The sequence below is a fragment of the Sus scrofa genome, chromosome 13 (assembly GCF_054392235.1).
Source record: "Sus scrofa isolate SSC_HxYL_T2T_F1_AM1 chromosome 13, Sscrofa_HxYL_maternal_Yorkshire_Landrace_v2.0, whole genome shotgun sequence".
NCBI lineage: Eukaryota > Metazoa > Chordata > Mammalia > Artiodactyla > Suidae > Sus > Sus scrofa.
Genome location: NC_139395.1, coordinates 214,879,362 through 214,948,547, shown reverse-complemented (window position 1 = coordinate 214,948,547; position 69,186 = coordinate 214,879,362). Strand labels below are relative to the sequence as shown.

At 45.6% G+C, this 69,186-nt stretch overlaps 2 protein-coding genes across 8 annotated transcripts; one reads left to right on the top strand and one right to left on the bottom strand.

The window, feature by feature from the left end:
- Positions 1 to 510: 510 nt before the first annotated feature.
- On the bottom strand, positions 511 to 6,359 carry LOC100622246 (carbonyl reductase [NADPH] 1). The gene is made up of 3 exons (NM_001315746.1): positions 5,858 to 6,359; positions 5,238 to 5,345; positions 511 to 1,058 (listed from the first exon to the last, which is right to left on the bottom strand). The coding sequence occupies exons 1-3, from the start codon at positions 6,144 to 6,146 to the stop codon at positions 610 to 612; spliced, it is 846 nt and encodes a 281-aa protein (NP_001302675.1). The 5' UTR covers positions 6,147 to 6,359; the 3' UTR covers positions 511 to 609.
- Positions 6,360 to 17,874: 11,515 nt separating this feature from the next.
- On the top strand, positions 17,875 to 43,089 carry SETD4 (SET domain containing 4). Of its 7 annotated transcripts, none has more exons than XM_084992034.1 (11): positions 17,875 to 18,020; positions 20,471 to 20,641; positions 23,670 to 23,765; positions 26,640 to 26,677; positions 29,624 to 29,712; positions 31,675 to 32,104; positions 34,288 to 34,462; positions 36,617 to 36,698; positions 38,018 to 38,098; positions 41,767 to 41,890; positions 42,831 to 43,089. In XM_084992034.1, the coding sequence occupies exons 2-11, from the start codon at positions 20,569 to 20,571 to the stop codon at positions 42,963 to 42,965; spliced, it is 1,323 nt and encodes a 440-aa protein (XP_084848160.1). In that variant the 5' UTR covers positions 17,875 to 18,020; positions 20,471 to 20,568; the 3' UTR covers positions 42,966 to 43,089. The 7 variants fall into 7 exon arrangements, with proteins under 7 accessions (XP_084848160.1, XP_005670385.2, XP_003358991.2 ...); XM_005670328.4 differs by lacking the exon at positions 17,875 to 18,020 and adding an exon at positions 18,154 to 18,218; XM_003358943.5 differs by lacking the exon at positions 17,875 to 18,020 and adding an exon at positions 18,154 to 18,444.
- Positions 43,090 to 69,186: the final 26,097 nt, after the last annotated feature.

Genomic DNA, 69,186 nt, shown 5'->3' with positions numbered 1-69,186 from the left:
CAGAAGAAGCTTGTCCTTGCTGTCCTGGGTGGTACTGCGACCCTGTTATAGGGACTCATGCCAGAGGATGCTTAGCACTTCCTGTGCGTTTTCAACACTGTCACCTATATCCTGACACTGATCTTCCCAGCACACCTATGACTGTGATCCCCAGTTTACAAGTGAGGGGATACAGTAGATGCAGCATTTGCTCAAGGTCATGCAGGAAGGTGGCCCAGCCAGGACTCTTTGGTTCCAGATGTTCACTTACAAACTTGAAGCTATACTAGACACCTCCAAACTAGACTCGAGAATTATGTATATTTGAGCTGAATTAACATTTAACAGTCTGCATGCATGGACAGGTATAAAGAACTATTTATTCATCTTTGATTTTTAGTCATCATTTGGAATCCATTCCATTTTCCCTCCCTGGGATAATAGAAGAAATCACAAAAGCCTTCACAGAATGAGCAGCCGTCTCCCAGTGGCGACTTAATAGAGAGAGATTTGGATTCTTTTACAAAGTTTTTTTTTTTTTTTTTTTTTTTGCACAGGAATATTTTTGATAGTGTAAGTATCCTTTTGGTGAAATCAGGACACAAATTATGCATTGACCCAGGGGTAGCTCTAAGGGGGAACACCCCATTCTACAACTTTTTTCTCAGAAACAAACTGACCGTGAGGCCCCTCTGCATCTGAGGGTAAAAGGGCCAGGTACACGGGGGTCTCTGCTCCTTCCTCTGGGCTCTTGGGGGCTTTGGGTCCAGCCATGTCAGTTCTCACCCACCCTGGGCAGCAGGCATTCAGGAGGATCTTGTCCCCTGCTCTCTGCTCACTCAGTTTCCTGGCATAGATCCTGGAGAGTACAGTGACCCCGATTTTTGTCACTCCGTACGCGGTACTTGGCCAGCCTTCCTTCTTATGGACTCCGTTCTTTGTGTCTTCCACAAACTTGTTCATGAGCCCCACCAGCTCTTCCTCTGTGATGGTCTCACTCTTGAACTTCTGTTGCAGTTCAGGACTGCAGTTGTTAAGAGCTCTGACACTCTCAGTGCTAGACACATTCACCACTCTGCCTAAAATACACACAAATCATTACATAGAGAAGTGAGTACAAGAAGGATGAATACCCAGCTTGGGACAGGACTTACCTCTGTAAAAGAACATTAGGGAAGGAAAGGAAAGTACTTGGGGTGGTTACTCACTGGGTTTTATTTGTTTTATTATTTTAAGTAACCATCTGTTATTTCTAATGTTGGTTGAAACCATCTGGGGGTTTATCATTTTGGAAATTACAGGAATGAAGTCTTCTACTTAAAATCAACAAACAAATCATGGTAATGTGAAGAGTTTTGTAAACCTACTACCTAGAAATTTGTGAAAATTACTGTAAAAATTCAACACTTTAAAGTCTTTGGAAATGGTCCTTAAGGCATACAGCAAATGAAGAAATGATTTCCAGAATATCTACAATAACTCAGGTAAGAACAGAGAGATTCTGTGGTGATTCAACCATGACTTGCTCCTTCCCTTCCCCCTTTCTGTCCACAGCAATAGAAACTGCACCCTAGACGCTGCATCTGAGAACACAGGACTCTCTTCTCGTCAAGGGCTATGGTATCTTCCCAAGATGGGTAGGACATCAGCATTTCTCACCTTGGCCCTCAGCTACCTGTTGCAGAGGTTCGGTTCCTGGCAAGTGTATCCAGGAGGTGAGGACTTCCTTCTTCCACCTGGCCCTCATTTGTGGGACAAAGGCTCTACCTTAGGTTGGGCATCTGGAGAATACTACAGCCTAGACTATCCTTGCCCCAGCTTGTTTGTAAGGCAGAATTATGCAAAGAGAAGCGAGAAGAGAAGACCAGAGACTACTGCCCCTCCCTCGCAGCTCCTAAAGCAGGAGTGTCACTGGAAGAGAAATGTCACCATCCCTGTCCCTAATTTCAGACCTGTGGCTTAGAGATTTTGCACAGTGGAAAGAGGCAGGACGTAAAACCTGAGAGGTCTGAAGCTCTCCCAAAAGGAACTGATTTTATTTGAAACAGCATGAGGAAGTTAGATCTTAAGGGCATTCTCAAGAACAATGGAAGTTGTGCTGAAAAGCAATTAGGAGGAGATTGGTAGCTTCACTAGAAATATAAGCTAAATCATGCAAGTCAGCAATTTTGCCAGAGAAAACGAGAAAAAGGTGAGGATAAGAACCCTCCTGGGTTCCGAACAGACCACAAAAAGTACCCTTTCAAAAGAGCCTGAATTTAATTGGATCAAGACCCATGTGTGGAGTTCCCATCGTGGCGCAGTGGTTAATGAATCTGACTAGGAACCATGAGGTTGCGGGTTCGATCCTTGCTCAGTGGGTTAAGGAGCCTGCATTGCTGTGAGCTGTGGTGTAGGTTGCAGATGCAGCTCGGATCCTGCATTGCTATGGCTGTGGCGTAGGCCGGCGGCTGCAGCTCCAATTTGACCTCTAGCCTGGGAACCTCCATATGCTTCGGGAGTGGCCCAAGAAATGTCAAAAAGACAAAAAAAAAAAAAAAAAAAAAAAAGATCCATGTGTGGAATAATTTTTGCTTTGCACTGTTAAAAACAATAGAGCAACTGGCTGTCCAGTAGTGGAGATTAACAGCCGGGTGTGGTCCAGGAAAAAGAAGGCAAAAGAGAACTTTGCTAAATCCACTGTGATCCCAGAGGGACAGTGGTTCTAAACTAGGCTGTCCTTTCTGAGCTGTAACATTAGAGGCTTCACACTGCAGAGGGAGGAGGGTGGGAAACCCAACTTCAAAAAATAATGTCTATGAACGAATAAGTAAATAACAACCACAAGCCCAAGGAAGATGGGGTCTAATAGCAAAAGTAGCTATAAAATTCTACAATGTCCAGTTTCCAATCCAAAATGAGCAGACATGGACAAAAAATTTTAAACTCTGACCCACACAGGGGGAAAAAAGTGGCAACAGAAAATTGGTCATGCTGCTATAGTCAGTTAGCTTTGATTTCCATCCCCCTAAAGGTTCGTGAGTTCAGAAAATATCAACAAATAAGAGAGTCAATGGCCTAGGAGTCCCATTCGATGATCCTGTGACATAAAGTGATTTAGAGAAACTGTTTTATTAATCATCCAAGCATTCTCCTAAGATGAGTACATTTTAGAAACGAGTCAATTATCCCATGTCCTTCTTTTTACCTAGAACAGGTAAGGAGTATGAAGCAACTCGTAAATTACTAGAAATGGCATTGTCCTTAAGACAGTATAGAGCCATCAAAATGTTGCAGTAGCACCGTTCAGAGATGCTATATATGGGTTAATTTATTTCACTCTCAAAAAAATATGACCAGCCTCTCTCACAACACAAATAACACATACTTCATGACTTAAAAATGCAAAACATAGAAAGGCGTAAAGAAAGAAAAAATGCAGGAGAAGAAGTCAGAATGGTTAACTGGTATACAGGAAAGGCAGCTATATTGCTCAAAGGGCCTTGACATTATTTTTCATGTGCCTTCAATCTGGATAGCAGATAGGGAGACACTATTCTACTAAGTTGGTTATAATTAGTAATCAAATGGCAAGCTCTTTTTCATTCTTCATTCACTAGTCTATCTTAGGAAGGCTAGAATCAGTGGTAGAAATAATAATCTGGATTAGGGAAGTCGACCAGGAGATCAAAATTCTCTCGGGCTAATACACTCCTGAGTGCCGAGTGCTCCTGAGTGCTTCATTTCCCCAGTGTACCATGCCGGCTCTCCCACTGACCCAAGGATTCGAACCAGCCTCCTGGAGCCCTCTGCCTGAAGCTAGGTGAGACTGTAGACTCCTCAGAACAGAATCCCATGCTAGATTAAGTCATGATAACATGAACCGCTTCCCCAAAGAAACAGAAGAGTTCTCTCATTTCAAAAGTCTAGTAAATCTTACACCCATCCTGAGACTACAGCTCGTATTTAGATTTTCATTAACTCTAGCAAGAGAAACTGTTCAACAGCGGCTGCCTCAGCAAATCCAGGAAGTTCTCATTCCTCCTTCTGGACAAAGTCCAGAGGTGGGAGGCAATGGCCCAGATAACTAAGAAAAATTGTTGGCCAGAAGTCGTTAGCATAAGGAGAAGGGGCAGTGGTGACTCAGGGAACTCCACTGCTGCCCTCAAATACTGGGATGAGTGGACAAATTAGGGGACATTCTAAAGATTGACTTTTGAGGCTGAACCAAGTCTTAGAAGTAGTAGAACTTTTCAGGAGGACAGGATGGGGAAACAGGGAAGAAGCTGAGTGTAAATTGGAAATGTACAAACTCAATCTCAAGCAACACCTCTTAGTCTTTCTAAAAGTATCTGCTTGTCTTATTTGGTGTATTTAATGGGTGGTGGTTCTCCTACTGTCTCCTTACTTCTGGGTCAGTATTACAGTAGTTTAACCCAAAGGAATAGGAGAGTGTTTGATCAGCAACATTAAGCACTTTGAAGGGCAGTTAAAATGGTCTTGGAGTTTGGCAGCTCAGATTACAGATCCCTATGAGCCATGCTAAGGGCTTGGACTTTGCTCCTGAAGGATTTTAGGGAGAGGAGTGAGCCTGCTGAGGGCAGAGAATGAAAGGAAAGGACTCAAAATGAGGGGAGGGGTCTCTGAGGAGGATTTACAATTGTCTACAAATGACACTGAAGACCTGCTGTAGAGCTGGAACGGAGGAGAAGGCCTGGGGCGAAACTTAGTAGGATAACTCTTAGGACCTGGTAAATGGTAATGAGTGGGAAGACATGGTGACCTCCAGCATCTCCAGGTGGGTGGAGGATGGGATCACTGACCAAGATGATTTGGGGAAAGGATGAGTCCTTGGACATAAGATGGAGAGGCTGGAAAACAAAATGTGTGCTTGGAGCTCTGGGAACGTTCCCATGCAGGTGACAGACTTTGGGGGCGAGGGCACTAATGAACTGAGGGCAGCACAGGTTCCACTAGTCTGATCAGGTCACCGTGAGAGGAAGAGGTGGAGGAGAAGGTCTTAGGTGAAATCCTAAGGGACGTCCGGCTGTGATGGGCACTGAGCAAGTTAAGGGCCTCTTGGAGGAGACCTCTGAGCTAAAATGGAAAAGAGAGGAAAGAGCCAGATATGCAAAGAGAAGCCAGACAGAGAGCACCCCTGACCTGGACAGTAAGGTCTCAGGGCACCTGGCTGGGTGGAGACACATCCTGGAGGCCAGTGGCAGGCAGGGCTCAGGTCCTACTAGAAACACTACAGCTTGGGCTCCAGTCAGACTCACCTTGGGGTTTTATCAGAGGCAGGAGCTCTGTGCATACATTTCGGGTTCCCAAGAAGTTTGTTTTCATAGTTACTTCTGCTTGAATATGAAACGGTGTGGGATCAACAGCTTTCAGGAGAAAAGGAGAGTGACTATCAGCCATGTCATAACATTCCATAGGAAGATATTAAAAAATGGTGCGTAAGAAATCTGCGAAGTTTTGGAAAAGTGCATCTAGTTAATAGCATTGCGCCCATGTGAATTTCTGGGATAATGCTGGGCAGTTTTGTAAGGTCACACCACTGGGGGGAGGCTGCACAAAAGGTGCACCGGGAGGGATCTCGGTGTAGCAGTTTTTGCAATTTCCTTATTTCAAAATAAGTTAAAAATTCACTCATCTGCACTCAGGTCCAATCAGGAAGAAGTTGTGGAACAACCTAGAAAAGTTCCCCTGGAACCAGCCAAAGACACAGTTCCCTCTGGCTAGAAAGCACTCAATTCCCAGCGGCCTCTGCTAGCTGTACCCTTTCCCACTTTTCATTTGCTTCCCTATTCCCATTCCGGACCCCACAGCTGCGATTCCTCAACAGTTCCAAACCATCCTGCGCGACCGCCTTGCCTGCGAGCACCTACCCCCTTACTTTTGAAAGCGATGCCCGCGTTATTGACCAGCACGTTGAGTCCCCCATACTCCTTGAGCAGGAAGTCGCGCAGGGCCTGGATGCTCCGAAGGTCGTCGATATCCAGCTGGTGGAAGCGCGGGCTCAGACCCTCAGCCTGCAGCTGCTGCACCGCCGCCTGGCCTCTCGCCACGTCCCGCGCCGTAAGCATCACATCCCCCGAGAACTGCTGGCACAGATCACGCACGATGGCGAGGCCGATGCCCTTGTTGCCGCCGGTCACCACCGCCACGCGAATGTTGGACGACATGGTCGGGAGCGGGGCAGCGGTGCCTCTGCACGGACAGCGGATGGGTCTGGTTTCTCCCAAACGCGAGGCCGAAGGTCTGCGCAATGCTGGCAGCCGATGCGACGCAGAATGGGTTGGGTGCCCACTAGCAGCACTCTCGCCGCGAGCCTCCGGGCTGAGTGCAAAGGCGCGGGCCCCACCTGCTGAGGGCCTGGCTCCAGGATGCCGCTCTAGGGCTGAAGGGAAAGTAGAGAAGGGGCGCTGGGGTTGGTTTGGAGAGCTGTCAGCTGAAGAGCCGTTGCCCAGCGACCGCGTGCCTGACAGCAGAGAATCATTCCGATTGGCTGTTGTTGAATACGTTTAAACTGAGCCCTTATCTTCTGTTTTGCCAGCTTTTCTTTGTATTCACCCACTGCTAGCCTCTTCACAGTTGCACTTAAAGAAATGGGTCGATTTCACAGACTTTTTTTTTTTTTTCTTTACAGCGTTTAAAAGGATATTGCTCAAACTCTTTGGAACCTAGAGTTGTGGAATAAACTGGAAGAACATGATGGGGATCAAATGTGTGTTGATATCTTCCCAAAGAATGGGAAAGCAAAGCTATTGGTTTATCCTTGGCTGGTTATCACCTGTTAGTGGGTGGAGGTAGATGATGGGCCCCTGGGCAGAGAACAGCTAGGACTTCTTTCCTTTTGACACTTCAAGGAAAAAGTTAATGGCAGGAACCGAGCTCTGCAGGAGTGGGAAGATCCGAGGACCATTTCAATCACTCCTGGGGTGAGGGAGACCTCCCTGATTACATGTGAGCAGTAAGACTCCTGAGGTCGAAAAGGGAGGGGGCGCCAAGCCATAATAAGTCCTTACTGAACACCCTTTGCTCTGGAATCCATCTTGGCCAAAAGATGCACAGGCATATGGGGGAAGGTCCTGTGTTCAGTCAGGTGTGAAAAATAAAACAAGATAATTGGCTATACAATGATCATCACAGCTCAGTTTTACAGCATGTTCATGTCAAACCCCAGCTATAAAAATATAGTAAATTTCATTGAGTTAAAGAAAAAGATAATGGGTTAAAGGTAAACAAAGAACTGTGCTGTATAAGTGATCTAAATCACCTCTCTGCTGCTCTTCTCACTTGGGGACACCTGCACCCACACCTCTCCTTAGGGTGTGTACTACTTCTTTGCTTCTAACTTAAATTACTCCTCCATTTGCTCTCCCACATGTTGTACTGTGACTCTGACAACAAATTTTACACCTGTTTTCATAGTATTTGCCGCCTTGAAACATTCTTACTTTCAACAGGCGGCAAGGATCAGGACAATTCTCTCTGGAATCTTTATCCACTGGTTTCAGTGTTCATGTGATTGCATAGTTATCTGGACAGATTTTATAGGAAATAGTTAATAAAAGTCAAAAGTGAAGTTAGATAGGAATTCCCTGGTGGCCTAGCTGGTAAGTGTTTGGCATTGTCATTGCTCTGGTACAGGTTTGATCCCTGGACTGGGAACTTCTGAATGCTGCAGGCATGGCCAAAATTTTTTTTTTTTTTTTTTTTTTTTGTCTTTTTGCTATTTCTTTGGGCTGCTCCCACAGCATATGGAGATTCCCAGGCTAGGGGTCGAATCAGAGCTTTAGCCACCAGCCTACGCCAGAACCACAGCAACCTGCGATCCGAGCCGCATCTGTGACCCACACCACAGCTCACGGCAATGCCGGATCCTTAACCCACTGAGCAAGGCCAGGGATTGAACCCGCAACCTCATGGTTCCTAGTTGGATTCGTTAACCACTGCACCATGACGGGAACTCCAATTTTTTTTTTTTTAATTGAAAAATAAAGCACCATTAGATCACACACACACACACACACACACACACACACACACACACACCCTCTCACATGAATCAGGGCAATTCTACTTTTAGCTTCTAGCTAATCTAGTGGCTAGGATTCCTAGTTTTCAACCAGGCTCCCCAAGTTTCAATTTCTGAACAGAGAATGAAGATTTCACTCTGAGCCATCATTCACTGCTGTCTCTCCGAGATCAGAGAGTGTTTACTAAATCATCAAGGGGTTATCTCCCTGGACACTTGCAGGGTTGCCAGGCAAGCTGTATGTGGCTCCTGGGTACAAAGGGGATTTGCAGCCCTTTGTTACACCGACAGTAACTCATCAAGATGCATCTTATCACCCCTTTAAAGTGAGGAAAAGGATCCCCAGAAAGTACATAAATTAACTTTAAGGTTGGAAATTAATTTTCTTCCTTACTATGTATATATATACCACTGAGGAATTCAGGGGAGTGTACAATAATATTCATTTGTGTACTGTACTCTTGCTGAATGAAAAAACAAAAAGCACAACCTAAAAGTTGAGAATTACATTTTATTCAGCAGACTTACTAAAGACTTAAGCCTGGGATGCAGCCTCTCTGATATCTCTGAGGGACTGTTCTGAATAAGTAAGGGAAGAGCCAGGATATATAGAAGTTTTTGCAAAACAAAACAAACAAAACAACAACAACAACAAAACCAATAAAGCCAGGTAGTTGGAACATCAAAAGATTACAGCTAATTAAAGAAAACCAGACATCTCAATGTATTGAATTTAGCACTTTTCCATGTATGCGAAGATGCAAGAGCCTGTGTTTATTGAAATTATTCCTTTGGTCTGCACCTTTACTTAGGGCCAGTATCCTGTTTTTCTCCATCCTGAATCCCCTCAGGGTATACCACTGGCATCAACTGCAGTGGCTGATGGTTTGATGGTCTGTTAACATCTTTCCTTTGCAGAACCAGTTGGCAACATTCTTTGTCCACAATCTTATTGTAGCCACAAGCTACCAGTGACCATTTAAATGTAAATTTAATCAAAATAATACAATGAAAATCAGTTCTTTAGTTGGATTAGCTACATTTCAAGTGCTGTATAGGCATATTTGTTAGTGACTGATGTACTGGACAGTGCAAATATTTCTTTCCATCAAAGCATAAAGTTATCCCGAACAGCAATGCTTTAGATAGTTTCCAATTATGTAGCAATTTCAAGGTAGTTTTCCAATCAGTTGCAAAAAATGAAACGAATAGTCAGGGAAATACCTTTGCATTTTTTGACATGGACGGGCCCACAGCATACACAGTTCCTGGGCCAGGGATCAAATCTGTGCCACAGCAGCAACCTGAGTCACTGAAGTGCCTGTCCTTAACCCACTGAGCCTTCAGGGAAGTGTTACTTTTGCTTTTTTTTGACTTAAAATTTTATTGAGGCTCCAGAATAGACATTGGCAACTAGCCTCTTATTTACACTTCCTGAGGCAGTAGATAAATCGGCTTCAGGGCGAACATTTACAACCAGCCACATCTATCTATACTATAAGATAGACATTAACAACAGGCACAAGGCAAATAACTGGTACTGGTCTTCTGCAAACTGGTTAAACAATGGTAATGACAGGATCGAAAGAGGGGCTGAGCCCTGCCTGGGCAGAAGAACAAAGACGTCACATAGTCCCCGTCTTCAGGGTCAAGGAGCCCCAACTGCACGTGTGCAGAGAGACCCTTCTGGGTCAGAAAGGGAGGGGGTGCCTGGCCATAATAAGTCTGGATAACCTTCCCGCCATGCTCTGCTTCAGAATCCATCTTGGCCAAAAGATGGGCACACAGATCAGGGGAGGGCCCTTGGTCTGGTCAGGTATGAAAGACAAACAAGGTAACTGGCCAAAGGAAGACAAGCCCCGGGAAGAACTACCCTATGTAAGTGGTGTAAGTCACCTCTCTGGCTTGCTCCTCATTCAGGGGATGCCGCACCCTCACTCCTTTGGGTGTGTATCACTGCTTTACTCTGCCTTCGATAAATAGACTAATTCTCTGTATTTCTATGCTCTCCCACATGTTGTACTGTGTTTCGAACAATAAACTTTATACCTATTTTTACACTCTTTACTTACTTGAAATATTCTTGCTTTCAACAGCAGGCAAGAATCAGGGGAATTCTGCTTTCAGCTGATAGCTGGTCTAATGGCTAGGGTTCCTGGTTTTTATATCCAGGCTGCCCAGGTTCAAATCCTGAGCAGAGAATTTGAGATCTCGCTTCCAGCCATCACTTACGGCTGTCGCTCTGAAATGATGATCATAGATTCACATGTACTAGTGAAAAATTATACTTTACCCAGTTCTCCTCAATGGTGATATTTTGCAGCTATAATACAATGTCACAATCAGGATATTGATATCAAAGCAATCCACCAAACATATTGAGATTTTCTCAGTTTTACTTATTTGTGTGTGTGTGTTCACACCTATAGAATTTTATCTCATGTGGAGATTTATGCATTAAAAAGATATAACAGTTCCATTAGCACAATGATCCTTCTCGCTATTCATTCATAATCAAACATACTTCTCTCTTGCCCTCCACCCCCAAACCAATCCCCTGACAATCACCCATCTGTTCTCCATTTCTAAAAGTTTATTGTTTCAAAAATGTTCCATAGTTGTTGTGGTACGGTATATAAACTTAGGGGATTTTTTTTTTCCACTCAGGATAATTAGGTGCATTGTTTTGGATTTTCCCCTTTATGCAAGTGTATGGGTGTTCTCTGTCACTTTTCATACCACTAGCTACTTTTTTCCATAGCTGGGGTGAACCAGTGTCAAAAGAAAGAGGATGCATTAAACTAATTAAGAGAGCCACTCAGGGAGAGCCCGTGGTGTGCAGGGAACTTGGGGCAGGGAGAGATCTGCTGTGTCAAAAGGCAAATTCTAAAGGGGCCATGAATCATGATTTCAGCCTGATTTGCTTATAATTTTAGCACCCGTACCAACACAAGAATTGACAGGTCCATGGGGCAGGATGCTTCAGAAAACATAGTACATAAAATATAATGTAAAAAGAATTAAGCATATGATTGTTGACTTAAAAAAAAAAAAAGCACAATGTGAGAATCATGAAATAGCCTTTCAGTAAGCTCTGATGATACAGCCTTTCAGTGAGCTCCGGAGAGGTAAAGAGGAAGTCAATGTATCTGTGATTTGGGTGAAGGAGCATAGATGCACTCAAGCACACATTTTGGCAGAAGTTTGCTGCCAGTCATGAGGAGCAGATATTTCCATTAACGATTTTGTGCTTTTCTAGCTATGAGAAGACACAAGAAATTAGGCTTTTAAGTTCTTCTCCTGAAAATATCTAAATATCTGCAGGTGTGTTCTGACAGGTTTTCACAGAGCACAGAGTGCCTCATTTCTAATCTCTGCTTTCAAAGTGTGTTGAAGGTCAGTGATGACAGAGGCTAGTGACTTTTTTTTTTTTTTAGTTGGCATGATAGAAGTGGCATTGACAATTGATAGGGAAACAAAGGGCTATTGCAAAAATAGTTCCGGGGAAAGGGAGTGACAGTTGGAAAGAAAAATGATACAAGTATACCAATTATGTACTAAAGAGAGAGAGAAAAAAGGTGATTTCTCATTTTGAAATTTTACATTTTAATAAATGAAACCATAAAACAGGCATAGGAAAATATAAGTCAAATTTTACATTTTTCAGTATGGAAAAGAACTCTGTAAGCTTAAACCAGGAGAAAAATCACAGAAGAAAGGGTGGACAGATGTGACTATGGAAAACTTTTTGAAATTTGTTTTTGAAAAGCATGCTAATTTAAAACCAGTAAAGTAGGAATTCCCTTCGTGGCTCAGAGGTTAACAAACCCAGCTAGGATCCACGAGGAGGCAGGTTCAATAGCTCAGTGGGTTAAGAATCTCGTGTGGTATAGGTCACACATGTGGCTCCAACCCCTCCTTGCTGTGGCTGTGTTGTAGGTGGGGAGCTGTAGCTCTGATTTGACCTCTAGCCTGGGAACTTCCATATGCCATGAGTGCAGCCCTAAAAAGCAAAATAAATAAAATAAAATAAAACCAGTAAAGTCAAGTCTACTTGGGTGATTTTTTTCTCTGTCAAATTTGGGATTGATCCTGGTGGTGAGTTTGAGCTTCTCCCCCTCCCCATAGGGGAGAGAAGAGCCCCCTTCTCCATTGTCCTTTAGGAGTTTTTATTCCTTAAAGATGGGAGGGTACCAACGTGGAGTGCAGAAAGATGTGATTTTCTCCCATTGACCCTGCTCAATTACTTATATCAGTCCTTGTCCAATGCGGGTTTTAGGGTTGGAAATGCCCCATAAGCTTTATGGTTTCTTTGTCCCCTTTCTTTCCTTAGATTAAGTCACCATTGCTCTTATTCCTTTTTTATCAGTTGAGGAGTGGGCTAGAGATTGGTGTTTCCTACAGTAAACAAAGTCTGTGGGCAATGTGTATTTCCTATAATAAAACAAGACCTGTGGAAGTGTGACTGCCTGGAGGCCTTAAGCCATAAATGTTAAGCAATATCCACATCCAAAAAATGTATCAGAGCCCATGTTCCTACACTACTACCTGAGTTAGTATTCTGTCTCACAGCCTTGGGGCAGGGTCCTGGTTCTCTTTCAAGGGATATACATGATACTATAGGCATCTTATACACTTAAGAGGAAAGTTATGGAGTTCCTGTCTTGGCATAGCGGAAACAAATCTCGCTAGGAACCATGAGGTTGTGGGTTCGATCCCTGCCCTCGCTCAATGGGTTAAGGATCTGGCATTGCTCTGAGCTGTGGTATAGGTTGCAGACGTGGCTCAGATCCTGTGTTGCTGTGGCTGTGGTGCAGGCCAGCAGCTATAGCTCTGATTGGACCCCTAGTCTGGGAACCTCCATATGCCATGGGTACGGCCCTAAAAAGCAAAAATAAATGAATAAATAAATAAATAATAAATAATAAATTTAAAAAGAAATAAAGTAAAAATGAATCCTTGAAAACTGACCAGCTGAGAGTCCTTCCTTGTCCTTCATGGCTTAATTGCACCCTAAACACAATCACCCGTAAGCTAAAGATTAGGCACCCTGAGCAAAATTGGCTGTGGGTTAAAGATTATTAGCACATGCTGTTTCTCAAGAAGTTTCCTGGTTTGTTCTACTCTCTGATCTATGTGCCCTTGACGCAAGTGCTGTTATTCTAGGCGACAACCCGGAAGACCACCATTGTGATCAGGCCACGACCCCCTGAGTCCATCTTTGATGACCATGATCCCCCCAAAGAAGGAAAAAGGCATGTTTGCCCCACATCCTGATTCCTATTTGAAAACCTGTTTTTCTCCTTTTTACTATAAAACTCCTCGCGATTCATTCCAATGGGGGCAGAGTCTTTAGGGCATTAGCCTGGTGTGACCCTCCTTTGCCTGGCAAAGCAATAAAGCCATTTTTTCTCCTCCACCCAGAACCCTGTCTCCATGTTTCTATTCGGCAATGACAGACAGAGGCCAAATTTTAGCAACATTCCTAAAGAGGTATGGATTTTGAGTCCCGGAATCAAATTGTTGCTGAGCTGCTTAGTAGAAATGTAACTCCAAGCAATTTACTTAATTCTGTCAGACATAGAACCCGATACAAGTTAAAGTGTCAAGGACAGATTTTAATTGGTAATAAACTATTGTGACAGAGGGTTCAGCATGAACTGAGCTCAACTTGGATTTGTACAGAGGTGACTGGACATGTTAAAAAGATTGAAGGAAGTTCTTGGCATGGTGCAGTGGGTTAAGAATCTGACTGCAGAGGTTCAAGTTGCTACAAAGGTGTGGATTTGATCCCTGGCCTGGAACCTTCCATATGCCTGGGTGTGGCCATGAAAAAGAAAAAATAGCAGAGGTTCAAGTTGCTACAAAGGTGTGGATTTGATCCCTGGCCTGGAACCTTCCATATGCCTGGGTGTGGCCATAAAAAGAAAAAATAAAAAGGATCTAGGGACTAGGCAGCGGGAATGAGTAGAGTCAGGGAAAAATTACAAACAAAGAGTGGTAAGTGGTAATGCCCATCAGGGCTATGCAGAATGTAGCAGACAGAGGCCCTATCCTTTCTGAGATTACATTTCAAGGTATAATAGAAGAACAAATCTGACTCTATATTAGATTTGTGCTTAGGCAAGCTGGCGCTGCACTTTTTGCAAGAGGATGCCACATATGGCATGAAATGTATTAGGACAGCCTAGTCTCAAGGCTATGACCTTTGAAGATTAGCACATTTTTAGATAAAAAGTTGTAGAACAGGGATTAACATTTGTTTTGTTGGAGGTTGACCATAACATCATGAACCTGACCTACCATAGACAGCTGCAAGAACAAAGGATATCTGCGCCAAGGAGTTGGCAGCAAAGCACACCCCTGCGTGCTCCCGCTCCTTTTTATTGTATAAAAGAAATCTGAATTCTAAGAGATGATTCTTTGACACACTGGTCTGCTATTTTCCTGGTTTGCTGGCTTTCTGATTAAAGTCATTATTCCTTATCTCAACAAGCCCTCTTCTGATTTATTAGCCTGTTGTGAGGTGAGCAGAATAAGCTTGGGCTCAGTAACAAAACGACTATGGCTTTTATATCCATGAGAAAGACTCAGGTCTCAAGTTGTAGGAGACACATATATATTTCAAATGTATAGAGGAAGAATTCACAAATTTTAAGTCCTTTTTAGTAAATGCTCTAGGAAAGGGAAGTAGAAGACCTATTATTGTCAGGTGTTAGCCAGAACAACAGTAAGTTTATTGACAGTCTGGAGCTGGTTAAGGGGGAATTAGAAACTATGTTAGTGTTTAAGTCTTTTAATGTGGGGGGAGGGGAGGGGATGAAATCATTTGTGCTGAGTCAGTAGATTTTATAGATCTAGGCTGAGGCCTAGTTGAGATGGAGGCCTAGGAGTTCTTGTCATGGCACAGCAGAGGCGAGTCCAACTAGGAACCATGAGGGTATGGGTTCGATCCCTGGGCCTTGCTCAGTGGGTTAGGGATCTGGTATTGCCGTGAGCTGTGGTGTAGGTTACAGACACAGCTTGGATCCTGTGTTGCTGTGGCTGTGGCGTGGGCTGGCAGTTGTAGGTCTGATGTGACCCCTAGCCTGGGAGCCTAAAACAAACAAAAAACAAACAAAAAAAACTGGCTAAATTTTGTTCAAGAAGAGAATCTTTGTCAATTCCCATCTAGAAAAATGGGAGTGTACATTATTTTTTTCCCTCATAAAAGGAAATATCTGTTTCACCTGCACATTTTCTTCCTGTCTTGAATGTATTTGTGTGAGAATATGATGCCTGGAGTGGCAGCAACTACCTTGAGATTGTGAGGAAATAAACTAAGAGATGAATGGCCAACTTCCCAAGGATGGCACTGCGGAACATTAGAAAGGGCTTTAATTTTTAATGATAACACTGAATCATGGGTCCAAATCTGGAACAACCTATTTCCAGACCCCCTTTTCTTTCCAATAAACTGGTTGTTGCAAGCGTCTTGGTACTGGCCAGACCCAGAGAGGGGATGTGATAATCCTTTGTTCTTGCAGATGTCCACATGGGTCTGTAATAGGTAAGAACAAATCTGACTCCATATTTGATCTGTTGCTTTTACTTTAACCTTATTTTAACGTTTGTGCTCTGTTGCCTGTGCTTAGTTATGCTGACTCTTCGCTTTTTGTAAAAGAATGCTGCCTATTGCTTGAAATATATAGGAATGTGACTTGACTTTGACCTGACCTGAACAGAGAATAACATTTGCCTTGTTGGAGGTTTACAAGACCATCATGACCTGGTCATGACTTGACCTACATGGACAGCTGCAAGAACAAAGATAACCAGGCTTCTCCTTCACTTTGCTCTTATTATTTTTTTATTACTCAATGAATTTATTACATTTATAGTTGTACAATGATCATCACAATCCAATTTTACAGGATTTCCAACCCACACCCCCAGCACATCCCCCCACCCCCCAAACTGTCTCCTCTGGAGACCATAATTTTTTCAAATTCTGTTGAGTCAGTATCTGTTCTACAAAGAAGTTCATTGTGTCCTTTTTTCAGATTCCACATGTCAGTGAAAGCATTTGATGTTGGTGTCTCATTTTATGGCTGACTTCACTTAGCATGATAATTTCTAGGACCATCCATATGGCTAAAAATGCCATTATTTCATTCCTTTTAATGGCTGAGTAGTATTCCATTGTGTCTATGTACCACCTCTTCTGGATCCACTCCTCTGTCAATGGACATTTAGGTTGTTTCCATGTCTTGGCTATTGAAAATAGTGCTGCAATGAACATCGGAGTACATGTGTCTTTGCAAGTCATGGTTTTCTCTGGATAGATGCCCAGAAGTGAGATCGCTGGATCAAATGATAGTTCTATTTTTAGTTTTTTGAGGAATCTCCATACTGTTTTCCACAGTGGTTGCCCCAATTGACAATCCCACCGACAGTGTACTAGGGTTCCTTTTTCTCCATACCCTCTCCAACACTTATTGTTTGTAGACTTTTTGATGATGGCCATTCTGGCTGGTGTAAGGTGGTACCTCATAATGGTTTTGATTTGCCTTTCTCTAATAATGAGTGATGTTGAACATCTTTTCATGTGTTCTTTGGCCATCCATATGTCTTCTTTGGAGAATTGTCTGTTTAGATCTTCTGCGCATTTTTTGATGGGGCTTTTTTTTTTTTTTTGGTATGGAGCTGTAGGAGGTGTTTCTAAATTTTGGAGATTAATCCCTTGTCAGTTGCTTCATTTGCAACGATTTTCTCCCATTCTGTGGGTTGTCTTTTCATTTTGTTTAGGGTTTCCTTTGCTGTGCGGAAAGTTTTAATTAAGTCCCATTTGTTTATTTTTGTTTTTACTGTCATTACTCTACGTCCTTCACTTTGCTTTCAAAAGGGCTTTGTTGAAAAACTTCAAGGAGTTAGGGTTTTTTAAGGCATTAACCACCTGTCTCCTTGCATGTCCCTGCAATAAATCTTCATCTGCTCCCAACTCCCACGTTTGGGGCCTCACTGCGTAGGGCACATGGAGTTGAGTTTGGTCACAGATCTGGTCATGACGTTCCTGTAAACCTTCAACAAGAAAAATGTTATTTTCTGTCCTGCAATTTTTTGTCTCTATATGAATAAAAAGTGTTATGTGTTTAAAGTTCAAACCTGGGAGTCAGGGCCTTGAGAAAAGGCCATTATATATATTCTAGGCTACAGAACACACTCTTTCACTGCTTGAGGACGCAAAGATGCAGAGCCAGCATGACTAAGCATAGGCAACAGCACAAATGTTATAGCTGAAAGTAGATCAACTAGTCAGGTTTGTTTTTCTGTTACTGAACTGGGGTTATGGGTTTTGGAGAGTAATACCACAGAAGTACCTTTCCTATCTCTGGGAAACATGCAATCAGCATGACTCATTACTGATATGTTAATCTTGATCACTTGGCATAAAGGAAAATACCTCTTTTATCTGCACGTTTTCTTCCTGTCTTGAATGTATTTGTGTGAGAATACGATGCCTGGAGTGGCAGCAACTATCTTGAGATTGTGAGGAAATAAACTAAGAGATGAATAGCCAATTTCCCAAGGATGGCACTGCGGAACATTAGAAAGAGCTTTTTTAATGATAACACTGAATCATGGGTCCACTATAAAGTTATTTTCCCCTCTTTTCCATACTGGACTTTCTTGGAAGCAAGTCAACAAGCAAGGTGGGGGTGGGGGCAGAAACTGAGCTTATCTCCTGTAAGGAAGAGTATTTACATAAACGATTTTAATTTTCCTGTAAGGGTGATCCTGGCCAGCTTTACCAACCCAGCTGGCAAGGTGAAGGGCGGCTGGGCTGCCTAGCAACGGTAAGGCGTTGCCTCGAGGAAGGGCAGCGTCGAAGCGAAGTTGGCCAAGGAAAGGTGGCCCCAGCTTGCAAGGCCCCAGGGCGAGGAGGAAGTTGGCCTAATAAGGCGCAGGGTGGCTCTGTCCTGGGACGCTCGTACTTAGCGATTCCACCCCCAGAACTAAGGAAGTAAAGACTCTGCAGGTCAGCATTTCAGAGCGCAAATTCTGCACCCACAGCCACTGCTTTTTCTTAACTACTAGGCCTGAGTTTTTTGCTTTTGTTTGCTGTTTTTGTTGGCTTCCGGTAAATAATGCGCAGGCGCACGCTAGGAGGTGGAGTCTTCCGGGGACCCGGCGTCCCGTGGCGGAAAGAGGGCTCCGCGAGCGACTGAAGACGTGGGTGAGTGCGCCCTCGAGGCGGGCCTGGCGGCGCTCCGCCGGTCCCCCTGCAGCTTCGGTTCCCTTCTTTAACTGGGGAGCAGCTAGCGTGCGGTTTTGTGTTTCCACGCTCCCTCTCACCGCCATGTTGGAGCGCAGCAGAGGCCCGCCGGGGCGACTTCCGGAACGACTTCTGGGAAGACTTCCGGGGCGGGGCCTCCCGTTGCCCGGGTAACGGGAGCCGGCAGGTGCCTAAGCTCTCCACGTTTTAATTTTTCAGTGTAAAAGATTGAATCGCCTACCCCCATCATACTTAGAACGCACCTTACAGAACTCCCCTCCCCGTATCTCGAAATCGCTCATTTAGCGAATATCGACTCGAGAAGCCGATCCTGAGGCCGCGAGTTTGTAACCGGCTGGGGCCTGAGGACCCCTCTCGCCTCTTCCCCAGCGGCCGGAAAACGGCGGGGGCAGCGGAGGTGCCCTGTGTGTCCCAGCGGGGGGCGTCCTCACGTCTGGGGTCTGAGGACTGGGGGGCTAGGACAGTGCCGCCAGCCGTGCTGTCACCCTGGCGTCATGTGCACAGCTCGCTCGCAGGACACCGGGGACCCGCGCGCAGGCAGGTCGGGGACGCAGGCTGAACGCTGGGAACCCGGAGGGGACGAGCCGCGGTTGGCCCTGGGACCCGACTCGCCAACTTTTGGTAGCTCAGTGAACCTTCCTGTGCTGGAGTAGAATAGTGATAGGGCCTGGGGTCGGTGTCTCATTATTCATTTCTGTCCAGTAGTTTTTAACAATAGTTGTGTGGTTAAAATGCACATATATGCACATACTGTAATATTCATATTATGTCACTTAGGTACTTACATAAGTCGCAGAATAGTGGATACAAAAGTAATAGTAAAAGCCCCCTCCCCTTACACATTTTCGAATGTCCTTCAAATCTTGTGTTATAAACAAAATGTACAGAAAAGCAAACCCATAAGGGATTATTGAATTTGTTCTGCACCTTTATTATTATTATTATTATTTTCCTTTTTGGCTGCCTTGTGGCATGTGGAGTTCCTGGGCCAAGGATCTGGTCCTAGCTGCAGTTGTGACCTATGAAACAGCTGTGGCAATGCTAGATCCTTAACCCACTGTAGCCAGCCTGGGATCCAACCTGCACAGAGGTGCTGTATATCCTGTTGTGCCGCAGCAGGAACAACAAGCACCTTTATTTTTCCTGTAATTTATCTTGGACATTTTTACATCTTAACTCATACTTCCTATTAATAGCTTTGTGATACTCCACTCCCTGTATAATGCTGGTGTGTTTAATGGATTTCATTTTTTTTTTTTCCTTTTCACTGCCACACCTGCGGCATATGGAAGTTCCCTCTCCAGGGGTTGAATTGTAGCTGCAGCTGTAGGACTACATCACAGCCACAGCAACACTGGATCTGAGCCGAATCTCTAACCTACACCGTAGCTTCTGACAACAGCTGGATCCTCAACCCACTGAGCAAGGCCAGGGATCAAACGTACATCCTCATGGAGACAGCATTGGGTCATTAACCCACTGAGCTATAATGGGAACTCCTGGATTTCATTTTTATACTTCCTAGGAATTAAAATGTAGAAATTGTAGTAGTCATTTATTTGTTTGGCTTTGCCTGGGCATGTGGAAGATCCCAGGACAGGGATTGAACCCTCACCACAGCAGCCATCCAAGCTGCTGCAGTCATACCACCAGGTCCTTCACCTGCTGCACCGCAAGGGAACTCCTGTAGTAGTCATTTTAGATTTTATAATCATCTCTTTGTTTTGTCTGCAGTGTAGCTCTCATTTTCCCCCTAATTTGTGGCAAACCCATATTTAATTATACTTATTTCAGGATTCTGGTTTTAAGAACAAACCATTATTTACTTCCCACCAAAAGAGGTTTTTTTGGTTTTTTGTTTTTCTCTAAGACTTCGTAGCAGATGGGATTTCATGGGTACTGTTTATTCAGAGTACAGTTAGGTTGGTACTTAGTAAGTGGTAATTGGCATTGAGATGTGTAAGTACCAAAGCACACACTTGTGAATCAGTTCTGAGGATTTCCATGGTTAGTCAACATATAGTAGGACCTGCTTCAAGATAAATCTGTTTTAGAGGGGCTGATGTCATGAGCATTCCACTAGTGTACCAGGGTTCATGGTTTACCTCATAGTGTGAACAATTTGTGTGCAAAAACACTTTAGGGAAACGGTTTACCAAATAATTTATATTTGTATGTTTAAATCCTTATAGGTACAGAGAACAGTAATTATCATACGAAGAGCAAGAAAGGCAAAGAAAATCCTTTTCGTTTTCAATTGGGCAATTAAGCAGAAACTGCAAATTATAGTATGAAGAAGGGAGGGGGAAGAACAAGCCGGATCAGAAGACGAAAACGCTTTGGGAATGCTGAATCAAGAGGAGGTATAGTTTTGGATCTTTTTTTCTTTCTTTCTTTTTGGTCTTTTTAGGGTCATACCCATGACATATGGAGGTTCCCAGGCTAGGGGTTGAATTGGACCTGCAGCTGCTGGCCTACGCCACAGCCCCAGCAACACTGGATCCGAGGCTTATCTGTGACCTACACCACAGTTCATGGCAACGCTGGGTCCTTAACCCACTGAGCGAGGCCAGGGATCAAACCCACATCCTCATGGATACTAGTTGGGTTCATTACCACTGAGCCACGATGGGAACTCCCCAGTTTTGCTTCTTTTGATGCCAGTGATGATAAAAGGAATCCTTGGTTGTATGGTATTAGTGGACACACAAAGCTTTTCTCAAAGGCACAGTGGGCAGAGTTCATAGAGGATGTTTCTTAAATAATATTCTTTTTAGTAGTGCCATTATGTATTTTTAAACTCTTGTAGGAATACAGCTATCAATATTTGGGTATAAATTTGTCATTTCAAGTTCAGTGTAACCCAATCTGAATGAGATACTATATGTGAAAGTGCTTGGCCAGCTGGAGAGTACTACATAAATGCAGTTGTGATTATTATTTTCTCTTTGGGCTGCCTTGTGGCATATGGAGCAACTTTGTTATTTTTGGTAAAAATGAATCACACTGCTCCTAGAGGGCCCCCAGCGTGTTCATGCCAACACCTCCGGCTGTTTATCCTTCGTTGCCTGCTGTAGCCCATGTCCTACTCACTCTTGCCTGGCCTTTCTTACGTTAACTTCTCCCTCCTTGTCCTGGCCAGAGATGATTTCAGCTGATGTAATGCTCTTTGCTGGTTTACCACATCCTTGTTTTTCTTCCCTGCTCCCTTCTGGTGGTTCCGTTTATCACCGTCAGCCCAACTTTCCCAAGGGACTGTCGTCAGTTAGTCTTCTTGGTTTAGGAAACTCCAGGGATGCTCATTCCATTTTGTGTGATATTCAAACTCCTGCCCAACATCAACTCCCTTTCTTTTTTCTTTTTTGGCCATGCCTGTGGCAGGAGGAATCTTCCAGGCCAGGGATCGAACCCACGCTACAGCAGTGACCTGACCCACAGCAGTGACAATGCTGGATCCTTAACCTGCTGCACCACAAGGGAACTCCTGCCCCATTTTAACCGTTTTTAAGTGTAGTTCAGTACATTTACATTGCCGTGCAACCCATCTCCAGGATTCTTTTCATCTTGCAAAACTGGAACTCTATACCGTTGAATAATAACTCCTCATTGCCCTCTCCCCTGAGCCCCTGGCAGCCACCATCCTACTTTTTGTTTCCCTGAACTTGACTGTCCCAGATACCTCATGTAAGTGGAATCATGCAGTATTATTCTTTTTGTGAATGGCTTACTTCACTTTCATTAATGCTCTGAGGATTCATCTATGAAGTGTGTGGCATCTGGATTGGTTCCTGCTGAGAGCTGTGAGAGAGGGGTCTGTCCTAGGTCTCTCTCTCTGGCTTTGTAGATGTCTGTCTTCTCCCTATGCTTCTTTTATCATCTTCCCTCTATGTCTGTGCAGATTTTCCCTTTTTATGAGGAACACCAGTCATACTGGATCAGGGTCTATTCTGATGACCTCATTTTACCTTGGTTCCCACTGTAAAGACCTGATCTCTAAATAAGGTCATATGCTTGACCCCGCAATCCCACTCTTGGGCATCTATCCGGACAAAACTCTACTTAAAAGAGACACATGCACCCGCATGTTCATTGCAGCACTATTCACAATAGCCAGGACATGGAAACAACCCAAATGTCCATCCACAGATGATTGGATTCGGAAGATGTGGTATATATACACAATGGAATACTACTCAGCCATAAAAAAGAATGACATAATGCCATTTGCAGCAACATGGATGGAACTAGAGAATCTCATCCTGAGTGAAATGAGCCAGAAAGACAAAGACAAATACCATATGATATCACTTATAACTGGAATCTAATATCCAGCACAAATGAACATCTCCTCAGAAAAGAAAATCATGGACTTGGAGAAGAGACTTGTGGCTGCCTGATGGGAGGGGGAGGGAGTGGGAGGGATCGGGAGCTTGGGGTTATCAGACACAACCTAGAATAGATTTACAAGGAGATCCTGCTGAATAGCATTGAGAACTTTGTCTAGATACTCATGTTGCAACAGAACAAAGGGTGGGGGGAAAATGTAATTGTAATGTATACATGTAAGGATAACCTGACCCCCTTGCTGTACAGTGGGAAAATAAAAAAAAATATATTAAAAAAAAATAAGGTCATATGCTAAGGTACCGAGGGTTAGAATTTCAGCGTATGAATCTTGGGGTATACAGTTCAACCTATAATAGATGCCTTTTATTTATTATTCTTTCCTTATTGCACTGGCTAGAACCACCGGTGCAGTGTTGAGTATAAGTAGAGAGAAGAGACATCTTCGTCTTGTTCCTGATCTTAGGGGAAGGCACATAGCTTTTCATCCTTAAGTATGTCAGCTCTGGCTTTTTTGTTAGATTTTTTTTTTTGTTGGGTTGAGGAAGTTCCCTTCTATCCTTGTGTGCTGGGAGTATTTATCAGGAATGAATGTTAGATTTTATCAGATGCTTTTCCTGCATTTTTGAGATGACCATATGGTTTTTCTATTTTAGCTTGCATTACTTGCGCATGTTTTAAAACGTATTCCCTCTTAAGAGCGAGACAGTGCATCAGAGATTTACTTTTTAAACGGTGGTCTAATATAGAGTGATTTTTTTTTGTTTGTTTGTTTGTTTTTTAGGGCTTCTTTTGCAGCACATGGAAGTTCCCAGGCTAGGGATCGGAGCAGTAGCTGCCGGCCTACACACCAGCCCCAGCAACACCAGATCCGAGCCACATCTGTGACCTCCACCACCGCTCACGGCAGTGTTGGATCAGAGGCCAGAGATTGAACCCGCAACTTCATGGTTCCTGGTCAGATTTGTTTTGTTTCTGCTGTGCCATGATGGGAACTCCTATAGAGTGATTTTAATCATCATTTTTTCTCTTCCCTCTCTTGGTTAGTGAATGAGAGCTACAAGCCTGAATTTATAGAGCTGAAGAAGTGGCTGAAAGATAGGAACTTTGAAGATACAAACTTAATACCTGCTCGTTTTCCAGGTAAGTCTGGCATGTCCCCCTCACAGGAGAGCCATGTGGGCCCAGGTGAGAGGAAGGCAGAGCTGATTCTTGCAGGTGGGCTGGGTTCTCTCTAGGAGCACACCTTCTACTGTGTGGCAGGCTTCTTACCTTGTATTATAATATTTATTTATACTTTACCTTATTCTGAAAATACACTGAAGTGGCTTGTGGATAGAAATTGCAAAATGGTGAAATAAAGTGAAGAGTTAAAGATGGAAATGAGTTGCTATTGTGGCTCAGCGGATTAGGGACCTGATATTGTCGCTGTGAGGATGTGGGTTCAATCCCGGGCCTCGCTCAGTGGGTTAAGGATCCGGCATGGCCACAAGCTGCGGCGTAGGTCACAGATGTGGCTTGGGTCTAGTGTTGCTGTGGTTGTGGCGTGGGCCTCAGCTGCAGCTGATTCAGCCCCTGGCCTGGATACTTCCATATGCCGCAGGTGTAGCTGAAAAAAAGGAAAAAAAAAAAGGAAGGTAAAATGGAAATGAGAATTGAAAAATAAGACGGAGGCAGGGATAAGGATAACGCAAAAGGCATGATTATGAAATCTTGTACCCCTGTCACAGGTGAACTACACATTCGATTCATCTTTCCAGCAGCGCAATGTGATGTGATCAGTTAGCCGAATCTTTGTGTTCTGTAACTAAATTCTAAACTAAATTAAACTAAACTAAATTCTTCACTCATCAGAAGTGCAGGTATTTCTGGTACTTAGACCTGAGGGAAATGTCTTCACTGGATGTTTTTATATATATTAAAAATGTATTTATTTATTTTTTTGGCCAAGCTCACGGCGTGAGGAAGTTCCAAGGCCAGGGATGAACTCAGGCCATCTCAGTGACAACACCTGATCCTTAACCATTAGGCCACCAGGGAACTGCTTCACTGTGTTTTTATAAGGAAGATGATTTGTAATGTTGGGACTGGTGTCCCCACCCACATACTTAGGGTGATCTCATGGGATTTTTCAAGGCATGCAGGCTGTAGTTTTCTAAGGGGAAGCTGTTCCGAACATCCAGAGGAGCTGCTAGTTCCCTGGTGGGTGGTTCCAGGAGAGGAGCCCTTAGGGAGACCTCAGCAGTGTTGCCCCCTCAGCTGGTCTGTGGCTGTGCCCCCCAAGTTTTGGAGGAGACCATGGTCACCTGAACAGGGTAGGTTAACATTTTCTTCAAGAAGTTAAGGAGCTGGTTGTAGAGGTTGGATTAACATTGTTTTCTGAGGAGTTCCCGTTGTGGCCCATCGAGTTAAGAATTCTAAAAATCCGACTAAGTTAAGAATCCCTGAGGATTCGGGTTCGATCCCTGTCTTCGCTCAGTGTGTTAAGGATCTGACGTTACTGCAAGCTGCGGTGTAGGTCGCAGATGAGGCTCGAATCTGGCATTGCTGTGGCTGTGGCGTAGACTGGCAGCTGCAGTTCCTATTCACCCCCTAGCCTGGGAACCTCCATATGGCACGGGTGCGGCCCTGAAAAGATAAACAAGCAAAGAGAACATTGTTTTCTGAAAATTGAGGAGCTTGTGATGGAGTTTGGGTGAGCATTCTCTTCCAGAACATTCTCTTATAACAGTTGGGGCAGCTTGCTGTGGGTTGTGGCTGTGTACAAGGCCACCCAGCTCTGTCCACAGCTCCACTGTGGGATACACAGAAGCAATTAAGTATGTTCTGTTTTTTGTTTTTTCTTCTTTTCATTTTACGGCCACAACTGTGGCATGTGGAAGTTCCCAGGCCAGGGGTTGAATCAGAGCTGCAGCTGCCAGCCTACACCACAGCCACAGCAACAGGGGATCCTTAACCCCTGAGTGAGGCCAGGGATTGAACCAGTGTCCTCAAGGACATGGACGCTATGTTGGGTTTGTAATCGCTGAGCCACAACAGGAACTCCTTAAATAAGTGCTTGAAATCGAAACCATGTGTTTGAGCTGACTGTATGCTTCTGGGTGGGGAGATGACGCATCAAGTCAAACCTGCTAGACATCTGACTGAGGACTCAAGGCGAGTCCCCTCTGAACCAGGAGCTCCCATCAGTTCTGCAGACATTGATGAATCATATTCCCTCCCAGCTGAGAGAAGAAAGTCAAGAACAGTGAATTTGAGAAGATGACTGGAGAGACTCCGTATAACTATAGGTCATATGGTACCTCTGCCTGGCGGAAAGGCTGCCATCTATCTGACTGTGTTGCAGGAGGGGAGCCTGGGCACGGAGGGGCGAAGTGGATGTTGGCGGTGTTGGCAGGGCCGCTGGGGAAGTTAACTGTTGTGACTGTGCTCTGGCCCAGGCCTTGGCTGGTGGGGAGCAGCTGGCCCTGGGTGTCCCCCCCCGGCCCTTGTCCAGTCAAGGAGAGTGTGGCGAATGGGCTGCCTTGTTGGGAAGGGGAGGGTGTAGGCTTCAGGCTTGTGGGACCTGAGTGGGCTTTACTGGTCAATCAGTCGGAGACTCATGATCATTACTGGGGAAGGCTGGGGTAGTGGACAGAGAGGTCTGAGGGTCCCTCCTCTGAGGTGGGGTGTGCATTGGGAGTAGACCCCACCCCAGCTGGTAGGCCACAGGGGAGAGGGGCCAGTGTCAAGTTTCCTGTAGCAGACCCCGCCGCAGATCAGTGTAAAGTCAGCGATCGTCAAGCGTCCGCGCTGAAGCCAACTTTGCCCTTCGAGAATTATAAACCCAAGAGGAAGTCAGAACAATTTCCTGAATAACGTTTTGATCCTCTTTCCGTTGGGAGTCAAGGATGCAGCCTAGCCTCAGCTTCGCGTAATTCTGAAGTTTACCCACATCTTTTATTCAAAATAGTATCGCTAAGACCTTGAAGATTTAGTAGGATTTACCATTTTTTCTGTCTTTGTGTTCGTTCTTAGGTACAGGAAGGGGGCTGATGAGCAAAACATCCCTACAGGTGAGAATTTCTTTCTTCTGTTGAAACCCAAAGTAGATTTTGCTGCTTAGCGTTTGTGGTTAAAACCAAATGAATTAAAAATATCTTAGACATACAGGCTTTTTTTTTTTCTCCTTCCCTAACAGATAGGTTTGAATACAGTTCTGTCAGTTAGACTTAAGTTTGCTGTGTATGAGGATAAGCCCAACGTAACAGAGCGGGAGTTTCTTCTGCCCTGGATAGGCAGACCTGGGCTGCCAGGGTGGCCCAGTGGAAGCCATTCCGCCCTCATCCACGTCTGCGTCCTTAGAAGGAGCCCCAGCCCCTCAGCTCCAGGGCATAGCTCCCGCAGCGCCTGCCGCAGGCTGGAGCCGAGAGTGGGGAAGGGCAGACCTCCTCTCGTCCTGGAAACTCCTCTCCTTTGCTGGCTGCAGGGACACTGCCCCCTTCAGGCGGGACCGCAGCAGGGGAGAGGGCCTGTAGGGCTGGGCTCCTAGCAGTGTCCGCAGCAGCAGGTTTTATAAGTCTGGTCATATTTTAAATGTGCCAGGGGAGGCGAGGGTGGAGGGGGAGCTGCTCTCATCTGAGCATCACAGAGTACAGAGAACGTGGCCACGCTGCGAGTGGAGGGAGGAGGCCTGGGAGCCTGTCTCGGGATTGCCTTCCACCAGACAACGGCTCTGAACCCTCTCGACCTCGGTCTTCTCACCTGGTGAGTGAGGAGATCAGTGGGGTCGTGCTCATTTTAGTTCTGTATAGCTCATTTTAGGGTCTGTTTTGGTTCTTCTGTACTGCTTAAAGGACATCTATTGCACACTTTTCGGTAAAGCTAGAAATTAATTCCCTAATTTGTTCATATTTCAATTTCATATCGAAAAGTTATTTCAGTTCCTTAATTTAATTTCTATAAAACCCAGCTGCGTACACATGTTTAGCTTAAAGAATGGTAGCTTTTAATGTAATTCTGTTACATTATTTTAATTTTCTATTAAACATTTTCAATTGTGGTAAAATATATGAAATTTAGGGCATTCCCGCTGAGGCTCAGCGGTTAATGAACCCACCTATATCCGTGAGGATGTGAGTTCCATCCCTGGCCTCACTCAGTGGGTTAAGGATCTGGTGTTGCTATAAACTGTCTTGTACGTCACAGATGCGGCTCGGATCCTGCGTTGCTGTGGCTGTGGTGTAGGCCGGCAGCTACATCTCCAATTGGACCCCTAGCCTGGGAACCTCCATATGCCACGGGTACGGCCCTAAAAGATCCTAAAAGACCAAAAAAAAAAAAAAAAAAAAAAAAAAACCATAAAATTTAAACTGCTTTTAGGTGTGCAGTTCAATAGTATTAAATGCATTCATCTTGTGCATTATTTTTGCTTTTGAGGAGGTTGATGACTTTATTCTGAAGCAGAATTTAGGGGAGACAAACATACCTCATGAATATAGCAGTGCCTATAGGTGGGTTTTTTTTTTAGGTCATGAAATGATAATTGGCAGTTGCTTTACATCTACTTTCAAATGTGATTTTTTTTGTTAAAACTTTTTGAAAACTGAGATGTGTTTTACCCACAGTGAAATGTGTAGATTTTGTGTCCAGTTTGGTGAGTTTGGATGATGAAGAAATATACCCTAGTCAAGATACAGAACATTCTGTTGAGTGGCTTTTTTATTTTTTTATTTTATTTATTTATTTGTCTTTTTGCTATTTCTTTGGGCTGCTCTCGCGGCATATGGAGGTTCCCAGGCTAGGGGTCTAATAGGAGCTGTAGCCACTGGCCTACGCCAGAGCCACAGCAACGTGGGATCCGAGCTGCGTCTGCAACCTACACCACAGCTCACGGCAACGCCGGATCGTTAACCCACTGAGCAAGGGCAGGGATGAAACTCGCGACCTCATGGTTCCTAGTCGGATTCGTTAACCTCTGCGCCACGACGGGAACTCCCAATTAAGTGGCTTTTTTAAAATCAGGAAGTCATGGGATGTCAGAGCAGGATACCACCCCACCTCAGTCTTGGTTTACAGATGAAACCAGGTATTGAACCCAGGAGATTTTTGGCTGAGATGTTTAACCAGCTCAGGTGCTAGTTAAGATGAAAGCAGGTTCTTATATCTGGCTTCTTTGTGCTTTATTGGTTTCTCATATCTATTCCTTGACATCTGAATTTCTCTGTCTATGTTTCTCTCTGTGTGGGAGAAACTGAAAACTACCTTTTTGCAGTTGGTCAAAGGGGACCCTTGTGTTGGATAGGTTGCCTTTTCTTCGGCTACTTGTGGAGAGTAGGCCCTTGCGGGGAGTGGTCACTGGACACACAGACTGTACTGGAAGAATTTTTTAGGGTAATTTCTTTCTTTCTTTCTTTCTGTCTGTCTATCTGTCTATTTGTCTTTTTAGGGCCACACTCTGGGCATATGGAGGTTTCCAGGCCAGGGGTTGACGGCCTACACCACAGCCACAGTAACACAGGATCTGAGCTGTGTCTGCAGCCTACACCACAGCTCATGGCAATGTCAGATCCTTAACTCACTGATCGAGGCCAGGGATCGAACCTGCATCCTCATGGATATTAGTTGGGTTTGTAAACCACTGAGCCATGACGGGAACACCAGTGATTTCCTTCTGTGGCCTGTGGGTAGCAGTATTTCCTGGCCTAAGAACGTGAAGGAACAGTATGATTTGCGTCGTCAGAGTGTTTCTCCCTTCGTTTCTGGTGGAGGGTTATTTGTTGGTTGGTTCCAGTCACATGGTTAACCCTTAATTCTTGCTGGGGTTGGAGAGCTGGCATGGGAGCAGCCTTGCCTGCTGACTCAGGGCCTGGGAGCCGGTCCAGTGGTGGTCTCTTTGGTGGCCTGTGGTTGGGCTCCCCTGGGTGCTTAGTCTTTGGTTGTGGACTTGGGGGCTTTAAGAGATTCACGTAGGTCCTTCTCAAAACCCAGGGGTTCTAAACCTTCCCTTCTTTTTGGCAAAGGAGGGACAGCTGGTTATCGCGTTGCCTGAGAGCTGCCTGCTTACCACGGACACGGTGCTTCGGAGCTACTTAGGGCCGTACATTGCTAAGTAAGTGCCCGCACACCTGCTGGTGTATATACTGGTGCAGATGCTTTTCCTTTTAAGCCTGTATCACTGGCAAGGATCTCATCTAAAACTTAGCACTTGAGGACCCAGCCCCTTTGTGTAGCCAGTAAATATCTGAAATGATTTGAAAGGTTTCTTCTGTTCTATGAAGTTGGTTCTTAATTCATTGTAAACTGCGTTTTTAAGGTTTTGACAAATGATGTTTACTCTCTTTTATTTTTACACTTATTGTACCTGCTTGAATGCTCCTTCAGGTTTGAAGAGCTCTTGATGGTAGGAAAGAGTTGGTTTTATGTGGTGTAGAGGAGCAGAGGCCAGCATGGCAGTTGAGAGCTATTCTCTGGCTTATGTTATAGGGGGTCTCTGTTTTGGGGGGAATTTCTGAGGACAGAGTGAGGGAGATCCTTAGCATAACGGGTTTCTAGATTATAAGGGTTGAAAGATTGTATTGTTTCTTTTTTTTTTTTTTTTTGTCTTTTTTTGTCATTTCTTGGGCTGCTCCCGCAGCATATGGAGGTTCCCAGGCTAGGGGTCTAATCGAAGCTGCAGCTGACGGCCTGTACCAGAGCCAGAGCAACGCAGGATCTGAGCCGCGTCTGCCACCTACACCACAGCTCACGGCAATGCCGGATCCTTAACCCACTGAGCACAGCCATGGATTGAACCCACGTCCTCATGGTTCCTAGTCGGATTCGTTAACCACTGAGCCACGATGGGAACTCCTGTATTGTTTCTTAACTCAGGGAAAGTTCTGGACTTTTCCCCCAGTTTATGTTTGTAAGAGGGCCAATGTATTTTCCTTGGCCTGAGTAGCAGCAGGGATGCTTTTATTTTTTTATTTTTATTTATTTATTTTTTGCCTTTAGGGCCACCCCTGTGGCATATGGAAGTTTCCAGGCCAGCAGATGAATGGGAGCTGCAGCTGCCAGCCTGCACCACAGCCACAGCAATGTGGGATCCAAGCTGCATCTGTGACGTACACCACAGCTCACTTCAGCGTCAGATCCTTAACCCACTGAGCAAGGCCAGGGATCGAACCTATGTTTTCATGGATACTAGTTGGGTTTGTAACCTGATGAGCCACAACGGGATGCTTTTAGTATTAACATTTTGTGTTCCTTCTGAAATTTTGAGTAGAATGTGTGGTAATATAGGACTCTGGACTTTGAAGGATTAATGAAAACTTTTTTGAGTGCATTCATACAACTTGTGATCATTTTATCGCTAACAAAAATACTGCAGTGTTCAATTTGCAATAGAATAGGTAAATTTAAGACAAAAGCTTTAGAAGTATGACAAGTCTATAATGAGCATAGTCCGTTTTCTGTCTGGGTTAATATTGTTACAATAGAACTTTCTCAGTGTTTTACTTTGTGTTATCAGTATGGTAGCTGCTACCCACATATGGCTGATGAGCACTAGAAATATGGCTTGTATGACTGAGGAATTGAATTTTTAGTGTTATGTAATAAAAAATTAAAATTGCAGTAGCTCTGTGTACCCAGTGGTTACTGCTTTGGATGGGACACTTCTAGGTTCTTTCCACCATTTGCTGTCCCCCCCACCCCCGCGCCCAAGTTTTGTATCCTTAACCAAGTGAAACAAATGGAATTTCAGCAAAAGCTCTAAAGCTGGAGAACCAGGTTGGAAGCAAACAGGTTTTGACCAAAAGGAATCTCTTGCAAACACTGGAATGCGGGTTAGTGAGGTGGTTTTTGCGCTGGTATGACTGGTTCATGGCACTTGCATCAGGGCGTGACCCAGGGAGGAAAGGCTTGAGGGAGAGAGACCCTCCTTGGGTGCACTAGGTGAACTTGGAGTGTGGTGATGGTTGGGCCACAGTCCTTCTGGGAGCAGAACTAAGCACTAGGATGTCTGCATCTCTTGCTTACTCCATATTTTGAAGGAACGTAATTCTTTGAATCTGGCTTTTCATTTTAACAGGTGGCAGCCTCCTCCATCCCCGCTGCTGGCTCTGTGCACCTTTTTAGTTTCAGAAAAGCATGCTGGGGATCAGTCTCCCTGGAAGCCGTACCTGGAGGTTTTGCCGAAGACCTACACCTGCCCTGTTTGTTTGGAACCGGAAGTGGTGAATCTCCTTCCCGGACCATTGAAATCAAAGGCCAGAGAGCAGAGAACCCGCGTGTGGGAGTTCTTTTCTTCCTCCAGAGACTTCTTTTCTTCTCTGCAGCCTCTGTTTCCCGAGGCTGTTGAGAGCATCTTTAGCTATAGCGCCCTGCTGTGGGCTTGGTGCACCGTAAACACCCGGGCTGTGTACATGAAGCAACGGCCCAGGCAGTGCTTTTCCACTGAGCCCGACACCTGTGCACTCGCCCCCTACCTGGATCTGCTGAACCACAGCCCCGCCGTCCAGGTGAGATGTCAACCACAGAACACGTCTGTTTCAATTGGAAAGCCTCTAACAGGAAGGACCTGCGACTTAGAACAGTGAGCGAAACCACAGGGCAAGGTGCGACTGGTCAGCCTACCTGCTGTCAGGTAGCCTCCGCTCTGCTCCTGACCCCATTTCCCTCCTGGAAGCCTGCTCCCCGACTCTGCTCTCCAGGCCCTAGAAGTTTGGTGCTCTGTCCCCTGGATCTTCTGAACCAGCAACCCGCTGGCATGGTACAGCATCCTCCTCCCTCCTTCCAGACCTGGGACCAGGCTCCCTTGCTTTCGTCTCTTGGGGACGTCGCTGTCAGCATCTATTTTGCTGTCATCATCAAGGGACTCGTTCCTTCCCCATTGGAGCTCTGCAGTCTCAGAGGACAGGGACTTTTGCCTTTCCTTTTTTTTTTTTCCCCCTAACCCAGTGCTCAGTACATGACCTGGCACATAGTAGGTGTTCAGTAATCTTTTTCTGAATGGGTGGATAGATGTTTGTGGGAAACAGTCCAGGAATTCTGCTTTGGGCATCAGAGCTTTCTTCTACTCCAGGCTTCTCCCCTCTGGCGCATAAAGGAGGCGATTCCATCTGCAGGGCCCACTGGGGTGAGGGCCTGTCTTTTTTTTTTCTTTTTGGCCACGTCTGAGGCGTGCAGAAGTTCCTGGGCTAGGGATTGAACTTGCGCCACAGCAGTGACAACACTGGATCCTTAACCCCCCGATCCACAAGGGAAGTCACAGGCCTGGTTTTGAGGGCAAAGAATGTCTGTGCGTCAGCTAACCTGGGCCCCATTCAGGGAGCGCTGGAGGGCCACTGGCGGGACCCATGCCACCCCAAGAAGATCGGTGCTGCCCACTTGGTCCACGTGTCTGAGGGGAGCGGGAGGCCCCCTGTGCTTTCTAGGCCTTGGCCATCTCCCTGCCTGTCTGTCTGGTGTTTCTGTAGAAAGATGCATTCTAACAAAATTAAGCAAAGGAGATCGAGGTTAGGTGGGTGTTTCTATGCTGGATGTTGATGAAACAAAGTCAGAGGTTGTAGGGCAACAGGACGCTGGCCACAGGGACCCAGTAAATCCCCTTTGGCATGATTTTATTTTTTATTGGGCTGTTAGTGCATTTATGGTCCCAGTTGGTGATTTTACACGTGTGCCTAGGGGCTTCACAGACCACAGCCTGTGGGCACGTGGTCGCCGGAACCTGGAGAAGCTTAAAATGTTTACTATCTGGCCCTTTATGGGAAAAGATTCCCAGCCCCCTGCCCCCAGGTTGAAAGTGTGCTCCAGCTGGCTTTTGCTAGGACCCTGCAAACCATGGCCCTGATCTCTTCTTGGTGCCACAAGGTGGCATCAACCCCTGTTCCTCATCCTCATCTTGCTGGGATTTGCTGCTTGGTAAGGAGTCCTTGGTGCTTGTCCCCACTCCTTGTTGTGGGAGCAGTTAGTTCTCTCTCTCCTCTATACCTATTAGCTAATAAAACTGACCAAATCCCATGATAGTATCAACCAGTGTCATGCTGCTCAAAGGCTGTGTGTCTAAGACTTGAAATTTCATGTGTGGCCTTGACATTTCTGGGCCTTGCAGGGCCCCAAAGGCCTGACCATGAACTCCTCTGTTCTTACGGATATTTCCCACCCAGCAGGCAAGGCTTCCCACCTGGCCATTTGTCCTGTCAGCTGGACTAGCTGTACCCTACCTGGTCCTCAGCCTAATGGGTGTCACCTCCCTGCCAGCCCTCAAAATTACGCAAACAAGCAAATCACAGGTGACCCATGGGAACCAGGGGGTCACCTTTCGTCCCTGCAAGCCTGCTTCCACGGTCTCTGCCGTCCCTCTGCTCCAGAGCGCAGTCCCCCTGTGGCCCTGGCCGGCGTGCTGGCTCCTCCCCTGGACTGCACGTGTGACTAAGCTGCTGTCAGTCATCTGTCTGTTGGCAGGTGTCCTGTGTTAGCCCAGCCTCAGAGCCCTTGGGTGGGACTGCCTTGATCCTCTGTGGGGTGATGCTGAGGCCAAAAAAAGAGGCTAAAGTGCAGAGGTGGCATTTTTTCCACCTGTGGATAGATTCAGCCATGTGTGCTTGAAAGCTGCATCCAGCTTAAATGAATACAATCACTTAATCTTTTTATTGCTTTTCTGCTTTGCTCTGAAAACTTCTTTTGCAATTTTCCTTTCTAGGTGAAAGCCGCGTTCAATGAGGAAAGCCGTTGTTACGAAATTAGAACGGGTACAAGCTGTAGAAAACACGAAGAGGTATTCATCTGCTACGGCCCTCACGGTAGCCACCGTCTGCTCCTGGAGTACGGATTTGTCTCCCCCCGTAATCCACACGCTTGTGTTTATGTCCCAAAAGGTGGGAATTAACTTCGGTTCCGATCATTAAGATGATACAGTTTTTCCCCCATCTGTGGTTAAGTTTTTATAAAAATGGCAAAACTGTAAAATGGCTATCATTTATTTTCTCCTTGGTAGGACTAACCTACTTCTATTGACCACGTACCTTCAGTGTCAAAACAACAAAGCTGGAGTTTCCGTTGTGGCTCAGGGGTTTACGACCCCGACTAGTATCCATGAGGAGACAGGTTTGATCCCTGGCCTTGCGCAGTGGGTTAAGGATCCGGTGTTGCTGCAAGCTGCAGCACAGGTCACAGATGTGGCTCTGATCCAGTGTTGTTGTGGCTGTGGTGTAGGCCAGTAGCTGCAGCTCTGATTCAACCCCTAGCCTAGGAAGTTCCATGTACCACAGTTGCAGCCATAAAAAGAAAAGAAAAAAAACAAAGACAAAAAACAAAAGCTTTGATCAATATTGAGGATATTGAAGAAAACTGAGAGAATTTTTGTTGCATTAGGTCAGACAGTAGAATGAAAGGAAAGGAAAACTACTAGGGATATAAATAGGGTATAAATAGATGGCAAGACATGGACATTTTTGTCCTGAGACATTGTCACTGAAGAGTAGGATTAGAGAGCAACAAGTAGAAAATACTTATGAAGCACCCATTGTGTGTCAGGCACTGTACCAATCACAGGATAAACAAACATGTTATACAGTTCTTGCTTTGGCAGTTTAATGCAGTGATAAAATAAGAATTCATTTATATTCTCTTCTTTTTTTTTTTTAGGGCCATACCTGAGGCATGGAAGTTCCCAGGCTAGGGGTCAAGTCACAGCTGCAGCTGCAAGCCTACACCACAGCCACAGCAACTCCAGATCCGAGCCAGGTTTGTGATCTACATGGCAGCTCATGACAACGCGGGATCCTTAATCTAGTGAGCGAGGCCTGGGATTGTACCCACATCTTCACGATACTAGTCGGGTTTGTAAACCCATTGAGCCACAGTGGGAACTCTTTCATTTATATTATTCTGTTACCTACCATCATCATTGGCATTACTGTTTTGTAAATAATAATTTATCTATTAAATTTATGCTGTAAAAATTCTAAACAGAGTATTAAAAATAGTACATTGAGGGCTGACTTTTTCCCCCCTCCCTTCCCTTGAAGCATCAGAGAAAAAGTGTTCTAGGCACTGAAGAAATGCCAGAGGTTTACCGAGGGTATAATTTGAGGGAGTTCCAAGTTCTTGTGGAGAGAGAAACCTGGTCAAGGTGATACCCACTCCATCCTGTAGGCAGAATGATGATGCTCTTTCTCAAAATGAGATAGAAAAGCAAAACCAGGGCCTTGCTGGGGCTCTGAGAAAAGGGTAGCTTTGAGCTTAACCTCATATTGTCAGAGTCACTTTGAGACTGATGACTCTGAAGTACTGATTTGCCAAATAATTTGAACAAAATTGATCCTTCAGTTACTTTTGCATATAATAATAAAAAGACACATAAGAAGAAATTTTAAAATGGAAAAAAAAAATCCCTCGTTATGCTACCACCCCAAATAGCTTTGTTAATTTTTGCATATTCACCTTCAATTGTTGGTGATTACAATCACTCACATGCAGCCAGTTTTGAATTTGAGCTTTGACCACCTGAATCTTGGAAACATTTCCTCAGTTTGTACAAGGTCTGTACTTTTGGTGGGTGTACCTTCCCATCGGTCCTGCTGATGTTTCCATTACCCAGTTTTGTTGGTTGATTTGCTCTGTGGGAGCAGGGGCTCCGGTGGTGATGTTTTGTCCCCTGCATCGGAATTCTTGTAGCTGACTTTTAGGGCCACACCTGTGGCATATGGAAGTTCCCAGGCCAGGGGTCATATTGGAGCTACGGCTGCTGGCCCATGCCACAGCCACAGCAACGCAGGATCTGAGCCGTGTCTGCGACCTACACACAGCTCACAGCAATGCTGGATCCTTAATCCACTGAGCAAGGCCGGGGATTGAACCTGCACCTTCATGGATGCTAGTCGGGTTTGTTAACTGCTGAGCCACGACGGGAACTCCTGTTTACATGTCTTGATTCTGATGGGGAGGAAAGTGAGCTGAGAAGGAAGGGTCCACTCTTTTGTCTGAATTATACCTTAAATCTCAGCCTGATTTTTTTTTTTTTAATGCAGATATACTTGTGAAATATCTTCCATCGACAGATAAACAGATGAACAAAAAGATTTCCATTTTAAAGGATCATGACTTTATAGAGTAAGTGTTTCTTTTGTGAAATCATCCTTCAGGAAATAGTGATGAAGAAACAGAGGGTTAGGGTATCTGCAGGTGTGGGGAACCTCCTGCCTCACACCTGGTGACAGACAGCTGGTTACTGAGCACTTACTATGTGCAGTAATTTTGTTGATGGCGTGGAGCCCATGAGAAGTGGAAGGTACCTTGACAGGAAACGTTTTGGGTGACATAAGATGGAAGCGTGAAGTGTTAAATGATAGCTCCAGGAGGGCCCCACATGCATTGATGGGTAGACCGGCGTGTTTATTTCTAACATGTGGCCAGGCTGGCTGTGGGTCACCCAGCCTCATGATGCATGACGATGCGTGGCTAAACAGGGCTTGAGACACTCCCTTTCAAATTTTCTTCTGGAGATAAAATGAAGTTCTAAATAATGCAGCAGTGGCATAGGGGCCAGCTTAGCTGTGATGGTTGCCATTTGTTTCATCCTTAGGATAAGCCAGATTCTTCCTCATTCATCTCACAGTGACCTGTGACATGTGCCCTCTCACTGTGGTCCCCTCACCCCGAGTTCAGCTGCTTATCCAATAAAAAAAATAGACTTTTTTGTTCTTATTTTTATTTTTATGTTCTTTTGTTTTTTTAGGGCTTTATCCATGGCATATGGAGGTTCCCAGGCGAGGGTTCTAATCAGAGCTTCAGCTGCCAGCTTATACCACAGCCATAGCAACACCGGATCCGAGCCATATCTGCGACCTACACCACAGCTCGTGGCAACACTGGATCCTTAACTCAGTGAGTGAGGCCAGGGATTGAACCTGTGTCCTCATGGATGCTAGTTGGGTTCGTTACTGCTGAGTCACAGTAGCAACTCCAAAAAATTTACTTTTTTGGTAACACAAAGAATTTTCAGCAGAGTTCCCATTGTGGATCAGTGGGTTGAGAACCCAACATGGTATCCATGAGGACGCTGGCCTGGCCTCGATCGGTGGGCTAAGGATCTGGTGTTGCTGCAAGCTCTGGCGTGGGTCGCAGATACGGTTTGGATCCGGTATTGCTGTGGCTGTGGTTGTGATGTAGGCCTGCTTCTGCAGTTCCGATTCAGCCTGTAGTCAGGGAACGTCCATATGCTGTGGGTGCAGCCCTAAAAAAAATTTATTTTTCTGTTACTCAGGCTTTTTTCTTAAGTATTTGCAGACTTACTTTTCTCTCTTGTTTTTGTGACTTAAGACTGCGGTTTGCATGATGTTTAGTGGCCCCTTTAAAAAAAGGTTTTAGGCATTTACCATGGCGTAATGAAGTACCGAAATGATGGATTTGTCACTGTGTTTCTGCTTCAGAAATCTGACATTTGGATGGGATGGACCGTCCTGGCGGCTACTCACAGCTCTGAAGTTGTTATGTCTGGGAGCTGAAGATTTGTAAGTTTCATGAGTGTTGGTCACGAGTTGTAGTTACAATTTGGGTGTAACCTTGGCATTTTTTGGGCTTCCGTTCAAGTGCTCAGCCTCCGAGGGGAAAGGAATGCCATTGCATATTGGGGTTGCTTGTTCTCCGTGTAACTTGTCCATGTGGTGATTGTTCACTTTGAGGTTTTCAGCGTTTCTGGAATTCTGGTTTTAGAGCCATAATCAGAGTACATGGTCCTGAGAACTGGTCTCCGCTTGGACCTTTCCCCCTGGTGACCTGCAGCTCACTGTTCAGGGTAAACACTTCAGGAAGTGTGAGCATGGCCGCTGCTCAGAGGCAGCTCTGAGCAGGTGGGTTTTTCCTGGGAGCAGATGGGGCTCCTGACCCCGGGTCCCACCTGATTCTGCCCCAGGGGCAGATCCAGACCCTGGCCGAGGAGAGGCGTGGGTGGTTTCATGGGAGGCAGGTAGAGGAGACCCCGGGGCAGGCAGCATCCGGGTCTGGCTCTGTATTCCTGAGAGGTGGTTGGTCCTTACCTTAGTGTGACAGGACCGCTGTGCATGTGGCCAGGCACCCCCAGCCCTGGGTCCTTGTCAGGGAGTAATGCCTGTTACTCAGCGAAAGCTCAGGCGAGAGGAACCATGGGGAGGACTTCCTAACGATGGCGAAGCCCATCTCCGGCTGTTGGGAGGATTAGTCAAGGAAGTGCCTGGAAGGAGCCCTTAGCACAGTGCCTGGGATGCTGCTCACCTGGTCATGCCATCGTCTGGGACGCTGCTCATGTGGTCATGCCTGTGCCTGGGATGCTGTTCACGTGGTCATGCCTGTGACCTTACTGGGTATGATGTTGCTTCCTTTCCTTTTATCTTTTTTTTTTTTTTTTGCTTTTTAGGGCCGCACCTGTGGCATGTGGAAGTCCCAAGGTTAGGGGTCGAATTGGAGCTACAGCTGCTGGCCACAGCCACAACCACAACCACAACCACATCCACAGCAATGTGGGATCCAAGCCGTGGCTGTGACCTATACCACAGGTCAGATGGTGGTATAGGTCACAACGCCAGATCCCTGACCCACTGAGCGAGGCCTGGGATCGAATCCACATCCTCATGGATACTAGTTGGATTTGTTTCTCCTCCATCACATTGGGAACTCCCCTTTTTTGTTTTTTGGTTTTTTTTGGCTGTGCCCTTGGCATGAGGAAGTTCCCAGGTCAGGGATGGAACCCGCGCCACAGCAGTGACCTGAGCCACTACAGTGACAACGCCAGATCCTTAACCAGTTTTGCCACTAGGAAACTCCACTTACTTCCTTTTTGGTAGTGACTTGGGGAGAAAAACTGCTACCTGTCCTCAACGCCAGAAGTAGCTGTCTCTTCTCAGCAGATGATGTGTTTTTGTTGAACAGGCACAGAATTCTGTATCTGATCCATTTCTGTCTCTTTATTGTTTGCTAGAAAATGCAGAGGCAAATTAGAAGTCCGTCCAAGTGTGCAGGACTTTAAGGCATGCAATTTGCAATTCATCACTGACTCATTCCTGGATGTATCGTATCACTCTTCCTCTCATCTTTCCTTTGTCTTGTTTTTCCTGTCCATTCATCTTGTGTTTTAAATCTCATGGGTACCCACATAAGTTTCTTTAAATCCTTCTTGGAGGCATTCCCATCGTGGCTCAGCAGAAATGAATCCGGCTACTATCTATGAGGACAAAGTTTGATTCCCTGGCCTCACGCAGTGGGTTAAGGATCTGGCATTGCCGTGAGCTAGGTGTAGGTTGCAGACATGGCTTGGATCTGGCGTTCCTGTGACTGTGGCTGTGGCATAGGCCAGTGGCTACAACTCTGATTCAGCCCCTAGCCTGGGGACCTCCATATGCCTTGGGTATAACCCTAAAAAGACAAAAAAAAAAAAAAAAATCTGAAGGAGTTTGGTTTTAAAAAAATAAATAAATCCTTCTTGACAAAGAATTCATACCTTGGAAATTAAATCAAATAAACAACTGGGTGTTTCCCAGAGGTCATCCTGAGGCCTCTTTTCTTCTTTCTGCCCAGAGCGGGGCAGCAGAGAAAGCATTTGGGTATTTGCCTGCTGTTTCTGCCTCATTAGCTTTGTCACTTAGGGCAAGTCCTTTACTGTTCTGGATTCCCAGCTAAAAAAGCTGCCTAGGGTGGGGATCGTATTGCTTGCTTGCTTGCTTGCTTTCTTTCTTTCTTTTTTTTTTTTTTTTTTTTGTTGTGGCATATGGAGGTTCCCAGGCTAGGGGTCTAATCGGAGCTACAGTTAGTTTCCAGCCTATGCCAGATCTGAGCCTCGTTTGCGACCTACACCACAACTCATGGCAACGCCGGATCCTTAACCCACTGAGTGAGGCCAAGGAGCGAACCCGAAACCTCATGGTTCCTAGTCGGATTCGTTTCCGGTGCGCCATGACCAGAACTCCCGTCATGCTTTCTTTGCGGGGCAGTTGTGAAGCTGAAGACGCATCATGGTCACATATGAGACCCTGTGCCTGGCCCACAGTGATGTCCTTCCTTCCTTCCCTCCTTTTCCGAGAGCCCCTCCGTTCCTGGGGTTGCCACCATCTTCTCAAAAGTTAAAGATGTCTAAGGCTCTGTTTCCTGTGTGGCTGTTGGCTGTTTTGAATTTCTATCTGTGAAGCTGTCACCTCACTTTCCCTCCCAGGCCACCGCCACGGCCACCTCCTCCTCTGCATCCAGAATCTGTCTCTTTCTCTCCCCCCGCTCCCCACCCCCGCCGCCAGCCCCGAAGCACCTACCCTGTTCTGCCTGCAGAAAGGTGGCTCCACCAGCCCACTGGACCCCATCTCCTAGACGTTCTTGCTGTAAAATTGGAGTAACCAGGATGTAGAGAAAGGCCCCCTGTGGAGTCCTCTTTCCATCTGTAGAACGTTTTACTTTGCGAAACATGTCTTGTTCAGTTTGCCATTTTTAGGAGAGGCTGTCACTTGAAGAAAAGAAAAACTGCCGTCTTTGCTCCTCAGTCCTCTGGCTGTGGACTCACCTTCTCGACTGTCCCCTGTTCTTTTCCCGTGACTAGTAGATGCGACTCTGCTTCTTTTGTGCCAGACACAGGATTGCGATGCTTTATATATACATATATAAAATACATGCATACATTTATCTGTAAATGTATGTATATATAATTATATACACACGTGTGTATAATTATATACACACGTGTGTATATAAGTGTACATAGTATATATTATATAAGTAATATATATTATATATAAATATATGTAATATATGTAAATGTAACAAATATATATATGTATTTCGGCTGTGGCCTGCAGCAACTTGGTGTGGGAGCTCAGTTCCCAGCCTAGGGATTGAACCTGGGCCACAGCAGTGAAAGCACGGAGTCCTAACCACTAGACCACAGGGAGCTCCCCGAGATGCTAATAAAACTTCATCCCTCCCTACAAAGATCGCCAACCCCCTCACATCTTATTCTCAGGGTTCCTTCTTCTTAATGACTTTGTCTCCTTCAACCCCGGACCTGTGTGTGGTGGGAGGTTGGAGGGACTGTGCTGATGGAATGAGTTTTATTAATGCTCCTGGGAAAGTCGGAGAAGAGTGTGTGCTTTGTGTTGAAGTATCAACGCCTTCTTGACTTTCTGAGAACCTGCTGAAATGGCTGTATTGACCATTTTGGTTCTAGCACCTGTTGGAAAAAAGTACTTCTTGGGGAAGTAATTTCAGATGCACATGAAAAGACAAGTTTGGACATAGCCCAGAAAATATGCCATTATTTCATAGAGGAGACTAATGCTATGCTTCAGAAGGTATGTTTCTAGAATATTGGCTTCTCTTTGTTACAGAAGTGTTTTGATGAAGAAGTCGTGTTGTACTTGTTTGGGAATAGTACACCTTATTAGGGTGTTGGTAATGCTTTAATAAATGAATGCTAATGTAATCTCTGTTTTTTGGCTTTTTTTTTTTTTTTGGTCTTTTCTAGGGTCACTCCTGCAGCATATGGAGGTTCTCAGGCTAGGGGTCTAATCAGAGCTGTAGCCTACGCCACAGCCACAGCAACGTGGGATCTGAGCTGTGTCTGCAACCTACACCACAGCTCGCGGCAACACCGGATCCTTAACCCACTGAGTGAGGCCAGGGATCAAACCCTCAACCTCATGGCTCCTAGTCGGATTTGTTAACCACTGAGCCACGACAGGAACTCCCTCTCTGTGTTTTTTGACTGTTAACATGTGTCTATACCTTTTAATAGGTAAAGTTACTGCATGGGTTCTTGGTAATAAGTTTTTAAGGTCCTCTTTCCCTTTCATTTAGTGAATGTTTCATTTCTTTCCTTATTAAATGAGGAATCAGCTTATTTGAATGAAAACATCACTGGGATTAAAACTATAATTTTAATGAACATTGAACAGATTGTGTTTAGTGAAATAAACCAGAACACAAATAGGCAAATATTGCACGATTCCATTTATGTGAGATATCTGGAATCGGCAAATTTATATATAAAGAAAGTAGAATAGAGGGTACCAGGGGTTTGGGAGGGGGAGTGGGAAGTTAATGTTTAATGGGCACAGAGTTTCTGTTTGGGATGCTGAAAAGGTTGTGGAGATGGTTGGTGGTTATGGTTGCACAGCACTGTGAATATACTTAGTGCCACTGTACTGTACATTTAAAAATAGTCAAAGTGTTAAATTCTAGGTTTGTGTGTATTTTACTACACTCAAAAAATAATTTAAAAATGTCTTCCAGATCTCTCATATGAAAGATGAAGACGTGGCTTTGATAAACCAACTAACTTTGGTAGAAACACTGCGGACAGAAGAGCTGAAGATTCTCCAGGCCTCGACTGAGATCCTAGCTGGTTTGCAAACAGCTTTTATGTAACTTCAGTGTGTGTGATCACCTCCTGTGGTGGGTGTCCCTTCTTAAACATTTTTAAACTAAGGTTTATTTTATATAGAATCATTAACACTCAGTGATTGGTTTCTATTAAACAATTATCTGCTGAGTCGTTCTCCTTCTTTCTTTGTTGATGGGATGACTGTCCCAGGATGCTGAAGGGTACCTGCAGGGGCATAGCAGGTTCTGGGGACTCTGGAGCTGTCAGTGATGATGGATGGCTGGTTCCAGTGGCATTTCTGATGCTCCAGAGTAAACAGTCCTGGGGGAAGAAATCTGAAGGAAGTATGAACTGTAATGAGAGAGGGAGCCAGGAGTCACCCTGCAGCTCTGTATGTGTCTTGCTTTGTATCTGACACAGCACCTCTGAAAGGGCAGGAGGTTGTGCTGCTGTGCTGATGCCTTGGGGTTTGGGGTTTAAGGACAGGTGGTGGTGGGTAGCTTTGCAAGGGCGAGTGCATAGCAGTCCTGGGTCCCAGCCTGACTCCACCCCAGCTACCCTGAGCTAGAGCAACTCACACTCACTTTTTTTTTTTTTCCCACATTTATCATCCTTGATTTCCCCTCTGAAAATGAGATTATTGGCTGGAATGGGTGTCCCCAGTGCCCCCAACTCAGCTGCAGGGCCAAGGAGGTGCTGTCCCTCCCCTCCTCTGCCTCACTGCTCTCTGAGGTCCAGGGGTTAGACCAAGGGAGGGACCATCCCGAGCTCACCGTGAATTCTGTGCATGGGAAGTGAGTTGTCTTGGTCAAACAGGGGACACGTGGAGCCTCACCAGTCCTGCCAGTTTTCCAGAATCTGTTTAAATTTCCTGTCAGCTGTACCATTCTTTTTGTGGTGGGTGTTTATCTCTTTCATTCTGTGGCTTCTCTTCATTTTTTTCTTTTTTTCTTTTTAGGGGTGCACCTGTGGCCCATGGAAGTTCCCAGGCTAGAGGTCAAATTGGAGCTGCTGGCCTACACCACAGCCACAGCAACTTGGGCCCGAGCCATGTTTGCAACCTACATCATAGCACATGGCAACGCCCTGACCCACTGAGCAAGGCCAGGGTTCAAACCTGCATCTTCATGGACACTAGTTGGATTTGTTTCTGCTGCACCACGGCAGGAACTCCTGTTTCTCTTCATTTTAATGGGGGTATTGGGAGAGTAGGAGATAAAGTTTTGTGCTCGGTTGATCATTTTGAATGAAGAGTCTTTGCCTGAGAGTTCCCTGGTGGCTCAGTGGATTAAAGATCTGGTGTTGTCACTGCTGTGGCCCTGGTTACAGCTGAGGCATGGGTTTGATCTCTGGCCTGGGAACTTCGGCATGGCATGGCAAAGCAAAAAAAAAAAAAAAAAAAAAAAGGGCTTTGCCTGTCTTTTTTTTTTTTTTTAAATAATAAAAGCACTTTATTTAGGCTGTTGACTTTACTCTGAGTATGGTTTTTATATAAAGTGTACTCTAATGAGTACTTTTTAGATCTTGGCTCTGGATTTATACTTTTCACAGCATTTTCCTGCCAGTTAACAACTGTGAGGGGCTTGGTGAGCAGGTGTTACATATCATATAAGCATATATGAGCTTATTATAAAACCTGAACATTGTGGAAACATGACAGTAACATTTATTAATGTTAGTGTTACTGGGTGTGAGGTACCTTGCTCAGGCCTTGATGTGCAGTGTTTTATAGAAGCCTCACATTTCACACATAAAGTGAAGAAACAGCCCGAGATCACACATGTAGCATGTGGTAGAGTGACAGTGTCCCCTCACCGATCTTCAGAGGGAGGCGGCCCGCATCACTGGTGTGTTTGCGGCCAGAGTCCCTGCACTGTCTTGGCTGGGGGACAAGCCTGTGCCCTCCAGCCTTGGCTGGTGGGCCTCGCAGCTTCAAGGCAGGCTGTGTTGCGGCGACTGCGGCAGGGCTGGCCTCGCTCTCTCTGCCATGTAATGGAAGAATCTTGATGAGAAACATCTTGTGCTTCTTGCCCTTCTTTCCTCCAGCGACCCGGGTGGCAACTGGTCCTCTTGCTGCCCCTCCCCGAGGCCGGCAGGAGTGCGCAGTTGCAGGTTCAGCTGCTCCTGGGGGGAGAAAAGGGTCCAGCTCTCTAAGCGAGGGGCGGGCCTCTCGGCCCAGGTGCCTTCCTGGTGTGGACGCCGGGAGGTGGGTGTGGGAGAAGCCTTACTCGGGGTTCCAGGTGGAGGGGGGCCCCTCGCTGCGGTCCTGGCCCCTGGCATCCAGACCCAGCTGATGATTTAGGAGGAAGGACGGGCCCAGCGCGGCGTTTCCGCTCTGCTCCTGGGGTTCCTGGACAGGCCTCTGCCCGGCGTCTGGCCCCACCCCTGCACACCCGGACTCACCCGGACTCGCCCGGGAAGGCTGCAGGATTCTGGGGCTCCGTGTAGGGACATGGGCTGAAGGCCATGGTCATATTTTGATCTCCATCCTTAATAAAGAGTGTTTTCTATTTTCAGAACTGGGGCGGGAGGGGAAATAAATCCTCCTTGGACCTCAAAATCTTTAGCCTGGGAGGGGGCCCCCTCCCCCGCCTCTGGATACGTCGTGGCGTGGCGGGGAGAGCGGGGGGCGGGAGGTTACGGGGAGGCCAGGGATCTCAGGTTGGGGATGGGCTGACCCCCACTGTGCCAGGTGGCCCAGCCCCGATGTTTCTGTTGCACAGAGCCCCTGTTTCCCCCTCCGGGTATTCATCCTTACCCAGAACGCGAATTCCTTGTGGAGTCCAACAGGAGCAGGCCAAGGGACGGACCCACTCACCTTGGAGCCAGAGTTAAAAATGAAAACATCTTCACTACTGTATTTTGAATATCTTTCTCTGTTCACGTATATCGTTGGTGCTGACTTTATTTTTTATTTTTATTTTTTGCTTTTTAGGGCTGCACCTGCAGCATATGGAGGTTCCCAGATGAGGGGTCCAGTCGAAGCTAGAGCTGCAGCCTACAACACAGCTCACCGCAATGATGAACCCTTAACCCACTGAATGAGGCCAGGGATCCAACCCACAACCTCATGGTTCCTAGTTGGGTCCGTTTCCGCTGCGCGGCGACAGGAACTCTGACTTTATTTTTTAATAGTTGCAGTGTGTTTGATGATGTACTATACCAGGCATCCACCAACTTTTTCCTGTAAAGGACCAAATACTAAATATTTTAAGCTTTCTGGGCCCTATGGTCTTTGTCCCTCTTGTACTGCACAGCAGCCATAGATGGTCTGCAGACGTCTGGGGCTGTGTTCCTGTACAACTTTATTTACCCAGACAGGCCACGGGCCATGGGGTGCTAACCCTGGGCTACTCCGTCATTTATTTTTTCTGTCCCCTATTGGTGGATATTTGGGACCTAAATATGCTGATTCTTACTTGAAGCAGCTTTACATCTTTTGAAACTAAAGCCCACCTTTAACATGGAAATCTTTGCAGACCCATGTGGTAAGTGCTGTGCTTTAGTGGTCCATGGGTTTTAAAAATGGATGGTATTAAGAAGCCACTATTCGTTTACAAATGAGAACAGTTATTCATAACAGATCTACCCTGATTTGAAAACAGTACCATAAGACTTTCAGTTTGCAGACAGTGCTTGGTGTGTGAATGCATTCAGACTCCTTGCCAGCAACACGCTGCTCCGTGTGGGACAGTCTGGCCCACAGAGTACACCCCAGGCAGGCCAGTCACCACCTCCATTGGACTGTCTTGGTGACGGCCAGCACCCTCTGTCTGCCCACACGGGGGGAAGCCTGTGCTGTCTTTTACCTGCCTCACTATTCACTTCTTTAATTTACCAGCCTCTCCCCACTGCCATCCTCCCTTTTTTTTTTTTTTTTTTTTAATTTTCTTTTTACTAGGCTTTGGGCATGCCTGAGGTTCCAAACCCATCACCCTTGTTGGTCTCTGGTACTGGGAGTTTGTGGGTGGTAAGACCTCAACTGCTGACTTGGCCTGAGGGGACAGACAGCAAGAAGTTCAAGAGTGATCTGAGGCATTCCTCACCTCTTTCAAGCTAGAAGGAGAGGAGGCCCTCCTGGACTGAAGCACTTTTAAGTGCTTTTCTGCCTGAAAGTGGAGACTGGTAATGATGACCTTTTAGGAAATCAGAGCTGTAATTCTGTGAAAATGGCTTTCACTGAAGCACCTGGATCCCTCCCCACTGAGAGGGGCCATCAGGGTACAGAAATGGGGAATTTATTTTAGCGCCCCAGTGGGCAAACAGCAACTACAATCTGTGTGATGGGTTAGTGTTCGGCAGTAAGTTTTGTCCCGAGGAGGAAAGTATGACAAAACCTATTTTGATTTGTCAGCTGACCTTGAACATAGAGCTTTGGCAGGAGTGCCACCATGTTGCTTTACTTGGAAGCGAGTCTCGTTTTACAGATCTAGGAGGTCATGTGTGAGTTACAGGGAGCAGGAAGATGAGGAGGGAAAAAGGAGGCCTGATGCACTTTTCTGCATCCCTGCCAAAGCCGTACACATAGCAGCGTGCCATCTGCTCACTCCAGGGCTGCTTCTTCTCACCTCCAGGGCTGCTGAGGGCACTCTAGGTCTTTATCATTCTGTTGTAACCTTTCCTTGAGGGGGTATTTTCTTGTTTCATTTTCTTCTCTTCCATGTACTTAAAAAAACATTTTTTTTAAGGGCTGCACCCATGGCATATGGAAGTTCCCAGGATAGGGGTTGAATTGGAGCTACAGATGCCAGCCTACGTCACAGCAAAGCAGTGCCAGATCCCAGCTTCATCTGTGACCTATACCATAGCTCAAGGCAATGCCAAATCCTTAATCCACTGAGCGAGGCCAGGGATTGAACCTGCATCCTCATGGATACTAGTTGGGTTCGTTACCGCTGAGCCACCCTGGGAACTCTTTTTTTTTTTTTTTTTTTTGTCTTTTCTAGGGCTGCACTCTCGGCATATGGAGGTTCCCAGGCTAGGGGTCTAATTGGAGCTGTAGCCACTGGCTTATGCCAGAGCCATACAACGCAGGATACGAGCCGCGTCTGTGACCCACACCACAGCTCACCGCAACGCCAGATCCTTTAACCCACTGAGCAAGGCCAGGGATCGAACTCGTACCCTCATGGTTCCTAGTCAGATTCGTTAACCACTGAGCCACAATGGGAACTCCCGGGAACTCTTAATTATATAACTTTAAAAGGGTGACTGGTACAGCATGTGAGTTCTCTTTCAATAAAGCTATTTTTTGGAGTTCCCTGGTAGCCTGGCTGGATTTGATGGTGTTACTGCTGGGGCTAGAGTGTGATCCTTAGCCTAGGGATTTCTGTGTGCAGTGAGTTTTTTTTAATTTTTATTTAAAAATTTTTAAAAATTTTTTAGTGCCTATTGGAGAAGTCTATCCCTCTTCTCATGCTCAGCTAACACTGTTTCACCAGCAGGTCTAGTTTAATCTGATGGCGACCCTAAAACCCTGATGGTGTCAGGCCCTCTGCCCCAGTTATCAGCTTGCTTAATCCTGACAACCCTCTGTGAGGTAATACTTCCTTGATTTTGTAAATGTGGAAACAAAAGTTCAGAAGGGTTACGTTGCTGCTGAGGTCGTACAGCTGGGATTCAGACCTTGGTCACCTTCCAGACCCCACAAATCCTCAAGATTCAGGCACCCATGCCTGTGTTTGTGAAAGACCCAGCCAGGCTTAGGAGGGCACCTGACATCACGTGATTAGGACTGTGCAAAATCGAAGTGTAGCCCAAGGCCAAGGGGCTGTTGTCCTTGGAAGAACATCAGAGGGCTGGTATACTGCGATCCTGCTGTTTAAACCCTCTCCTTCCTGGCTGGACCCCCGCTGGCTCTTGACAGGCAGTGACTCCTTAATACATGAAGAGCAGGCTCAGGGCCCAGGGAGCTGTCTTCAGACTGACCCTGAAAGGGCGTGTTATTAGCCACATTGGATAGCAGAGGAAGGGGCTCCAAAGAGGGAAGTAACGGGGTCTGGGGTATTCGGCAGGTGAGGGTGGACTGATGTGGAGTGGGGTTGCCTTCTATCACAGGCAGGTGGAGCCGTATTAAGAGCATGCTTGTCAAAATGGGATCCCCTGCCTCTGGCATCAGAAACAGCCAGGTTGGGAGTTCCTGTGGTGGCTCAGTGGGTTAAGAACCTGACTAGTGTCCATAAGAACACAGGTTTGATCCCTGGTCTTGCTCAGTGGGTTGAGCATCTGGTGTTACCGTGAGCTGTGCTGTAGGTTGCAGATGTGACTTGGATCCGGTGTTGCTGTGACTGTGGTATAGGCCAGCAGCTTCAGCTCCGATTCAACCCCTAGCCTGGGAACCTCTATACGCCATGGGTGCGGCCCTAAAAAGAAAAGGGAAAAAAAAAAAAAAAGCAACAGCCAGGCTGCATGAATCTAGCCCAAACCCGTTCAATCAGAATCTCAGGGGTTGGGAGGTGGGGCCAGGAATGTGTGTTTGCAGTGAGCCCCCCAGTGACCTATGGACCCCAAGGAGGGGAGGCGCCTCACTCTGGTGCTGGTCCCAGGGCTCTGGAGGTGAAGTGTGAGGCCGTCCTGCCCCTCGGTCTTGCGACTCTGACACGGGGCCTCTAACACATGTGGCTCAGAGGGTTGGGGTGGAATATGACCTCGGGGTGATCTGCTCTGACCCCTTATTTGTGGGTGAAGCTGCCTCTGGGCTGTGGACATGGCATCAGATCCCACGTTCCCTTGCTGCTTCTACCTTCCTCCTTCCAGAGGGTAAGATCCAGACACGGTCCTGAATGAACACCCCCAGCTGTGTTCTTCCAGGAATGGATCAGAAAGCGAGAGTGAGGTGATTGGAGGAGAAAGGGGATCGGTGGCCGCAGCCCAAGAAGGGGTGCAGAAGGGGATCCCTGGGTCCTGCCTCTGTTTTTGTTTCATCTCTCATCTGATCTCATGGTCGCTCCGGGACACCTGTGTTATGTCTTTATCAGAGATGAAGAAGCGGACGCCAGGAGGGGACAGGGACTTGTCCCATATCATACAGTAGGGGTTTGACCCCAGGAGTGTCTGAGTTCAAGTCCATCGCTTGTCAGTTGCACCTGTTTCTGCCTCCAGAGATAAGTAGCCTGGGGAATAGGGTGGGGACCGGCACCTCGCAGGAGTTTGTTTTGTTTTTGTGTTAACAATGGGCGACCTCACTGACCACAGGCACCACAGAGCTTGGAGGAGAAAGAAGCCCCGCCCTGAAGTCCCTGTGGGTTAAACCCCCTCCCGAAGCTTCACCTCTTGAAGTCAGATTTCAGTCTAACAGCCCCTCCCGTTCACCACGAAGACCACATCCCATAAAGGGCCACAGGTGTTACTAGAGGGGCAAGAAGGGGAAAGTGGTCCCTCAAGGCAGGCTCCTCCCACTCTGGAGGCATGTCCTGGCCAGGCTCCCTGTCAACCACAAGGGTCCATGGCCAGCTGCGCTACCCTGGCCATGAGCATTTGGATGCCTTCTGGTGCCTAGGATCAGAGGGTGAGGCACAGCTGGGGACTGCACAGCAGCTGCTTAGCAGTTATTAGGACCATACATAATTGTCGTTCTAACTGTGCCCTTTTCACAGAGGGAAACTCTACGAGACTAAGAGAAAAGGGCATTCGGGATGTCATTGAGGAAATAGGTCCAGTGTAGGGTATGCTCAAGGCGGGCAGCACAGACCTTTGATTCTCAGGTTATCTCTGGGGCCCCGTACACTGGGTGACTGACCTCTGAGCCTTAGATGGCAAAGGTGGGACCAGCAGTTTACAGCCTTAGCTGTTCAGGGAGTCCTATATGCAGCTTCTTCTTCTTTCTTTTTTTTTCTCTCTCAACTTGTTCCTGATCTTAGAGGAGAATCATTTACATTTTACCATTGAGGAAGATGTAGCTGTGGGTTTTCCATAGACCACACTGATCATGCTGAGAAACGTTTCTTTGACGCCTGGTTTGTTGGGAGTTTTTATCATGCAAGGATGTTAAATTTTGTCAAGTGCTTTTTCCGCATCTCTTTGAAACAATCATATGATTATCTTCCATCCCGTTAATGTGATGCATCGCATTTATTGATTTGCATGTGTTCGAACGTCCTTGCCTCCCAAGGATGAATCCCACTTAATCATGGTGTGTGATCATTTTAATGAGTTCTTGAGTTCCGTGTGCCAGTATCTTGGTGAGGATTTTTGCATCTGTGTTCACCCTCTGGTGATTGAGAATGTGATGTGTCTCTTTCATCTTTCTGTTTTAAGAATTCTCTTTGTTTCTGACTTGTGAGAGGTTGATTATAATGTGTCTTGGTGAAGATATCTTTGGGTTGTATCTGTTTGGACACCGTTGGGTTTTATGTACCCAGATGGCCATACCTAGCCCAAGATTTGGGAAGTTTTCAGCTATTATTTCTTTGAATATGTTTTCTGTCCCCCTTCTTTCTTCTCTCTCTCCTCTCTCTCTCTCCCTGCTTTTCTGGGACACCCATAATGAAAATATTGTTTTGTTTGATGGTATCCCATAGTTCACATATTTTTTTTCACTCTTTTTTCAATCTATTTTTTTTTCTCCTCCATCTGCATATTATATCAGTAAATTAGTCTTCAAGTTCACAGGGTTTTTTTCTTCTACATGTTTGAGCCTCTTGTGGAAGCTCTTTATTATACTTTTTTCATTTCATTCACTGTAGTCTCAGCTCCAGAGTTTCTGTTTTGTTCTTTTATTTTCTATATTTATTTTTTTCAATTTTATGGCCACACTCATGGCATATGGATGTTCCTGGGCCAGGGATTGAATCTGAGCCACAGCTGTGACCTACGCCACAGCTGCAGCAGTGCCAGATCCTTTAATCCATTATGCTGGGCCAGAGATTGAACCCACACATTTGCAGGGACCCTAGCTGCTGCAGTTGGATTCTTAACCTGCTGTGCCATGGTGGGACCTTCTGTTCTTTTGAAAAATTATTTTTCTTTTTATTGAACTTCTTATTTTTTAATGTATTGCTCTCTTGAATTTAAATTGTGTTCTCTTAAATCTTGCTGAGCTTCTTAAAGTAGTTATCTTGAATTCTTTTTTTCAGGAAACTCATAGATTTCCATTTCTTTGGAATTGGTTCCTGGAAAATCATTATGCTTCTTTGGTGATGTCATGTTTCCTTGTTTTTTCATGTTTCTGATGGCTTTACACTGATATCTGTGCCTTTGAAGGTGCCTTCACCTTCTGGACTGGCTTCAGTGGGAAAAGATTTTCACATAAAGGTGGCTGCAAGGGTGAAGGTTTCTGGGGTCTTCTGTTCTGTTTTTCCCATGGGAGTAAGTTCTAACCAGTGGGATCCCTCTCTGTTGTAGTCTGGCATGAGGGCAAACAGTAGAGGTGGAGCTGGGGTCTTGGAACCACAAGCTAAGGCCGTGGCACTGTGTCTAAGGTGTGGGCATGTGCAGGTCACCTGTGGAACCAAGGTCAGCTCTCTGGGTCTCACCATTGACTCTATCCATGGGGGCAGGGGTGACAGAGCAGTTGAACAGGCCCTGGGATGACAAGATGCATCAGCAGCTTGGTCCCAGGGCCCAAGGGCAGGGTGCAGTAGCAGCACAGCCTGTGGATAATAGGTCAACATCCCAACATCCCAGTAGCCCTCCACCTTGCTCCCTGTCATGTGCAGAGCTTTAAAAACAATTGAGGCTGGGGTCCCACCCCAGATGGTCAGATTTACTTGGTCTGGGGGTGTTCCAGGATCCTGGGGGTCTTAAAGATCTCTGGCGGCTTTGATGTTTCCTTTTGGAGTCTCTGGAACAAACTCCTTTAGCTTCCCCCTGCTGGAACATTCTGGATTTTCAAGCCTACAATTACAGTAGTTTTGGGAGGCAGGATAGAGAGCACCACTTTGGCCCCAGTGGGCAGTTAAGGACAGTAGCAGCACATGCCTGGTAGTGACCTGTTAAAATTTTGTGTTAGGATCCAGGGAACAGGGCTCAGGGCAGTGGCGGTGCCTCTGGCAATGATAGTTAAGAGCTTTGGCCTGGGACCCAGGGGTAGGGCTCAGAGCATTGGGAGTATGGCTCAGCGATGATGGTTCAAAGTAGGGACCTGGGTCAAGAGGGGTGGGGCTCAGGGAAGCAGCGGGGTGGTACTGGTAATGATCAAAGGGTGACCTGGGGCCCAGAGGGTGGGGGGTCAGGGCATCAAAGGCTGCCCTGTAAGTGATGGCACAAAGCTGTGACTGTGACTGAGACTGAGGGCAGGGCCCCGGGCAGTAGTGGATCCCTTTGTGTACATGGTGAGGCACTGTGAAGTCCTGATCGCAAGAGTGGGGCACTCTGAGGGCCACTCCTACTGCAATAGCTCCATCCCTAGGGAGGTGTCATGGTGGTGGAGACTCCGGCAGCTCCATCTGCAGGGATCAGCATTTGTGTAGACTGGAGGAGACCTCAGGAGCAAAGGCTGCAGAGGCGAGGCTTACCCGGATTCGTCTTCTCTCCTTTTCCTTGGGAGGTAGAATTTCTGTGGGGGATCCCCCGCCCCGCCCCCGGCCCTTAGCTTCTCTTGACTTGAGGATGGAGTGACGTAGGTAAAACACTTCCTGTATTCTTCTATGCGGCCGTCCTCAGTTTTTGAGCTCTGCAGGGTTTTGGTCCTTCTTTATTGTAGTCTTAGAGCTTTCCCTGAGCTCTTTTTGTTGGTTCGTAGTTGTTTATTGTTCCTGTGAGATGCATGTTGGGACCTCCTAGCCCTCCACCTTGCTGACGTCAGCTCCCTGTCACTTTCAGAGCTTTAAAAACTACTGAGGCTGGGGTCCCACCCCAGATGGTCAGATTTACTTGGTCTGGGGGTGTTCCAGGATCCTGGGGGTCTTAAAGATTTCTGGCGGCTTTGATGTTTCCTTTTGGAGTCTCTGGACTGTAGAAACAAACTCCTTTAGCTTCCCCCTGCTGGAACATTCTGGATTTTCAAGCCTATAATTACAATAGTTTTGGGAGGCAGGATAGAGGGCAGCAACTCTTATACCCCCATGCAAATTGATGCTGCATAAATAATTTTTATTTTTTATGGCTGCACTTGTGGCACATGGAAGTCAAATTGGAGCTACAGCTGCCGACTTACACCACAGCTCATGGCAATGCTGGATCCTTAACCCACTGAGTGAGGCTGGGGATACTAGTTGGGTTCGTTTCTGCTGAGCCACAATGGGAACTCCATGCCTAAATAATTTTTAAAGTAGTACCAATCCATGTTGTGTACCAATTAATTCAAAGCTCAAATGCTTTAATATTCAGTTCAGCCAGTACAGTTAACTGTGAGTGGCCAGACCAAAACTCGTGCTCAATACATTCATTTCTTTTCACAAGTCTCCTTTAAAAACAAGCTACACCTGTAAGTGTCCAGTGTTATGGTGGATGCCTGAAACATACCAAAGGGATCTCTGAACCTGTGGGATTTCGCAATGAGTTTGAGACACTTCCATCTTTAGCCACTAGATGGCACAAAAGGACTGCCCAGCTGAGGAGGATGACTGGGCTCTGTGGCTGCCATCAAAATCAGGGAACTGGAGTCTCAAGTTTTTCAGATGCAGGATCCAGACAAGGTAAAGAACTTGGTGTATTGCAACTGGAATAAAATGCAGAGTTCATATTCTTTTGTGGGCCATTGGATCTCCTTGGGTGAGAAACACATTAGTTCAAGGTGATGCTGCTAGAGAAGAGGCCTGGCCAGGTGTGGTGGGCTCGGAGGTGAGAGGAGGGGTGAGTGATAAGATGCAGGCGCTGCCTTGTCTTTGCCTACAGACAAATCATAAACAAATGTTGATATTCAGCACTTTGTTTTGAGAAGGGGAGAATTTTTCACACCAGGTGGCAGGTTTTAAATCCCTTTTCACACCGGGTAGCAGGTTTTAATTTCTCTCCTTATTGGTAGGTGGCCAGGCCTGACACGCAGGCGACAAGCAAGGGTCACTTTTAAGTTTAAGTTGACCACCCACCCAAGAAGAGTCTACTCCCATGACTCCTCTTCTGCTAGATGCTTCCAGAATTAGAAAGTGGTCCATTTTGTGCAGAGCTGGAAGGGGGCCATTTCTCTCCGACTGCCCAGGGGGAGGGCTGCCTGTCTGTTGTTAGAGGCATGCGTTTGATCTGAGGACAGAGCTTCAAAGGAGAGCGAAAACAACACCGGGGCGACCTTGGGCTGCTCCGTCTGCAGGTGACTGACAGGCTCCAGATCCCAAACGGCTGGGGAGGCGCAGTGACCCAGCACAGCGTCCTGTGGTGACCGTGTGGGGGGCCTCCTCTGAAATGGTTCCTTTGGTCTGCTGGGCTTTCCCAGTGCCTCTGTGAGCTGTCCTTCCATCCAGACTAATTCAATTTGCAGATCAGGAAGCTTCCATCACGGTGTCTCCCTTCTCACTCTCTGTACCTTCCACACCTCTCGCTGCTTATATACATCCTGGCATTGCCTTGAGTGGGTGTGTTTCCTTTGGCTGGCAAGGCCTGGACGAGGCCCTTACTATGGCCTTGATGTTTTCCTGCTTTATTGGAAGAGTAGAGAACACTGCAGACAGCTGGCTAGCTGTGTGGGAAACAGATCCTGGGACGTGTATAATGGGTGATTTGTCTCTGTCCTGCTTCAGTAGTCGGGCCAGGTAGCCACACGTAGCCTGGATTGGGAGCCAGGGCTCACCCAGGCACAGATGTTATGAGAAATTGTGTGAAAGAGGATATTTTCTGTCTATATTTAGGAGGTAGTGTCTCTAGTACTAATAGGAGCAAAATACTGGCACAGGGCAACTGTCAGAGTCTGTCATCTTTCTGGGAGTTCCCTGGTGGCCTAGTGGTTAAGGATCTGGTATTGTCTCTATGAGGATGGGTTCCATCCGTGGTCTCACTCAGTGGGTTAAGGATCCTGCACTGCCACAAGCTGTGGTGTATTTCTCAAATGTGGCTCAGATCTGGTGTTGCTGTGGCTGTGGCCAGCAGCTGCAGCTCTGTCTGATTCGACCTCTGGCCTGGAAACTTCCATATGCTGCAGGTGCGGCCATAAAAAGAAAAGAAAAAAGAATCCATGGTATTTCTGGATGTTCCCTGGTGGCCTAGTGGTTAAGGACCTGGTGTTGTCACGGCTGTGATGTGGATTTGATCCTTGGCTGGGAACTTCCCCATGCTGTGGGCAAGGCCAAAAAAAAAAAAAAAAGAATCCATCAACTTTCTTTTATGTTTTAATTTCACTTAACTCAATTTCTTTTGCTTTTTAGGGCTGCACCTGTGGCATATGGAAGATCCCACACTAGGGGTTGAATCGGAGCTGTAGCTGCCAGTCTACACCACGGCTGTAGGAATGTGGGATATAAGCTGCATCTTCGACCTACACAGCTCATGGCAATGCCAGATCCTTAACCCACTGAGCAGGGCCAGGGATCGGACCCATATCCTCATGGTTACTAGTCAGGTTCATAACCTGCTGAGACACAAAGGGAATTCTCTCCTCTTTCTTTTATAGTTGACTAGTGACAGGAATCTATAGGAGAAGTCACTGCCATCAAAACATGTCCCTCAAGAAGGCAAATAAGTGCTGTCATCATCTTTTGCGGGGGTGGGGGGGAGCCGGGGTCACGTGCCTTAGAACCCCCGATCCTTAAAGGGTGATCTACAGACCAATGGTGTCAGCCACACCTAGGAGCTCGTGAGAAATGCAGAGTCTCAAACCCCGCCCTGGACCTACTGAATCAGAATTTGCAAGTCTGAGAAGCCGTGCCTCCAGAGTGTGGCTGGCTCCAGGCTTCAAGCCATGTTGGTAGAGAATTCCCAGTCTCCTGGACCAGTCTGACCAACAGCACACCATTCGACATGGTTGAGGGACCCCCAGCCCTGACCCAAAGGTGCCGCTGGAACCGATGGCCTGCAAAGAGAGAGGCGGAGCCCTGGGTCTCTGCTGGGAGAAGCCATGAAACCGGATTCTCAGCAATTATCATCGTTTTACCCTTTTACTTTGGCGGCTGGCTGTTGTCAAGTCCTCTGAAGTGCCAGGGCAGGTGGCCCAGCAGAAGCCCCCTGGGTCTTTACCCCCATCCCATGCTGGGGACTGCTGGGCTGTCGGTGACAGAGCCCTGAGCTCCCTGACACCCCTTTCTGAGATTCCCGTTCACGGGGAAGAGATAGATCCCAGTGCAGTCGTCTGATTATGAATTCACCGGGCGGCCATGGGTGCTTTGGGGTTGACCTAGACTGGGAGATTTGGGGTCTTTCAGAGGGCACCACAGTGTTAACTTAGCCATTCCTCAGGGCTAGCGCAGTGGGTGCCATGCATGAATAGATTTTATCCCCCCCGTGCACTGTTCTCCGGGGACATAGGGAAGGCCCAGCTCAGTGGGACAGTGGGCCACATCACTTCTGTGCTCAACAACAGACAGGGCTGGACACAGTCCTGGTAGCCTTTGTACCCATACGACTTTTTTTTTTTTTTTTTTTTTTTTTTTTTGTGATGCCCAGGGCATGTGGAAGTTCCTGGGGCCAGGGGTTGAAACTGTGTCAGTGCAGTGGCAGTACTGGCTCCTTAACCCACTACACCGCAAGGGAACTCCCCATACAACTTCCTTCTGGCTATTGCCACAAGCCACTTTCTGATTCTCCACAGTACCCAGGTCGAGGCGGCGGTGGGGGTGGGCATAGATTTTGTCTTTGCTTGTCTTAGGCCTGGTGGGTTCTGGGACAGAAAGACCTCAGAAGTGGAGGAAATTTCAGGAGAGCTGGGGCGGGGGGAAGACCAGACTGCTGTGCCCTGAGTGCTGGCTGTGCCTTTTCTTCCTTGGGGCTTGGGTTCCCCACGGGTCCTGACATGCCCCACGCTTAGATCCCAGCCGATGGGGCTGTTGGCAGCCTGGGACTTCTGGGCATCATTCTCACCCATTAGCTCATGTTATGCAGAATGGTGGGGGATGGGGAGGGGGGAAGGGGTGGTGCGCCCGGGGTCCTTCCCTTTGTTTATAGACATGTTTTTCTCTGTGGGGAAAAAAAAGAGCTTGACTCCCTTTTAAGGGACATGAAAACTGAGTTTTGTCTTCTCTTCCTCTTACTGTCAAACAAAAGTCACCTTAGAACTCTTGATCACATGGGGCCCGTCACTGGCAGGAAGCGAGGCCTTCCCTTGTGAATGTATAACTTACAGTAAGTTCTCAGCAGACCAAGAAAAATGCCTTTTATCATGTTCTGGTTTTTTTCCTCCCCCTGTTTTATTTCACTTACAGCATCACTCAGGCCCAAATGCTATTTGTCAGGAGTAATTGGCAAACGCTGGAGGCTGTGTTCAAGGCTGCTTGAATGGAAAATCTCAAAGCAGCGGTCCACGTTGAAAGAAAATATTACATTTGATCTTTTTTTTTTTAATGATTTCTGCAGACATGATGCGTGTCTGCATTCTTTAGCTTTATAACCCTTTATATTTGAGGGAAAAAAAAAAGTCCTGGCAGGAAGTGGTCCTTCACAGCTAATTTACAGTTGCCCCAGAAGTAACCACAACACAGGAGAAGTCATTTTTAAAAACCCGACCGTGATTTATTTTTATTAGCCGTCTAATAAACCTGCGCCAGTTTGCAGGTTGGTAGACATTGAATTAGGACTTCGAGCTTCGCATTTCATGTCTCTTTCTACTAGGATGTTTACTCTTCGGAATGAAAATATGTTTCAGGATGGGGGCAGCCCTCGGCAGGATGCTGGGACTTTCTCCCCCTGGGGCTCCTTTCTGGTGCAGGAGGACATCATGGAACCAGCCAATGAGGATCATCTGATCTCGCTGAGCCCCAGAGCGCGGAAGGATGCATCTGAGGAACACGAGGCGAATGACGGCTGGTCTCCCAGGCCGTTGGTTGTTCTGTTACTGCGGGAGGCCTCCCAGAGTGTCAAGGACAGAGTTAGGGGGCTGTTTCAGGTCCTACAACCCAACACAAACAGGCCTTTCTCCGCATCCCACATACGTATGCGTTTATGCCTAGAAGGAAATGGCACAGCCCAGTGACTGAGCACCTCGTATCTGCTACACCGGAAAATTCTGGAGTAATACACACACGTTGCAGAACACATGTTACAGAGAACTCTAGATGGGGCGTCAGCTTCTGTACATGAATTTTTTTTTCTAAAGGTATAGCGCAGAGAACTCTACCAATATTCTGTGATAACCTTATGTGGGAAAAGAATCTGAAAGAGAATGAATGTGTGTACAGGTATCGCTGAATCACTTTGTTGTGTAGCAGAAATGACCACAAGCCCGTAAATCAGCGATGCGTCAATAAAACTTTAAAAAATTGTGGTAAGGTAGGTACAACATAAAATTTGTCATTTAACCCTTCCTGAGTACCTAGTTCAGCGACTCTGAGCACAGCGTTGTGTAACCACCACCATCATTTATTTCCAAAACTTTTCTCTCACCCCAAACAGAGATTCTGTACATGAAACAATAACTTCCTATCCTCCTCGTGACTGCCAACACGCGGTAACCTTTCCTCTACTTTACGTCTCTGTAATTTATCTATTCTAGACATTTTTCCCCTAGTTCATTGGACTCAATGTGTTTATTTAACTCAACAGCCTTTTCCCTGGAAATTTATGTATAGTTAACAATTCACATGTCTTTTTAAAATTGAAGTATAGTTGATTTACAATGCTGTGTTCGTTTCAGGGGTGCAGCAAAGTGATTCAGTTATGCATACATATAGATTTTTTCAGATTGTTTTCCCTTATAGGTATTTTCAAAACATTGACTGAGGATGGTTCTCTGTGCTGTACAGTATGTCTTTGTTGGTTATCTGTTTTGTACATAGTAGTGTGTATCTGCTAATCCCAACCTCTTAATTTGTCCCCCCCCCCCACTTTCCCCTTTGGTAACCATACGTTTGTTTGCTATGTCTGTGGGTCTTTGTTTTGTATACAAGTTCATTTATATCATTTTTTTTAGATTTCATGTGTAAGCTATAATATGTGAATATCATATTTGTCTTTCTCTGGCTTACTTCACTTAGTATGATAATCTCTAGGTCTATCCGTGTTGCTGCAAATGGCGTGATATTACATTCTTTTTATGACTGAGTAATATTGCATTGTATAAATATACTGTATCTTCATTGATGGACATTTAGGTTGCTTCTATGTCTTGGCTCTTGTAAATAGTGATGCAGTGAACATTAGGGTGCATATATCTTATCAAATTATAGTTTTCTCTGGATATACACCCAGGAGTGGAATTGCTGGATCATATGGTAGTTCTCTTTTTAGTTTTTTTAAGGAACCTCCATACTGTTCTCCATAGTGTCGGCACCCATTTACATTCCCAAGAACAGTGTCCTTTTGTGTCTGATTTATTTCACTTAGCCTGTTTTTGGGTTCATCTGTTATAGCATGTGTTAGTACTTCATTGCTCCCCCCTGCTTAGTTGAGGTATGATTGACAATCAAACATCGTATGTATTTAAGGTATACAACTTGATCTTGTATTCATTATGAAAGAATCACCACAATTAGCTAATTAACATATCCATCATCTCACATAGTTACTTTTTTTTTTTTTTTGGTGGTGAGGACACTTAAGATCTACCCTCTTAGCAAATTTCAAGAATACCATACAGTATTTTTAGCTGTGGTCACGGTGCTATATATATTAGATCTTCAGAAGTTACTTACCTTGCATCATTGCTTTTTGTCTATTTATGGTCAAAACGTAACGTAAAATTTACCATCTTCACCATTTAAAAAAAGCACGGTCAATAGTATTAACTCCAGTCACAGTGTTTTGCAACAGATTTCTAGAACATTCTCATCTTGAGAACTGAAACTCTATATCCATTGAATACCACCTCCCCTTTTCTTTCTCCCCTCTGCCCCTGGAACCATCATTCTACTTTTTGTTTCCAAGAGTCTGAATCCTCTAGACAGCTCATATAATTGGAAGGCAGTATTTGTCCTTTGGTGTCTGGCTTATTTCACTTGTCATTGTGTCCTTAAGATTCGCCTACATTATAGTATGTGACAGGACTTCCTCTTTTTTATGGCTAAGTAATATTCCACGGTATGTGTATACTACATTTCATTTATTTATTAATTGGTTAATAGACACTTGGGGTGCTTTTACCTCTTGGCTATTGTGGACAATGCTGCCGTGAACATGGATGTGCAAATATCTGTTTGAACCTCTGCTTGTATATACCCAGGAGTGTGTTAATGACGATTTATGGAACACGGCCATCTCTATTGTTAATTTTCTATGGAAGGGTTTACAACAGCAGAGTTGAGTCATTGTCACAGAGCCCGATGGTTCACAAAAGCTGAAAATATTTACTATCTGGCCCTCTACAGAAAAATTTGCTGACTCCTGCTCTAGATATAATCTTTAGTGATTCTGTTGGAGAGTTCCTCCTCTAGGTTACCGGTTTTGAACAAGGCTTAGTTATTTACCTGGGGTTTGATATCCACAGAGTGGTCACACTGGGCATGCTCCAAGCACAGGCAAACTCTGGTCCTAGTAGGTCTGCTCTCCTCCCAGGGCCTGGACTAACAATGAGATCCTATTCTTTCCCTCCCTTAACACCTAGACCAAGCATGACCTGTGCTCTCTTGCCCCAACACACGCGTATTCATTTTCTGTAGCTGCTGTAACAAATTACCACCAACTGGGTGGCTCGAAACACTAGAATTCTATTTTCTCACAATCCTGGAGGCTAGAAGTCTGAAATCAATGTGTCAGCAGAACTGGTTTCTTTTGGAGACTAGCGGAGAATGAGTTCCATTCCTCTCCCTCCAGCTTCTGGTGGTTGCCGGCCATCCTTGGGGTTCCTTGGCTTGTAGTAACGTCATCTTAATCTCCATCTCTTGCATCACATCTCCTTCTCCCTGTGTCATTCTGTGTATGTGCTTCTGCTTCTTTTCCCATATAAGGACTTGCCATTGGATTTAGGATACACCTGGTTAAACTAAGATGAACTGGATGAACTCAGCTTGAGATCCTTCACTTAATTAAAACTGTTAAAAAACCCTATTCCCAAATAAGGTCATGTTCAAAGTTACCAAAACTTAGGACATGGACATTTCTTTTGTTGGCAGTAGGGGAAAGACACTGTAGGGGAGGAAAATCTTTTCCTCTACTCTCTTAGGTTCAGTGCCTGGAGCTTGCAAATTAACTGGCAGATCAACAGGAGAAAAGATTTATTTTGTATCCATATAAGGGCTTGATACACAGAAAAGAAATGAAAACCCCAAGAAAGAGGTTTCAGAGCTTATATACATACCATTTTTTAATTTTAATTTAATTTAATTTTATTTTTTTGTCTTTTTGCCGTTTCTTGGGCTGCTCCCGCAGCATATGGAAGTTCCCAGGCTAGGGGTCGAATCGGAGCTGTAGCCACCGGCCTACACCAGAGCCACAGCAACGCAGGATCGTTAACCCACTGAGCAAGGGCAGGGATCAAACCCGCAACCTCATGGTTCCTAGTCGGATTCGTTAACCACTGCACCACAACGGGAACTCCTATACCGTTTTTTTTAAAAGGTGATAAATTGGAGAGGAGTGACTTGACAAAATATAAGGGTTTTGAGCTTGTTGGGGGGGGTAAATTGTGGGAATGTAAAGTATGGAGAAACTCAGGAAAGATAAGGGCTAGTTAGCAAAGTTTCTTATGAAGGCTAAGAGGCAATCTCTAATTACAGAAGTCTGAAGATGAGGAGTTGTTTTCCTCTTCCAGGTATGGGGATAGGGGGGGATTCCCTTACAAATGGAAATTTATGCTCTGAGTTTAGGCAAAAAGGAGGTGGGCAGAGGGTTCCTTCTGCATCTGCTGTTTCTCAATTGCCTTTAGCTCAAAAGAGTCCTTATGCCAGAGTGGTATATTTTAGGGTGGCATATCGGATCCTTTTCATCACGTAATGGGTGACATTCACATCCAGATGCAGAGATGTGTATATATCTGACACAACGAACATCCCATGAAAGGGCTCAGATTTTGGGAAAATATAAAAAAATCTTGTAGGGAAATAAGGCACCTGACGCCGTGCTTTTTTGGGGTGACTTTTACAAATACATTTATCCACACGGTGAGTAAAGCAGCCATGTGAAGTTCTCAAAAACTAGTCACTTTACAGGTAAAAAATTAATATTGCTAATGTAGATACTGGAAATTATTTTTGAAATATATTTCATGGTGCGGATATTTACAAAATTGTTCTTCTATATTCTGCAGATGATTTAGCAGGCATGTACTATAATAAATACATTGATTTTTTCCCCCACAAATTTTTACATGTTATTAGTAAAGAGAGATCCCGTGATGTGGGCGTGAAGCTGTGCAAGTGGCTTGTCCTGCTAATCAGGGACACAGTTATATTCAAGTTATCTGATTTTTTTTTGACTGTGCCTGTGGCACATGGAAGTTCCTGCTCCAGGGATAAAACCGGTGCCACAGCTGTAACCAGAATCACATGGTGACACTGGATCCTTAATGCACTGAGTCACCAGGGAGCTCTTCAAGCTGTCTGATTTTATTTTGGTGATACATGCCTGTAAAATTGGAAATAATCGTATTGGAAAACAAATAATGAAAACAGCTGGTTTGCAGATTTCTCCAGCATGCTGACTAGCTCCGAGGACTGGTATGGTAGCAGTCTGTTCATTGGTGATGTGGGGTCTGCTGACACATGACTTGCTTGTCTTTGATGTTTCCTTCATTGAAAATATATTCCAGAGTGAAGTTTAAGAGAGAAAAGCAAACTATAAAACCACGCCTCACAGAGTTCCCTTGTGGCACAGAAAGTTAAAGATCCAGTGTTTTTACTGCAGGGGCTCGCAGGTCGCTGCTGTGGTGTGGATTCAATCCCTGGCCCAGAAACTTCCTTGTGCCATGGGTGTAGCCCAAAAAACCAACAATCAAAACAAACCAAAACAGGAGTTCCCGTGTTGGCTCAGTTGTAACAATCTCGATGGGTATCCATGGGAATTTGGGTTCGATCCCTGGCCTCACTCAGTGGGTTAAGGATCCAGCATTGCCCTGAGCTGTGGTCTAGGTCACAGACGAGGTTCGGATCCTGTGTGGCTGTGGCTGTGGCTGTGGCTGTGGTATAGGCTGCCAGCTGCAGTTCCAATTTGACCCCTAGCCTGGGAACCTCCATATGCCACAGGTGCGGCCCTGAAAAAAAAAAAAAAAAGAAAGAAAGAAAGAAAAGAAAAAGAAAACAAACTGAAACAACCCTTCCACCCCCAGAAAACCCCTCTACTTGTAACTTGTAGTTCCCACACCCACCAGCTGTATGGTGGGCTTTTGGTTGTGAGTGTTGGGACGCAAGGTTAACTATCTCTCCTTTATTTATATAGTCTTTTTTTAGGGCTGCACACATGGCATATGGAAGTTCCTGGGCTAGGGGTTGAATTGGAGCTGCAGCTGCTGGCCTGCACCACAGCCACAGCAATGCCAGATCCAAGCTGCAACTGTGACCTACACCACAGCTCACGGCAACGTGGGATCCTTTAACCCACTGAGTGAGGCCGGGGATGGAACCCACAACCTCATGGATACTAGCTGTATTCTTAACCCGCTGAGCTGCAACGGCAATTCCTGTCTCTTTATCCTTTATTTTAACCCGTCTTTTTTTTTTTTTTTTTTTTTTTTTTTAATTGAGAAAGTGTTTCTCTCTTCCTTCCTACCTTCCTGTCTTTTTCTTTTTAGGGCTGCACTCGAAGCATATGGAAGTTCCTAGGCTAAGTCATAGCCACAGCAACGCAGGATCCAAGCCTCATAGCTCATGGCAACGCTGGATCCTTAACCCACTGAGGGAGGCCAGGGATTGAGCCCACGTGCTCATGGATACCAGTAGGGTTGCTTACTGCTGAGGCCACAACAGGAACTCCCTCACTGTTTCTTGATTAAAAAAAAAAAAGACATTATTTCAGGGGTCACATTACATCTGCTCTAAATTATTGAAAGAATCATTTTATATCAAAGCCGTTAAGTTTTTATTAATTACAAATCCTTTGCGCACATCTCGGGCTGCCTGGGACAACTTCAAGGTTGATCTTAACTTGCAAGGTCATTTTCCTGTTGAAAAGTTAGAGGCTTCTCCCTTAAGAGCACCGCAGTGATACACGGCGGTGGAAATGGGAGTCGTAGCTCCATTTTCTGGGAAGAGGAGAGAGCAGGACAAAGCAGAGGGGGCCTCTTAGACCAAAAGTCGGAAGCGCATCAGGAGTTCTTGGGAGTGTCTACAGCTGCCCGGGTTGGAACGGGGGGCGGGGGGTGCCTGGCGCAATTCAAGCCCCAATCTGCTGTACTGATCCTTTGAGGTGAGCCTTTTGGAGTGATTGTGGAGAAATAGAGACCATGTTAGAATGAATATAAGAAGACGCGGAGGAAGCAGGCAGCCTCTCCAGGGAGGCGTGGTGAGCAAACGCCCAAGGGCATTGCAGAGAGGGAGGGGCCTGGGACCTGCTGCCAAACCCGAGTTAGCCAGCCCTCCGCTTCACGCCCACAGGGATTGCTCCCACTCAAAAGCGCATCCAATTTCTTTCCTTCCTCCCTCCTTTCTCTCTCCCTCTTCCTTCCTTCCTTCCTTCCTTCCTTCCTTCCTTCCTTCCTTCCTTCCTTCCTTCTTTCTTTTTTCCTTTCCTTTCTCCCTTCCTTCCCCCCCTTCCTCCCTCCCTCCTTTCCTTCTTTCCTCTCTCTCTTTCTTTCTTTTTTCCTTTTTATGGTCTCACCTGTGGCACATGGAGGTTCTGGGGCTAGCAGTGGATTTGGAGCTGCAACTGCAGGCTATGCCACAGCCACAACAACGCTGGGTTCTTGCTACATCTACAAACTATGCTGCAGGTTGTAGCCATGCTGGAACCTTAACCCCCTGATGGAGGGCAGAGATCCAACCTGCATCCTCACCGATACTATGTCGGGTTCTTAACTCTGAGCCGCAGTGGGAACTCCAGCACAGTTTTAGGTTTCAAAACATGCTTCCTTAAATCTTACCATGAAAAATCCTACTCCAGAAGGGGAGGAATGAAGAAAGTTAAGGGCTGTGGGAGAGAATCAGAGAGTCTTTATAATCAACTCACATCTTCTCCACAAGAGTTGTTCTACTCTTGCCCAATCAACTCGTTTCCATGGGGACTCAGCTGTGTGTCCGCAGCATGCAGAGATGGAGAAAGGCCATGGTATGGAGCTGGGGAGACTGGAGTGATGTGTATCTGTCTCCATATCACCATGTTCCCTTCCTGTTAAAATGTGGCACCTTTAAATCTGTGGCATAACATTGCCATGTAATTTGGCAAAGTAAAAAGAGAAGAGAAGGTAAATGTTTGCTGAAGTAGGAGAAATAAGAAATAAAATCAATTCATAGCAACAGCTATATCAATTGTAAAGCATAAATCATGACTTTTGATTCGTAATCATGACTCTTTGTAACTCAAGGGTTTAGGGCCCATGGGCCGAATTTGGCCTGAGGCTCACTTTTTGGTAAATGTTTCATGAGAACATAGCTATACCTGTCCATTTATACATTGCCCATGGCTGCTTTGTTCTTACAAAGTCTAAGTGGAATAGCTGTAACAAAGACCTGCAAAGCTGAAAGTACTTACCTTGAATAAATAGAAAGTTGGCTGACCCCAATTAAAAAATTAAGATGTAGGAGTTCCCTGGTGGCTCAGCAGGTTAAGGCTCCTGCATTGTGACTGCTGTGGCTCAGGTCACTGCTGTGGTACAAGTTTGATCCATGGCCTGGGAACTTCTGCATGCCATAGCTGCCCCTCCTGCCCCCCTCCACCCCAAATACTGACTAATGGATGTTTCCAACAATTGCAATGTAATGGAAGAAGCAAATAACCAGCAGTACACAATAATGAAGTCATTTGCCAACTATGAGAAGTCCCCCCACACAAAATTGTGAATTCTCATAATTGATTCCATGACTACAGGATAGCATCATGAGTATTTTACATCCTCTAATTAAAAGAATACAAATCTCATATTTTAAGACCCCAAGTAGCCAAAAAAATCTTGAGAAAGAAAAGTGGAGCTGGAGGAATCAGGATCCCTGACTTCAGACCCTACTACAAAGCTACACTCATCAAAACAGCATGGTACTGGAACAAAAACAGAACTATAGATCAATACAACAGAATGGAAAGCCCAGAAATAAACCCAAGAACCTATGGTCAATTAATCTATGAAAAAGGAAGCAAGAATGTACAATGGATAAAATATAGTCTCTTCGATAAGTGGTGCTGGGAAAACTCAACAGCAATATGCAAAAGAATGAAATTAAAATAATCCCTAACACCAAAAATAAGCTCAAGATGGATTGAAGACCTAAATGTAAGGCAAGATACTATAAAACTCTTACAGGAAAAAATAGGGCTAACACTCTCTGACATAAACTGCAGCAATATCCTCTCAGATCCACCCTCTAGAGTAATGACAATAGAAACAAAAATAAACAAATGAGACAATTAAACTTGAAAGTTTTTGTACAGCAGAGGAAACCATAAACAAAACAAAGAGACAACCCACAGAATGGGAGAATATATTTGCAAATGAAGCAACTGACAAGGGATTAATCTCCAAATTTACAAACACCTCCTGTAGCTCAATATCAAAAAAAAGCAACCCAATAAAAAAATAGGTGGAAGATGTAAATAGATAGTTCTCCAAAGAAGACATACAGATGGCCAAAAAAAACACATGAAAAGATGCTCAGCATCACTTATTATTAGAGAAATGCAAATCAAATCTACTATGAGGTACCACCTTATCCAGCCAGAAGGGCCATCATCCAAAAGTCTAAAAATAAGAAGTGCTGGAGGTGTAGTTCTGATCCCCTCCTACACTGTGGATGAGAATGTATATTCATGCAACCACCATGGAAAACAGTATGGACGTTCCTCAAAAAACTAAAAAGAGAACTACCATGTGACCCACCAATCCCACTCCTAGGCATCTATCCAGTAAAACAGTAATTTGAAAAGATATATTCACCCCACTCTTCATTGCAGCCCTATTTACAATAGCCAAGACATGGAAGTAAGCTAAATCCCCATCAATAGAGGGATGGAAAAAGAAGATGTGGTACCTATATACAGTGGAATATTACTCAGCCATAAAAAGAATGAAATAATGCCATTTGCAGCAACATGGATGAACCTAGAAACTATCATACTAAGTGAAGTTAGTCAGACAGTGAAAGACAGACTCCATATGCTATCACCTATATGTGGAATATTAAAAAAAGGATACAAATGAACTTATTTGTAGAGCAGAAACAGACTCACAGACTTTGAAAAACTTATGGTTACCAAAGGGCACAGGTGGGGGTTGGCATATACACACTGCAGTATATGGAATGATTGGCCAGTGAGGACCTGTTGGATAACACAGAGAACTCTACCCAGTATTCTGTGATAAGCTACGTGGGAAAAGAATCTGAGAGAGAATGGATATGTGTTTACGTATGACGGGGTCACTTTGTTGTACAGCAGAAATGATCACAGCCTTGTAAATCAACTATATACTTCAGTAAAACTTAAAAAGCCAGTCTCTTACATCTTTTTACAATGTTGAATGTGCAGGGCTTGAAGACTTTGGGGAATTCTGTCTATCATTTTACTGAGCAATTTTAAAGATATAGTGGATTGAAACAAAATGCATTTAGGATCAAGAAGTAGGGGATTGAATTTCCATACAGGCCTGTCAGGGAGTCATGTCATCTGTATTTCAGGCTGCATAATTTTGCCAATTTGACACATCTAGGAAGTGAGATGGATTTTCTCACCTTCCAGAAGAGCAGTTGAGTAAATAATCTGTTTCTAAATGACTTTTGCAGTAAAATTCCATCGATTTGCACTGGCAATCGTTTAGGTATAGTATATCCCCAAGGAGCTGTGTTTTCACTTCTCTGGCCTGAGGTCTGCTGTTTAAGGAAGCACAGCCCCAAACAGGAGTTTCCATCTTTACTAGCATTTTTGGAAGAATCTTAAATGGGTCCCAGAATCTACTTCCTGGTGGGTCCTAAGAAGATTCTTTCTCAGACTTGTCTTTATGTCCAATCTGTGTCTCTTGGGACACCAAATCCCTCCCCAGTTTCCTGTCCCATCCATGGAGTGCTTTTCTCTTCCTTTTTCCTTCCCACAGAGCTCCCATTTCCTCTTAAACCTCTTCTCTCCTCCTTCCTTCCTTGAGGCCACTTCTGATTCCTCCTAGACTTCTGTCTTTGATTCCTGGTTCCTTTCCCTTAATTCTCCTGCAAAATAGACTTTCCTGTCTCACGGCACTCTCAC

What these genes read in the sequence shown, in the direction of transcription:
- LOC100622246 (NM_001315746.1), bottom strand. Translation starts at nt 6,146, where the DNA reads ATGTCGTCCAACATTCGCGTGGCGGTGGTGACCGGCGGCAACAAGGGC. An exon ending in CGCGGGCATCGCTTTCAAAA is followed by an intron (nt 5,346 to 5,857) that starts GTAAGGGGGTAG and finishes TTCTCCTGAAAG; the next exon opens with CTGTTGATCCCACACCGTTT. An exon ending in GCCTCTGATAAAACCCCAAG is followed by an intron (nt 1,059 to 5,237) that starts GTGAGTCTGACT and finishes TGTGTATTTTAG; the next exon opens with GCAGAGTGGTGAATGTGTCT.
- SETD4 (XM_084992034.1), top strand. Translation starts at nt 20,569, where the DNA reads ATGAAGAAGGGAGGGGGAAGAACAAGCCGGATCAGAAGACGAAAACGC. An exon ending in GAATGCTGAATCAAGAGGAG is followed by an intron (nt 20,642 to 23,669) that starts GTATAGTTTTGG and finishes TCTCTTGGTTAG; the next exon opens with TGAATGAGAGCTACAAGCCT. An exon ending in ACCACAGCCCCGCCGTCCAG is followed by an intron (nt 32,105 to 34,287) that starts GTGAGATGTCAA and finishes TTTCCTTTCTAG; the next exon opens with GTGAAAGCCGCGTTCAATGA.